Genomic DNA, 72,089 nt, shown 5'->3' on the forward strand with positions numbered 1-72,089 from the left:
GCGGCAGCTGACAACTACGGCGCGGCACGCGAACCTTGTTGTGATTTCATAACAGCTTTTGCTGTAAACAAGACAAACCCCTCCGCCCCCCCCCCCCCCCCACTATTTTTTTTTTCTGAAATGACCAATCCGTAAGAAGCGCAGTACAACTAAGATTGATGTGGGGTTTAACGTCGCAAAACCAGCATATGATTTTGAGAGACGCCGTAGTGGAGGGCTCCGGAAATTTCGACCACCTGGAGTTCTTTAACGTGCACCCGAATCTGAGCATATGGTCCTACAGCACTTCCGCCTCCATATGAAATGCACACCGCCGCAGCCGGGATTCGATCCCGCGACCTGCGGGTCAGCAGCCGAGTACCTGAGCCTATAGACCACCGCGACGGGGCAGTGCAGTAGAACGAGAGCCCACAGTAAAATATCAGTCAGTGGCAACGGCGCAAAGGCAGAGGCAATCATAGGTCGGCAAGATCCCTGATGAATCGACTCACTGAGATTGACTGAAAATGAGGTCGACCTGCGAGTATGAGGTTGGGTGAATAATGCTTTGGTGAGCCTGAGTCCGAGTGAACTCTGGAAGCCGAATCCACTTCATGAGTGAGTCTAAATGTTCTCCCACATTTTTTTCACGACATTTGGGGGTAATGTAGCATCAGAAGCAGTAGTAGACGACGCTAGCAGCTGTAGTTGACACAGATGTTTTAATGGTATATTAGCAGCGCCTCAACAATTAACCACAGCAGATGACTAAAGTAGTCCAGTGATAAGCTTGAGCACGTTTATTATCCAATAGATAACGTATATTAAATGAGGCTACGCCTGTATTTATGAATAAAACCGTACAATAGTTGAAAAAGGTACAGATACAATATTAGCGCGCTCATTCTCTCGCTTATATCATCACGTTCAGTATATGGCTTTCCCGCAGTGAATCATGAAGACAGAGGTTTGCTTTGTAAGAAATGTAAATCTATAGCTTCACTGGCTTTCATCTTCGAGGTAGTGGAAGAGCTGCGAGGTAGTTTTGGTCAGCGTGCTTATGTGCATCTACTCGTTAATGAATATGTTTATGAAAAGTGTCGACACACACACACACACCCTTGCATGATTTGTTGACGAATCAAGAAAGTTGCTTACCTACATAGAAAATGGAACATGCAACGCCGTGTCATGCCACCTTCGTTACTGTGTCTCGTCTCATGGTGGCGATTATTACACAATGAAGAAATCAAGAACTTCAAGAGAATATGTTCGCAATTAAAATCCATCCTATTGTTTTAACAACAACGGTTTGTTCTGTTATACCAAGGAAAGAACGCAAGAAAGAGATCTGTGAGCTAAAATCAAAAATAAACAACGGATAAAGATGTAACGTCTTCCATTTCCCTTCTTACTCCCGCAAAGCTGGTGCCAGCTTCTCCGCAATGCCCTCCCACCGGCTAATCACAGCCGGCAAGTTATGCGGGAAAGCTCGCGTCCAAAATACTGCATATTTACGAGATCGTCGTAAGTAGACTGGGTGTTTTATCAACGATGTTGCCCTAGAAAGCATCATTGACACAACGAGTGTCTTCATTAATTTTTTTTTCTTCGGGTAAACAAAAGGTTTTAATTTAGATTTACATAAATCATTAAGACGAAAAATCGTTGAAAAGGGAATGTCAGTTGAACCAGTGCTTTTTTTTAGACTAAAAGAACCTCCTCCAAGGTAGGAGCCGATAAATTGTCAACGATATTATCATGCACTATTGGCAGGCCTTGAACACTAAACTACACAATATCGTCCATAACTCACCTTCCTTCAAATAACTTTCAAATTATTTGTGTTACGTAGCTAAAATGTTAGAGCTTAAAGCAACGCCTGAAATTATCGTTAAATACAGTCTAAGAGCATCGTATACATATTTTTCACATTGGAAAGCTTTCACGGACACAAAAAAAATCTTTGCTGTAGATTGAGTAAGGTGATTCGATAAGGTGCCAGACAAGGTGAATTATCAATCGATTGACTAATGAATTTATATCGAACGTACTAATTCGGGGTCATCGAAGGAGAAAAGTGGTCAAATAATCATGCGCAGTACAACGCTGTGCTCACAACTAGATTTTAATTTTAAAAAAAGTATTTCCATACATCACGGCCACAAAGGAGCAGCAATCACAGAGCCACAGCCTTGACTTCAGCGATACCTTCGCCGCTTTCTGGTATATAAGTTCCGGCATTTCGAGATTGATCACGGGGAAAGAGAGTACGATTGTTTAGACGTTCTATAACAATGTTTATCGTTTCTTGCTCACGCTGCAGTCCACTGCCCCGTATAAAACTCTCCAGCAGCGGACGCGGTGTAATCTTCTCAATCCGGCGTAGTATACGTAGACGGCGCACGTTACCACGCCCACGCTCCCTAAAACGAGCCGTACCACCGCCAAGTATGCACCTCCGAGACACCGGCTTGCGTCATCGGCGGGCGGGATGCAGGCGCGATAAAGGTTTCGCGAGCAACTCGGGCGCGGTATTAAAGGCGTGTGCGTACGTGTGCATACACAGAGGTGGGCACGATGAAGCTAAACACCTTACATAGCAGAGCAGCCACCGTCCGAACAGTGGAAGAGGAGAGGAGGGGGCAAGAGAGACAGCGGCGCGGCTCCGACTACGCGACGTATGACCCCATTTTCTGCGGCTGCAAGCGAGCATGCGCTCGGTGTGTGTTGTTTACTGCAGAAGGCAAGGTGACTTCTGCAGCCGAGGACGGCTTTCACCCGGCGCACCGTTCCGAGGGACACCTTCGACTGCCGCACTCTCCCTTCCTTCGCCCTGCCAATATCAGCAGCCCCGGGGCCAACTCTCACTTTTTAGCAACCGATCGGCAACTGCAGCAGCGGCAAAGAAACTCGAGCGAGGAGGAGGAGAAAAACTTTATTCAACAGAGGAGTTTGGAGCACTCGAGCGAGCAGACGCGCTGCTACTTCGTCTGCTCGGGATACCGTCTGCTCGGGATACCGTCTGCTCGCGGTCGCCGTCTGCGGGAGTGACCTCCGTTCGGGCTGTCGACTGCTGCGCATCACGATCGGCTACTCCCACACATCAATGGAATAAGCATTCCGCAGGTCTATACGACACGCTCGTAGAGGGTGAAAGACTAACAGGCGACATTGCGCATCGCATGCTAAAAACTGGGCGCAGTACAGTGTGCCACATGCACGAAACTAGTAACAATGAACGCTTTATCGACGTCACACTTAAATAACAACCACAAAAAAGAAACGATAAGAAATCGAGAGGGCATCTGCAGCCAATTTGAGCAGCCCCAGGGCCCACTCTCACTCTTTAGCAACTCATCGAATTCGGCAAAAACACTAGCGCAAGCAGACGATACTTGGTCTGCTCGTACACCGTCTGCTCAGGGTTACCGTCAGCTCATTGCTGCCGCCTGCCTGCAAGAGTGACCTCAGCTAAGCCAACCGTCTGCTGCTATTTTTTGCTAAATTCGACTTCAGCTGCGGCTACACCTATGTACTTCAGCGCGGGAACACAATGCACCCATCCAGAACGGAAAACGGCGCCCATGTCATCTGCGGTCCAGTCTGCCCACGCACGTCATCGTGTGTACAGCAGACGATCGCCTCGCTGCCCACGCGGGCTCACGTCTTTCGCGAGAAAGCGCGCATAGCAGAAGTACGCGAAAAACACGTCAGTGTTCCAGTTTAGACCTGTCGATCGAGAAGCGGCGCCAACGCCTCCAGATAGACCCACGTTTGTCTGTTGCGGACGCTAAACAAACAAAACAAACAAAATCGAGGCCGTCTTCTGATTCCCATACCCCTTTCGGCATTTCACGGCAAGGACCAGATCGTGGGAACATGGGTCTAATCAGCCATGTGTATGCTGTGTACACTCTAAAAAAAGAGCGAATAAAAAGGGTGTCTTTTTGTCCCATAACAATAATCGTCATCTATATTGCGTTCCATCCTTGCGCTATCGCCCCGCGCCTGGTACATTCCAGTCACGATCGACATGCCCATTATCTGGGTTACATTGCATTCTCGATAGGAAAGTGGCCAGTGCCAAGTTTTCAAGAAAGGAAGCGCACGCAAGCCTGATGACGATTATTGTTGTGGGACAAAAAGACACCCTTTTTACTCGATATTTTTTTAGAATGTACTGTGTATTCTTTCAGGTGTAATGAAACAAATCCAAACTTTAACGTCCTGCACTGCGCTGTTGTTTCCTCTAAACAAGAAGAAAAATAGGCGAACTTGGTTACATGACGAATCATTGACTATAAATCAGGGTAACTTGCGTTAACATCGTATGCAAACATAACTTTTTCTTGCACAAGATATGGATAATTAGAAGCGTAAATCACAGGAGAAATCTTCAGGTCTAGCAGTCATTGCAGCCGTCACTTTACCAGTGGTCTACTTCAGGGGTCAACAACCTTGTAAGGCGGAGGGCTCAGCGGCATGGAAAAAACGGCGCCACACGATCAATCGGGGGGGGGGGGGGGGGGGGCTAGAGGTAGGCAAACAGAAAAAAAATATCTGCGAATCGGAACTGAGAATAGCGTAAGAAACTAGAACAGATATAAGGTTTGCTTTCAACACAAGTGTCACGAGGTTGCAACATGCGAACGTAAATTAGAAGCAAAAACTCCACTTTAGGTGAGAAACTGCAAAGACAGCCTTCAATTAGGGAGCTACATTGGGAGAACGCTGGCAAGAGAGGGGGTGGGGGTTCGACATCGTATTGAGGGTCGCATAATACTGCCCTGCCACTCAGCCCCCAGGTTGCCTAGCCCTGTTTCCGGTTTATCGTTACGATTGTACGCGTGCGACTGTTCCGTTTTTCACTCATTAGTGAAACTACACAGAAAAAAGCGCTCATGACATGTTGGAGTTAGCACGGTTATTCACACTGATATCCGTAACGACAACACGATGTGAGCCAGCCGCATGTTTAAATTATATAACGATACAAAAAATTAAAACACGACAGTCGCAAACATGTCCAACACTGGGTCGACACGATGTATAAAGCAAAGCGAAAAAAGCTTGAAAACCCACAAAGAAACATAATTGAGAGTTTTCAATCGCTAATGGCTATTAATCATGCGAGGTCGAAGAATCAACGACTAATGAGTACAACGAAGCATCGAAATCCATCATTAAAGACTGTTCTTTCGCTAACAATAATTGATTTGTGTGAAATGATTCAATGCTCTACTCTAGTGTTCCTTAAAGTTCAATCTTGAGCGGGCGATCGAAATGAATCTTTTAATTATGGGATAGTTGGACCAATTTTTAAATTGAACTCAATGTTTCAGAACCACGGAGATAATTCACTGAGGTGCGGAATGGCCATGAAAAACTTCCTCATAATTGTCATACCTGTCAATACCTCATCAAGCATAATGCGGCGGCATTTCTTGTAAACTCAGCCCTTGTTACCATTATCTCCGCGATAGTATCAAACAAAAAAAAAAGAAAGAAAGAGCAGGAGGAATTATCCCAGCACGTAGCACAACACCAAAATCGTGTCAGACATCCTTTGGCACGCCGCGATAAGTAATCGTGGCGCATTGCAGCACTTATCTCTCCGGCGTAGGCAAAGACAAAAGCAGTCCGCCCTCCAAAAAGTGACGAAACAGTGTGGAAAGGGAAAATCCCCATATGAAATAAGGAACACCCCTTTGCTTCACGCATAACCTGGCCTTACACGTTATATCGCCTGCTTTATGCACGCTCTTATCAGCGTCGGGTAATGCGAAAACGTTACACGAGGGGATTTGCGAATCGCGAGATAAAGGGGAGTGAGACAACGGGCTAGCAGACGACATCGGAGGGAGCCGGAAGCAGACGAAAAAAAAAGGGGGGGAAGTAATAATGACGCAGGCATGGATTGACACACTGAACTTTCTCCCCGAATCTAGGTCATCGACTCATCCGAAGCAGACTCCCTGGAAGAACGGAAAAAACAGCTCTGCGGCGTTTGTGTCAATATAGACCTCTTCGCGTTCTCTCTTTCTCTCCCTACTAAAAGATGCGAATGGAAACGAGAGATAAATGAAAGCGATCGCCGCGTCACTGCTTTTATTTAACTTTCTTTCTTCTTTCTATCACACCCTCTGTTATTTAAAGTTTAATCTCATGAATTGTACGATGCATTCCAAAAAAGAAATGCACGATCACAGATGTCCCAAAGTCAAATTATTTTGAGTACGAGACCTTTTATCTTAGTTGCGAGAAAATCTGTACTATTGCATTTTTGAACACGAAACTATACTGTGCATTATCACGAAGCTGTAACAGGAACGCCGCGACCACGGTCCATAAAATTGTCAGGAAGTTACAAAAAATATATTACGTCCCAACAAAGCCTGCGAAGTTTATCGGCAGCGTTTTTGAGTAACCAATGATTTTCGGCCAGGTCACCAAGTATGTTTCAGAAGTATCCAGCGCAAGACCGATACGATTACATTTCGAACTTTAGTGTACTTTTATTTCATACGTGAAACGTAATAAAATAACCTTCACGACGTTTGTTACCAACGTTTTTCTTCGGCTGCGGCGGCTGCATTTCCGATGGAGGCGGAGATGTTGTAGGCCCGTGTGCTCAGATTTGGGTGCACGTTAAAGAACCCCAGGTGGTCTAAATTTCCGGAGCCCTCCACTACGGCGTCTCTCTTAATCATATGGTGGTTTTGGAACGTTAAACCCCACATATCAATCAATCAACGTTTTTCTTGGCGCGTAATGTAAATCTTGACCTCGAATTTTTCATATACGTTTATTAGATGCATATGTCTAATATACAAAACAGACGTGTACTACACGTCTTCACTCTCGCATTAGATATGTGTGTGTAACAAACTATGCGTATTTCGAAGCTCGTCGTTTCGGTCTCTGCAAAAAGCAACTTATGTTTTCGCCCATTTTTCTAGCTTCACGTTTGAATTACAATTATTATCACTTATACTTTTCTTGGCATCATTGTCTGTTACTTCTCACTAATTTTGTGTCGAACAAAAAAAGCGATCCCTTGAATTTACACTCTTTTCCTTGAAACTATACAAGGGTTATTATAGATACCAACCCAACATATAGATGTCTAGTAGAGCTCTAGGATACATCTACAAACAGACGCCCGTTAAAAGCCTGTTGGCAACACAGGCGTAACGCGGTCACGTAACACGTCTGTGTCAGCTTGACGACGGAAGCGAAGACATCAGCAATGCGAAGAAGAGGAACACAGGTTCGAAGAGCCATATGAATATACGAAGCTTGACAGCAAAGTTCGGGCGTACGTCGCCTCAGGAAATAAAACAGAAGACAGATTGGACGGCATCCCAGTATATAGCTGTCTACAAGACGGTTCATAAATCAACACGTGTAGCGTCCAATAAAACTCTATTAGCATCACAGTCGCCACACGACAATGCACACGTGTTGTACCGCCAAAAGGGGGCGACCGCAGCGAATGTGAGAATGAAGCGGGTCCAGCGCGTGGATCAAATCTTAAGACGAGCAACGCACTTCCGGTTCATCACGGGCTGCACCGCCCTTCCTTAAGAGCGGTGCGAAACAGGTCACCATCCTTACAGGTCGAGGACAAGCTCTTTCGATTTGAAATAGGTAAATACAGGTAGCGAAAATCTTCTTCCCGATCCTCCTTGTTTCCTTGGTAAGCCGGAACAAAAAAGCAAAAAAGAAACGAAAACAAGCAGAAGATGACGGCGCCCCGGCGGCGTCGTCTGGAAATTGCGCGATCATCGCGAGCAGACGACGCGATGTGCGAGGAGGTTGCGCAGTACAGCGGCGGCGGCAACAACGGTCCGCACCACCAACCACCACGCTTCAGACCCGCGGCGCGAAGCGCCGGCGACCAGTGACCTCTACGAAGCAAAAAAGCTTTCACTTGCCGAGCCCCTTCTCGGCGTTTTCTTTCTTTCCCCCCTCGCGCAGCGCGGAGGAGAGCGCGGCAGCGGCGTTGTGTGCTGCCGCCAGCGGCAACACACCAACTAGCGAGGGCCTTGGCCCGCTTGCGAGCGGAGGGAGGTGGGGGTGCCGAGCGCCGGTTCCCCTGACCTGCTTCCCTTCTCCCCGCCACCCCCGAAACTGGGTCATGGAGCACGCACACACATGCGCACGCTCCCCGACTGAGCTCTCGCTCTCTTTGGGTGCCTGCCGCTCGCGAAACGGCCCCGGCTGCTGCCAGAAAAAGAACGGCCGCTCGCCTCACCGCTTCTTCGATGGCGTCCGGCGTTCTCAACCCGCGATCGTGGTTTACGTGAAACGTCTTCCATTCAATCGCGACCGCCCTCGACTTCCCGCGAAAACCCGCGGTCATCTCTAAGCACGGATGGGATTTGTCGTGCTAACTTGCGCCGTCTACTGAAAAACTGTGCGTACGTCTGATAAGCGTGGAGCTTGTGTCGTCTGCTGCAACGCCGGCGTGTGTCATCTGCTGTACGTCGTCTGCTAGCGGCGTGCGCTTCCAACCTGTGATCGTGTGCAATCTTCTCAACGTGTTCCATAAGGTCAACAATTTCGTTTCAAAGGAGAACGAAAAAAAAAAGCGTACTTGGTGCGGCAATCGACGCTTACTCCGTGTGTGCCAGGACTTAAAGGAAGTTTGCGGCTGCAGTTAAATCATCCGTCCGCACCCAGAATGCCTGCTTCGAGAATCTACCGCAGAAGATGATCCCGCTTGTGGTTGTTCTAGCGTCAAGAGATACGAATGTTTGTGTCCCGTGACGTTGAGTGAAGAGATGTACTTAAGGTACCGTTTCGAAAGTGAACACTTTGATGTTAACGGCTGAAGGCAGACGTAGAAACTTAGGGACTTCGAGAAGTGTGTACGTTGTCTGTGGTGCTCGGCCAACATGTGAAGTGCTAGGGACCAGAGAACAGAACCTACATCACCTAGTCTTCGGGGCAATATATATCCAGCACTGTGGTGTTTCGCTGAGGATTTGAACACCAGTACTGCTTCCTTTTTTTTTTTCTTTTGTGTCACCATTCTTCAGTCATCGATTCTTCTCAATTAAGGTGAGTTGAATAAGCCACGAACTGCATTTAACGCTCATTCTTATGCAACGGGATTTTTTTTTTTCAAATGTATTTTGCTGGTTGCGGCCAAAAATTACTCTCTCGCGCACTGGGGAATATTGCTTACGCCTGGCGCACGAAGATTTCGAAACTTTGCAGGCTGACGAAAATTTTGCAACAGTATATCAAAACGTAAAATCAATAGCCGGTTCTTTCACTTGCAAACTAGCAAGCAAGACATACATGTTTATTTTTGTAAATACAGAGATTGAATAACGATGAAATGACCTTCATTGTATTGCGCCGGTTGATACATGAATACGCAAGATCACACAAGGCACTAATAGAGGGAAACAATAAATCAGTAGTAGTATACGTTTTGAACAGCTTGCAACGGTCACGTTTTCATGCTGGCATTTTAACTTTCGAACAGTAACAAAAGTAAGATTAACAGCCCGGATCAGCAAACAACTCTAATGTTTAACGTTGATTGTTTTTCCGGCCCTCAACTTTCATTAAAGCTTACTTTCTTGCTTTTGCTTGTCGAAGCAAGGCGTCATTATGATCACAGCCTGTCCTTTGCAAACTTGTTGTGTAGCACTTCATTTCGCCGACACTGACGACCCTGACAACGTCCCATTACGCTTGACATCATTTCCCAATCTAGCGTGCAAAATAAAAACAGAAATCGCAGCTGCGGCAAAGAGGATGGCGCTTGTTTCGCTCTCCTGACCACGTGGTCGCACCGGCGCGTTACCGTGACGTCAGAGCCGCTTCCCAGTTGAACGACCTTCGAAATCCCGAATTCGCCGCCGCTTGTCCCGTTCGTAATGAACGATATCGTTCTAATAATTAACGCTTGTTCTTTTTATCTCGATCCTTCCGACACTGGCATAGCTTTAATCATTTCTTTTTCAGCCCGATCATGTGGCAGAAACTGTACTACTTGTTCTAGGCTTAACGGCTTCTCTCCTTGCTGATGAAGGTGCAATGATTGTGTCGTTGGGAAAACTTTAATGGCGTCATAGCGCTCCCTTCAAGTGTTGAGGGTTGCTGTCACTGTGATTAGTGTTGTGCTGTGCAAGTGACCATGCGATATTGCTATCAGAATTGTCTCAAGTAATGCATGTTTTCCTTGTGCTATTAACAATTAGCAGGTTCATTTTCCCACAGTTCCACATACCCGGTTGAAGCTCGTTACACTTGAAGAGGACCATGTATGTTTCTGAATTTTACGGCTATATGTATTTTGTACCGGCAAAGTACTGACATTGTGGTAGTCCACTGATGTTTAATAGAGAATCCGAAAGTGGTGTGTGTGTGTGTGTGTGTGTGTGTGTGTGTGTGTGTGTGTGTGTGTGTGTGTGTGTGTGTGTGTGCGTGTGCGTGTGTGTGTGTGTGTGTGTGTGTGTGTGTGTGTGTGTGTGTACAGTGTATGGCTAACATAGCTAGACGAGCTTCAGTGAAGTACTTAACTTTTATAGTATTTGCATGTGTGACTTCACTAATTTAGTGCCGCGCGCCAGAGATATTCGCCAAGCTGACACGACGATTGATTTACTTCCACGAATTTCTTTAGTAAAACACATGGCGCGTTTCCATATTGTAAGAGTTTATCGCAAACTACGACGATGCGAGTGATTTCATGACCTCCTCAAACAACAACAGCATAAATATTATCACTTTTTTTTATAGTCACCCTCGGGCCGCAATGCAGAGGAAAGCTCTGGTTCAAACGCAAATTTAAACTTCGCAATACCACAACTGTATTTCGCGTCACATCAAAACACACGCGGGAGCCTAACACCCGAGCTTCGTGCTCAGGATTGCAAAGACACACCCAACGCTTCCTGGAACATTGATGTTGTTGTTACAGAGTACCACTGCTATCGGCAATTAAATTTAAGCGTGACAAAACTTCATCGTGTGTTATTGCGTCCCAGTGACCTTTTCGTACGAAATTAACGACATAAATCATGCGACACTTCTCTAACATCAACATGTCAAGCACTTTCTTTCGCTGTCTCATCCGTCCGTTTCACGAGGCCGCCTCCTAATGCTTCTCTGATTGCTGCCCACTGCTGTAACGATATGATGTTTAATGTCGAAAGACATTACGCGCTATTCGATTGTTTTGTCATTCGCTGTGATGGGCATGACGTACTCCTTTCCGTTTATTCTACCATCTGGTTGTCTTTATTTTGTATGAAAATTCGTTTCGTGTCATCAACTACCATCTACCAATAACTTGAACACCTGCTCGGCCCTTTGCTTTGCGAAACGTTTTACTCGAAACTTCAATGGCGGCTGCTGACGATGGTTATTAATGTCCCTACACAACATGATACGTAACCACAGTGTAGGAGAGCCCAGTAATTTAGTGTTTTAACTTTTAGCAATAACTACAAAAAGAAACAAACAAATGCTGATAACAAAAACTTAAAAAAAATGCGTAGTTGTAATTACGGTGCGTTTATTGGAAAGTAAGACAAGACAAATAAATGCAGTTAAAAAGCAAGAAAACAATATCGGCGGTAGAATGGCACCACGTGATCAGTCTATTAACAAGAAGACTATGAAGGAAAATGGGCAGGCTCAATTTTTCGTATCACTTTGCCATGCTGCTACATTCACTGACATCAGAAGCCTCAGTTGTGCTACTGCTACGTCTTGGCTAGCGAATTGTTTGAATTACTGAGGCTCTCTTATATAGAGGTCAAAATTTTTATACAAACACAAAATAAAAGATGTCGCAGTGGTTAAGTGTTACCTAGAGAGGATGATTTACGCAAGTGATCATTGCATTTTGTTGCGTAGTCTTTGCAGCATGCTCACAATACACACCGAAACATGCAACATTCCAGTTTTCGCTAGACTTAAGCCATGTAAGTCAACTTCTTTCTCAATGGCGTTATGTCAATAAAAGTTTATACTGATTCGATCGATCGAGTGAGATCCGTAAAACTTCCCTAAAAGAGGTAAATGTTAGCAACAACATTCCAAGGTGGCGGTCAGCGAAACCACTGCAGTTAAAAGTTGCCTGCGTTCTTTCATTGAGTGGCAGACGACGACCTTCGCCTGAAACGAGTATTCGTAAGTGCGACGTCATGCTCTCGTTATTTTCGCGAGCGAGCGAGACTCGACTTGGCGTCTGCTGTACATAGCGCCCAGTATAGCAGACGACATGGCACTCGAGGCGTTCTCCGAGGCACGTTTGCCTTGACATCGAAATTCTCCTCTTCAAACACACAAAAGCGATCGAGACTTCACGGGCAACGAAAAGAGAACGCAAACGCCTGTTGTGTCGTCAATTTTTATTTATCTGTTTATTTATTTATCAATTTATGTATTTCCCTTTTCTAATCGTCTTATCTCACTCGGGCTTGGTCCAGAGACCGACGCGTGCTGTAATCGCCGATACGGTGGCCTCGATGCACGTATTACGGGTGCGGAGAAAAGACTGATTGTTGAGCGCCGATTGCGTTTCCCTTTTGTACTGAGGTACCCGACAAAACATTGAATTTCTCGCGAACCGCGGCAACCGTTATGAAGTCTAAAGGAGAGGCGCTGGCAACGGGAGGCTGTCATTGCGTAAGTTATCGAAGGTTGCTGCCACGGATTGCGTTGGCGTTAACCGAGGCCTCCTTCGGCCACTATAGTGTGTTGGCAGGTCGTATCCCTGCCTGGCGTCAAGTTTCATCGGCTTCACCGCGTGTGTATTGAGTTTCGCTAAGCTATGGCAGCCGTTGGCATCTCCTTACAAGCACTTGTTGGATGGCTATAGCTGTCATCTTGGCTCGTTTAGTGAGCCTGCCGTGACTGAATTGCTCCGTTTCCATTAGTGCAAAAAGAAGGGAAGAAAGAAAGGAATAAAGAAGGAAGAAAAGCTCTGCCGAGTTTCTTTTGGATGCCAGATATTTCATTCGGAATGTCGCAGCTTATCGACATCACTCTGCGAGATGAAGGTCTCGCTATGCTACACCGAGCGCCACTTATTTTCGGTGCCAGGTGACGATACCTCTTCACTCTATAGCGGCAAAACAAAACTCAAGGAGACCTCTTATATTACTTCTTAGCTGATTTTCAACTCTAGAAAAACAAAAGAAGGTAAATTATGGACACAAAATCTCGAGAAAAGCAAATAAGTCAACGCGAATGCCTCTTCTGTTCTATTCTATTTATTTATTTATTTATTTATTTATTTATTTATTTATTTATTTATTTATTTATTCACAAACCCCCACAGGCTCCATCAGGATTATTGTGTCTCTTTCTTCTTCTATTCTCCATTATCTTTCGTCCCCTTCTGTACAATTATAACTCATCTGTTCTCTTCTATTCTCCTCCATCCTAATCTCCTCTCCTTTCCATAACGTTTTGTCCTCTTCGCTTCTATCTCGATATCTTCTTTCTTCCATTCTGTTCTCTTCTATCATTTTCTTCTCTTCAGTCACTGTCACTTATATCCTACGTTCTTCTATTTTCATCCCTTCTATTCGATTTTGTTATAATCTGCCCTTCTAGCATCTTCTTCTAGCATCCTCTTGCGTACTGTTCTGGTTCAATATTTCTGTATACTACATGTTCTTCTACTCTCTTCTGTCCTCTTCTACCACCATTTTCGATTATCAATTCTTCTATCAACATCTATGCTATCCTCTACTCATGCCTTCTCATCAATACGATTCTGTTCTAGCATCTATATTCTTTCTTCAATCATATCCGCCTATCTTCTGTTGTTCACTCTTCCTTATATCGCCTTGTTGTCTTTCATGTTCCACTAATCTCTTCCATCTCATTTTATTATTATACTCTCTTCTTTCCTGATCTCTTCCATCATATCCTAATGTCTTCTATTAAATAATACAATCTTCTCCTCTACGTTATGTATACTTCTATCACATTCTGTTTTTTTTTTCTCTTCTGCCTTATTCAACTCTCTAAAGTTGTCTCTATCTTATTCTATACTATTCTATCATATCCTCCTATATTCCACGCTCTTATCTTCTCCGCTTTTTTGTTGAGTTATATTCTTAACTCTACGTTTCTCTTCAATAATATATATTGTTCTTTTTCAGAAATACGATTTGCTTCTATCATCGGCACTATTTTTTTCTATCATCTATACTATTCTCTCGCCATCTGCCCTATAATTTTCTAACATCTGTACCATTCTCTCCTATGACCTGTACCATTTTTTTCTTACGTTCTTCTCTTCTATTCTTCTTCTACTCATCTGTCATATTCCCTTCTATACTATTCTCTATTTTGTCTATCTTCTCTTGTACTCTATGCTACCGTTTCCGTGTATGCTCTGTCTACGTTTTCTTTTTTGTGTGTGAATACCTACCAAGTAACTCAACTTTCTGTAGTGGAAAAAAAATTGCTTTACCACTCCGTACTGCGTCACCCAAAAGTGAGAAGCAATAGAAACGCAACGCATACAGAAAGATGGCGTAGCAGCTTACGTAACATCATTTCCCGTTTGTTTACTCCGTCAGATCTCATTGAAACAAGTTACTGAGAACTAAAAGTGGGAAAGCGGGAGCGGGTTAGATTCCTGGACGCTTCGGCGTGTGGAAGGAAATAGAAAGCACAGACGTGCCCGTGTTTATGTGCACTTAGAGAACGCCGACTGTACAGGGGATTAACCTGACGGCCCTCCTCTTTGCGAAACATGCATAGTGCTGGTTTCGCCAAACTGGTCCAGTTAACTACTGATCCAGTATTTGCTTCACACAACCCAATCTACCGCTTCGATAAGGCGTAACGCATAACGAGGCGTATACTGTAGAAAACCTGGAAAAGAGCCAAGCCTTCTCTGCCTATCGTCTGCTTCTTTTATGCCTGCCGTCTGCTCTTCGTCTGCTGCACGGTTTTCATCTTCAACAGAAGCTCGCCTGGCTCAGTGTCTCCAGCCGGGCAGTACACAACCTCGCCCTTCTTGCAATTAGGGCGCGAAAGCTTACGTGGCATACGTTATACGACGATTACAGCAAGTACACGTACGGCAAAGCGGCCGTTGCGTGATGAAGAAAGAAAATACGAACAAACGCCAGGGAAGAATGAAAGAGACGTTTGACGCGTCCTCACCTTGGCCTAAAATGCCGATGCCTGTACGACGCTGCCTTTTCCCAGCGCCCCCCGTTCTCGCGCCGTTCCTTCATTACCTTTCGCTGCACATACGGCGCCTGCGGCCGCCTACCGCTAAAAAATTCACATTAAAAACGACGAAAAGATCTCGCAGAAGAGAAGAGTTAGACGTGGCTGCGAAAGCACGCTCTACTACAGCTCTTAACTTACTTGTGCCTGCCCCGTGTTTACACGCTTGTTCCCGTATGTAATCTGAAATGTACAAGACAGCGCACGACAAGCGCCGACTCTTACCCGCGAAAGACGAGACAACACTCAGATAACGCCAGCCGTCTGCCAACTCTGAAAAGTATGGTAGACGGAGAGCTCACCTTCACACCCGCACAGAAAGAGGTTATAGTTTTGGCAATTATCTCCTTGCCGGTGATCTACTGTATACGTGAACAGCACGTGCCATACTCAAAATTACCGAGAAAATGTTCGGCAATGAAATAGTATTCAAGTTATTCTAATCGACAAGACTTATCTCCGCAAACGCTTGTTTTTCGAAAGCAGGTTAAAGCCACTTCAGAAAAGTCGTACAACGGCACCGCCGTAAGAATCAGCCCAGCAGGGCATTTTATAACACAGCCTCCGAGATGGGCTCACTTTATTTTGCTTAGAACGACAACGAACGCGGGCGAATGCCATGTATACAGTTTTTTTAGCATGTGTCTGGAAGCTAGTCAACGCAGACGCGCGTCGTCTGCTACTCACCCAACAAACAGAAGGCGACTACAGCGAGCAGCGCGCGAAGATCGGAGGGGCAGGTCTGAAGGCGACGTTTCGATGGCAATGTTCCGCACTTGCACGCTAGGTATCGCCTTTGGATGCATGACAGCGCGTCATTACATCGCATCTTTTCGATTAGCGTTACTTATGAGGTGGTTTGAAAACGCGCCCTCCCGTTAGGAGCACGCGAGCGGAACGGCGGGGAGTGGCCTTGAGCGTCCTTGGCGTACGCCGCGTAGCGCGCCCAAACGAAAGTGCGAGTGTAAAACGACCTTGGTTTCGTTTTTTTCTTTCTTTTCCTTTCCGCCGCGTACCGTTTCACTCTACTCGCGGCACGCCGCTAGACTCTACCCCCCGCCATCTCGCCTTCCAGATGTTGCTCCGCGTTCCGGCCGCGATCTAACAAGCGGGATTCGGTTTCTCTTTCCGGCTTACAGATGTCGCTTGCCGAAGACGCGCCGTTTCCACCAGCGCTTTCTTACTGCCGCTTCCTTGTCCGTTGATAACATCAGTTCCCTGTTCTTTTTTTTTTCTTTATGTGACATATAAATGGCAGAGGGTAGACCAGGAGCGCGCACAATGATGGGATTGAAGTGCAGCAACCGCAGTTGGACATAACGCACATCTTACAGAAGAGCACACCTGACTTAGCTACGAGCCTTAACAAGCGGTATACACCGTCTGCAAGATATTGCTATCGCGGATCGCATTATTGAAGCAGACGACACTAACTGGCGATTCGTCTGCTTTCCGCTGAAGGAGAAGTCAACACGTAGAGGAACGCAGTTTATCATGCGCGCGCACGAGTTCTGTTTCGGAGGGATATTTTTATTTGTCCTTTTTTTTCGACTCATCAATGTTGGCACCATCGACAAGCTAAACCAGACGATAACAGTGGTGCCGCGTTAACCCCGGCCAAAAAGATTGACGATTGATACGTGGGGTTTAAGGTCCCAAAACCACCGTATGATTATGAGAGACGCCGTAGTGGAGGGCTCCGGAAATTTCGACCGCCTGGTGTTCTTTAACGTGCACCCAAATCTGAGCACACAGGCCTACAGCATTTTCGCTTCAATCGAAAATGCAGCCGTCGCAGCCGGGATTCAATCCCGAGACCTGCGGGTCAGCAGCCGAGTATCTCAGCCACTAGACCACCGCGGCGGGACCGGGATACAAAGGTTGTCTTTAAAAGATCGGGCGAGAAAGTGGATCTCTAAAAAAAAACTTGAGTGCGCGTTTTGTAATGCTTATTTTTTGACGATTACACCTAGGCAGCGGAACGAACCAGGTTGCTTTTCGATGCACAGCGGTCGGTAAGTTTGAAAAATACGAGTTGTGTCGTTTTACACGTGACTATTTCGATACCTGAACATTATTAAGTATCGTTAATGCCATCTTCATGCACAATCCAACCCATACTAATGATAAGTCTCCTTTAGCCAGCCTTCAATTGTTGGCAGTTTACGATTAATTACCCACATAGTAGTTATTTTCCTCAATTGATCTATAGTTACTCCTTCCTTGTACCAAATGCACAAATTCTGTAGATAGGCAGCTATAGCTTGACGAGTCATCATAGCTTCGTTTCTTCTGGACCAGCGTTTGGGCAATCAGAATAAGAGAGGGAAGGTGAGGGGGTATCAAAAGTACCGTCCTATCACAGATAAGGACTTCAAGTTGCCCGCGCAACTCACGGTGTAGCGAAATTCTGCGGATGAGTTCACGCCCCGAAGGATGGGAGAACCGAAAAGATGGTGATGTGAATATCGCATCTGCTGGTGCAACGAGACCTTCTTGATTCTATTTTAGCGCCTTTAAGGGGCTGAAAAGGGCTTAAGGCTTCCTCCAATATTGCACAATCAGAGCGTGGCTCGTCACTGAATTCCGCCATGACGTCACAGACTCGCATACGGCTATCATCGTTTCACCTGTGCGCTGTGTTATATCGGTGTTATTTAATTAGTGTGTATTCAGTATCACCGCAAAGCAATAATTAACATATTTAATAAAACCTGGTGCAGCTGTTTGTATCTTTATAGCTTCGTAACGTCTATGCGTCTGCCGGAGACATGATATGCGTTTATGGGTCAGTTAGTCATGATGCTGACAGCGCAAAAAAGACCCAATTGCGCAACCATGAAGCGCTTGTGTTAGGGTCATTTCTATGTGCGCCTAAGGTAATTTTTTGTACAGTACTTCATCAATATCTCTCAAGAAGTTGTTCCCCATCCGTTTGATAATGTGTGCTTCCCGCCCCGTTCTCCATCACCGCAAATATTTCATTTCTACAATCGTGCGTGACTGCCATTGATCAGAGTGAAGGGATCCGAAGGCAGGGGCCTGCGCTTGCGATGCCGCTCGCGCTTGGAAGTGCGGCATTTTTCTGAGCCTGTAGCGATTCACTGCGTGCGCGCTACGCCACACAATGTGAACACGATGGCTGGAAATGGCGACGGGATTCAAATAATGAATAATTTTTTTTTGCGCGTGTATGTGACTCAACGCGCTTTTTTTTTGCGTATTTGTGACTAATGCATGTACCGTATAGTCAACGGCCGGCACGCCTAGTAGCAGGCCAGGCGGCAAAACTGGCTTGAATCGACAACTGTTTGTTTGTTTGTTTGCTTGCTTGTTTGTTTGTTTGTTTGTTATGGCACACTAAAGCCTTCACGAAGGCGCTACTGAGCATCAGCAGACGATAACGAGGAATTTCTCATTGAAACTCATACTGCCGGATTGCCTGTGGCATCGCGAAGCTGTCGACGTACTCAAGACCATAATAATTAGCGCAATTTATCAATCACGCAGCAGTTTACAACGCATTACAGTCATGTAACATTCGCTCAAGCCCCGCAGCAAGTTGCCCTCGGAGCAACTCGAAGAACAAACAATCCAACGCGGCACGCCGTCGACTACTCCTCGGTGCAACACCCCAGAGGCCTCCTACGCTCGAAGGTCAACGCACTCGGCGTCGAGGTCATTGACAGGGCCGCCGCCGCACAACGGTGCCGTTGGCCTACGTTCCCCGCTCGTACCATAACGCCAGCGAGAAAGGGAGACAGTCGAAGGAGAGCAGGCGAGACTCCGCAGGGGGAGTAACGGGGCGCGCTGACTCGCGCACCTGTTGAGCGTTTCAGAGTGGAGAGCGCGCGTAGAGGAAGCGCAGGCCAAGCGCGCAGGAGAAAGTAAACTTACCCTCTCCACATTAGCGCTCTCGACTTCCTTCTCTCCGGCTATCTCTCGCGGGTTTTTGGGAGCTGTTCTTAGCACCGCGGCTGAAAGAGCGTCTCTTTTATTCGTCTTCCGTTCCCTCCTACCTTCACTGTAACGCACTGTTTTTTTTTTTTGCTTTTGTAACTTGCGGCGTCGGCTGTCTTTTTGTGGCGGTGTATTATTGTCTGAGCGCCGCCGTATTTCCCTCCCCCTCTTCATTCCGCTGCGCACAGTTACTGGTTTTGTAACGCCACTGGGTCACCGGGTTTTGCGGCCTCCATCACTCCACGTCTGCGTGCCGCTCCCTCCGTTCACCCCTATTTCACATTCTCTCTCACTCGCTTTTTTAACCTGTCACTTGTGCGCCCGCATGACAAGCTTCGTTTTTCTCGCGTCTGGACTTCTGTACCAGCGAAAGCAGACGAACCGCCAGTACTGTCGTGTGCTTCGCTGATGTGACGCACAATAGCAACGTCTGGCAGACGATGTCCCGCATGTTAAAGCTCGAAGTTTAGACAGATGCGCTCTCGTGTAAGATGTGTCGTCTGATTTTGTGGTTTGCAGGAACGTTTCTTAGACGAACATCGTTTGGTATGATTTGAAGCTTGGACAGATATGCTTTAAGCATTAGCAATCATTTACTTCCTCATCATTCCGCGTGGGTAATACGGCACACAGCACAAGGCCTAAGCAGCAATAAAACACAAAACTTGTTGTCTATTGCATTTATTTTATTAGTTCATATCTCTAGAACAAACAGACCTGAAAAGGTATGAGGGACATAGACAGTATTCATTTCATCATCAAACCCAATGCAGTCATCAATCTTTTCTCAAGCCTAATCCGGGCATCGCTTTCACGAGCGCCTTCATAACATGTCGGGCTCGTCTCACCTACTGGACTGCTTTCAAACCTGTCGGCTTTTTTTTTTCGTTTACTCGCCGTCGCTTTTAAAAAAAAACGACCCGTCTTATTCACACAGGATGAGGCAATCGGTCTATAAATTGCCTGCGGCAGCCTCATTTGTGATATTTCTAGTCTGTCATTTCTCATTATGAAGTCCCTAGGATTATAAACACGTCTTTGCAAAAGCAGGAGTAGATGGCGCCATCTGTTACTCTCAGAGCATCGTCTGCTTCTATTCGTCTGCTCGAATGTGTAGCAACTACTTCGTCTATCCGCAAGACGCGACGTCCTATAGAAAGGCAGACGAACTGCATAGAATTCCACGTGCTGCTGACCGTCGCTGCAATACCCATTGTGTAAGAGACTGCCCACTGGCCCGAATTTACATGTTGCAGCTTTCGCCGCCTTCTAATGCACTTATCGTATGCCTTGTAAAATGGCTTGCAGTCCTTCTTCCCACGTTATAGTTGATATTGCCCCACATAGATACAGATACATCTCTCGTTTCTGCGAATTCTCGTTATTGCGAAAACGTGCGTTCACCTCTTGTTTCACACACTGACAACCATTTGTGCATGTTATACGGTCGTCTTTCCAAATCTTTGCACTCAGTACTTTATTTTCTCGTAGAAGCGGCGAATCGCCATCTTTTCATTTGTTATCATTTATTCAGCGGGCAAGTGCCCTTCAACTGTTTCGCCGTTAAGAGCTTTCAGAGGGTATCTATTTCGAAATCGGTGTAGACGGCCAAAACTGTCGGCGGAACTTTTCTTTTCTTTTATAATTTTCAGCATTAATATAACGACTATAACCAAGCCAGCACTTTTCGTGTATTTGCAACAAGCACTAAAATAATGCCGTTGACCGCTTTATCCGATGTTCGTAAAAGATAAGGAAAAAAAATATTGCGCAATGTGTCAACATGTCACGCCAGGTTTCATCACAAGCGGTCTCGGAAGAGCGCAACAAGTGCATTTCTGCCCTTACGTTTATTTACCATGTTTATTATTATCATTTTATTTTCCTGTTAATCGGCAATCGATTCGGTAGATTTTCGAAAATGCACAAACCGAAAGTTGCAACGCGACAAGAGTCACTTTAAATCAAATATTTATTCGCAAAGTCTCCCCAACCTGAAGAACCCATGGGAAACTACGCGTCGTCTGCAACATACCACACAGCAGACGTATGGCAGACGGCAACAGAGCGTCGTCCTCTGGTCGTCTGCTACCGCTCCCCATGAGAGGTCGTTGCACTCGGCGCTAGCGCGTTCGACGGCAGCAAAGTCCCGTTGCGGCCGGCGCTGGGGGTTCGACGACCTTTGGCGAAATCCAACGGAGCATTCCTCCCGCTACCTCTCCGCTTCTCTTTGTTTTTGTTCCCTCCTTTTATCTCTCCTTCCTTAGGCCTCCTTCTCCCCCTTTCCGCGTTTCTCTCACCCGCGTGCTATCTCTCTAGCGGTCGAGAGAGAGAGAGCCAAGCCAAGCCTTGCCCGAAGCCTTGAAACCGAAAGTGGGTGAGCAAGGGGAGCACGGTCAGTGGCCTCGCATCACTGCACGCCGCGCTATGCCGTCGTCACCAGGCTCTTGATTTTGCGCGCTTGCTTGAGCAGAGAGAAACATTTCTTCTGCGAGGTAGGTGTTCGTTCCGAGGTGCGTTGTTGACTTACTTAGGAACAGGCAAACGGTGTCTTTACGTGCAGTTATCTTCGCGTCTCTTTTCGTCGTCTGAAATGGCGAGGTCTCTTTCCAGACGCGTTTTAAGCTAGTGCTCATTTCCTTTTTTTTTTTTTGCCATTTCCTTTTGCGTTTCATTCATTCTTAGGTGGGCGCCTGCGCGGCCTTCATGTAATTACGTCCGACTTTATGAGCACATGGAAGAACAGTTGCCTAGCCCCGATTGTTTCCACGGACGAATGGCTTTTGTACGATAATAACTCACGCGTAAGCCTTCTGCTAGCGTATATTTAGGCTTAGCAGCTTACACCTTTGTCGGTGCTTATGAAGTGTTATTTCAACCCTTTCGTTCCGCATCCCAGCCAGCCATTTGTTCCATATTAGATAGCGTTAGGATCTGTTGGAGGTTGGGTTAGGTGCCCCCGAAGCATTTGCGTCTTTAATCGCGATGAGAAATGTCCCTCAAGATTGAATTTTAGTACATTCCGATATCACAGATATAACGGCCACGCTAGCGTATATTTAAGCTTAGCAGCTTACACCTTTGCCGGTGCTTATAAAGTGTTCTTTCAACCCTTTTGTTCCGCATCCCAGCCAGCCATTTGTTCCATATTAGATAGCGTTAGGATCTGTTAGAGGTTGGTTAGGTGCCCCCGAAGAATTTGCGCCTTTAATCGCAATGAGAAATGTTCTTCAAGACTGAATTTTAGTACATGCCGATATCACAGATATAACGGCCACATGGCGATTTGTCGAGAAGGACGTGGTAGTGGGTGAGCGCTATGTGTAACGGCACGTGACTGCTCGAGTGTAGGGCTCGAGAGGTCAATGACCCTTCTGCCAGCGCATCGAGACGCTGATTACTGTAAGGCGGGCTCTTACACTAATCTGGTGATGAAAGTCACTACGACTGACAGATTTAGCTTAAAAAGCAAAGATGTGCCACACGCGAGGCTTAATCTCAGACTAATACCGGCCGCATGTGGCCCTCCATCTTCCACTTCGTCTTCCGGTCATTAAACATAACTTCCAATTTCACATGTGGTAAAGACCCTACGCAAACAAAATGGGCCCATAATTTCCGTGTAGTAAGGCTCAGAGCGCAAGATCATTTCACGCAGCTTGATCAACTTACCTGCATGCCGATTAGGCTTCGGAAAACCACGACACAGTCGCGCAGTGCAAGAAACCTTTCAGCCTACATGCTGCACTTTTGTGCCATGTCGAGTAGACTACATATGTACGCCCATGCTCTATATACACCGCAGCATCTAACACTAAGGCATATCAAACAATGGGAACTATGGATTCGCTTATTTCGTGGAGTCTCCAGGAATACATCAGTGTGGTCGATTCGACATGGGTTCCCAAACGCTTCACTCATAGTACTTCTGCAAATACACACACACACACACACACACACACACACACACACACACACACACACGCACGCACGCACGCACGCACGCACGCACGCACGCACTCACACACACACACACACACACACACACACACACACACACACAATGATACTGATACTAATACGGTTATCAATATTGATAATAGTATCTATAGTGCTTGATGTCCCAAAAACATCTCCACTGTACGGCGTCCCTCGTGTGATTATGAGGGATGTCATAGTGGAAGGCTCTGGAAATTTCGACAGTGTGCTGCGCATTGACAACGCATAGAACACAGAACACAAGCCTCCAGCAATTCACCTCCACCGAAATGCGACCACCGCGGTTAGAATCGAACCCGCGACCTTTGAGTCGGCAGCCCAGCACCGTAAACACAGGTCCAACTTGGCAGACTCCGTCACAAAGAAAGAGTCGTCATAGTATTAACATGTACTAAATGCTGTGCAAAGACAAAATAGAGTAACTTGAGCACATCGCTAAATGTCCTATAACAAGGTGATACGTCCTCACAAGATCCTAAACCTCCACTCTCTTTCGACCCACTAACCGGAGAAGGGTTACTAAAGTCCTCTGTACGCGAACAACCGGTTACAGCTGTTTTGTACATTTTCTGGTAACGCTATGAATAAACGCATACGGAGTGCACTACATGCATTCATCATCCGTTATTGCAAATAGGCGACGCCCTTGTTTCTCTTTATTCGTTTTTATAGGCGTACATACTATAGTCTGTTACGTCCAGACGGCAACAAACTTTATCTCGTTTCAGCTTGTTCTGCAGCTCTCGCGACATTTTTTCCTTTATTTCGCAAAGTGATTGCGCTACCTCGACTTCATTCCAGTCTCTGCAATGCTGAAATTAAAACGTTTTCTTTATTATGTACATTTCCTCCGTTATTTTACAGAACAACCATTCCCACACAAAGAGGTCGTGTCTGCTTGCGCGCTGCAGCGGACCATGCCCTTGCTTTTCTTTTTCTTTGTAGATGATACGTAATTCCTCTCGCCTCATAAACAGGTTACACGTTTTGTCTGTCGTGTAATTTACAGAAGAAGTATGGACTTCGTGTATATCTTTTAGGCACCCCACGTTAGCGACCTTCTTTAGTTCATCCACCCCCTCGAACATTACGTAAGAGCGTGCGCATTTACATACCGACCCGTTTCGTTTTCTCGCTTCAAATCCCGTACGTGGAGTGGCTTATTCGAAACAACCGGTTTGCTTACAATGTAGCATCCTTACATCTCGGCACATCCTACTGACCTAGATGAGGTCACGCTGCCCGCCAAGTGGCTTAATTCATCAAGTTTTGCACGCTGTCTGGAAAGGGGAGGGTCGAAGTTTTCTACGCGCTTTGCACGGTGCCGACGCGCCCTGTTGTGGACCTGTTTTCGAGAGGTCAGCGGTAACACCAGAAAAGAACCCTCACTTACGTCGCTCGTGAAAAAAAAAAAACAAAAATAAAAAAACGGGTTAATAAGCAAATCACTTGGGCGATGTCACTCACGGACAGTATCCGCGTGCGGCGAATAACAATTGGGGCGTGCGGACCGCGAAAGGCGGCTGTTACTAACAACACCCCCCACTGAGACTGAGAATGGATGCACGCCACCTCTGACGCGTCAGGGTCGTCGCATAATAAGAGCTCTCAACCCTATATTGCACTGCCACCCCCACGACCCCCCTCGGTGCAACCTGAAAACCCCCTCGCCCCTGAAACTACTCAAGTTTGCAATAAAGGGAGCACTGCTCAAGTGCAACAAGTGCGTTGCTTGTTTTTTATTGTTTTTTTTTTGTTGGTGTATGCGAACGTAATTATTCGAACACGTACACGCGGGCGCTGTCTACGAACAGGTTTTACGGCTCTCACACCGATCAGCTGTGGAAGCGAGGATTACGCCTGGAAAAACGGGGTCATTTTAGTAAGATGCTGAAATCCGTGTCGGACCCCCCATAGTAACGCTGCCGCTACATATAGGGCAAGCTCGCTGTAGAGCGTAATGTCGTCAGTTCGATTCCCTGTTATCGCGACCGGAATTCGTGGCTGTGAAAAAAAAATACAACATTCTTTTCTACTTCACTGGGTCAGTGCGTTGCGCGCAAGTGACGCCTAATGACGACTCACGAAAGGTAAAGAACTGTTTTGTGAACTGCAGATCGAACATTGTTTGCCACGAGCTCCTGATTATGAATAGCATGTTTTCCCTCTAAATTTGGTTTTCCCTCTAAATGTTATGCATTTTCTGCGTATATATTATTTTGCCCTTTCAGAATACTCTGTACCTCTGTCTCACACCTGCTATAGTATCTGTTTGAGACTGCAGTATCAATAAATAAAAAAAATGTGGTCAACCCTGCACACGTGCGTCGGAAAACACAAGCAAGACCTGCATGCAAAACTAGACATTAACACCATGTTTTCTAACTCCGCAGTACACATCGATTATAAATCACCGACTGGCCCGATCATCCACTTTGATTGTCATGTGCGGCCAATGATCATTGGCGGCTATGCGCATCGCCGCCTCGTTTTAAGATGCCGACAAATGCAATTCTCTTCATGGTCACCGCCTGTATTTTGACGGATTTCGTATCGCCAGCAACGGAAACTCCCGTGTGCATCATGCTAAAGGCCGTTCGTATTTTGTCACCTCGCCGCAAGCGCCGCGCCACATTGCAAACGACGCTCGTGCCGCTCGGCCTACGCGGTCAACGCTCCCTGGTCGCCTCTTCCACACAGGGTTCTTTGACTCGCGGAAGGGAAGGCCGGCGCGTCGCAACGCGGCAGTGGTCCACATTTGACGGCCGGCCGGCAGCGTATATGCCAGCGCCGCGGTTATCGCTACCCTCCCCGCCACCGCTGCCACCAAACTGTGCCCGCCACCTCCTCTTCACCTCATCAGAGAAGCCACTACCACCGTTGATGCCGTTGCGTTCGAGAGCGGAGAAGGGAAAGGGTGCGCACACGCGCCGCGTAACCTTCTTTTCGTAGCACAAAACGAAGCCGGTACGAGCCGAAGCCGGTCGTTGAACCGCGTCGTCGTCTGCTTTCTCGCGCTGCAAATGCAGACGACGACGTTAGCGGCGGCGGAGGAGGAGGAGAAAAAAAGAGAGCCGGTTGCGTCATTGGATGCAAACCGGTAAATAGAAACAAAAACAGACGTAGTACGAGAAGGCGGGTCGATGCACGCACAAACCCATTTTCTCCCCCGCGCGTCATGCCCCGCTTCTTTTGTCTCCACCATCGTTTTTCTTGCTTCATTTTTTTTTGTTATTCTGTCACCGTTGTTGTCTTAGCTTCGCGCTTGGTAGTTGCTTCTTTCGACGTCACTCTCTTTAACTTTTGTAGTTCTTCAGCATCACGCCGTGCTGACCAGTGGCGCTTGATTGTGCTTCGATGTGCGTCCGTCTGCTTCATGATTCACCTGGGTCTGTCGGTCACTTACCTCTACTGACCGGAGGGGGAGCTCCGAGAGCATGGATGTTCTCATTTGAGCTTTTGTCGCTCACCTCCCTTCCTCCCCTTTTTTGTTGTTGTGTCTTAGTGAAATGAGTTACCCACCCCTGCCCATTGAAATGGAAATTAGCCCGGCCACGTCGCTTTAGTTCGTGAGCACTTAACGGGCCAGCGAATGTAAGGGACGCGCGTTTTTAAATAGCCCCCGTTATGCCCTCCGGTGTTAGCCTTGAGACGAGAGCCGAAGCTAGAACGGTAAATGAGTATATGCGCTCGGCGTTGTTCGTTCATGGCGTTTAGCGAACGATCGCAAAGCAGACTGCGCTATCAAGTGCACCTTACGCTAACTTCGAAACGCGTGAGGCGGCGCTGTTGTCGGTAATCGAGGCAAATTACGAGTCACTTGGAGCCAGGAGAACAGTTTAACTTAGGCTACGTGCTGCGAATGTTTTATCACTTAAGATGCAATTCGAGGGAATATCGCGAACTATAGCCGATGGTTGCAGCTAGCAAGCGCCGCAGGGTATGTTAACTGGCAGTGGAGTAGCCAGAGGGTGGCACAGCGAGGCCGAACCCCCCCCCCCTTCCCTCCTCGCCCGAAACTCTTTTCGCAATAGCATAAAGTGAACAAAATGACACTCGACCACATGTGCCCTGCCTACGCTTCTTTATGCTGGCGACGATATTTGTGTCCTTATGCGAGGCGCTTTGGTCAAGTTATTTCTCTTTTGCTACGAGCGAGAACGAAAAAGTTCAAACCAATTTCTTTCGCTGCTAATAGTCCATTACGGTCAATACAGCGTAGAAGGCCATTTACCTCGAAACAGCGGGAATAAACGTTAAAAATTCTCTTGAAAGCGATATGGTCCCTACGCACTATTCCATTCTTCGGCGAACACGATCATTGGTTTCGTTCTCATATGATTATAGCAAGTCTGGAGCTGGTAAAATGATAGCTCCGGGTAACGTTATAAGAGCACCCGCTTTACATAAATAAACCACCGCGGTGGTCTAGTGGCTAAGGTAATCGGCTACTGAAACGCAGGTCGCAGGATCGAATCCCGGCTGCAGCGGCCGCATTTTCAATTGGAGGCGAAAATGCTGTAGGCCCGTGTGCTCAGATTTGGGTGCGCGTTAAAGAACTTCAGGTGCTCGAAAATTCCGGAGCCCTCCTTCCACTACGGCGTCTCTCATAGTCATATAGTGGTTCTGGGACGTTAAAACCTAATCGGCTACTAAAATGCAGGTCGCAGGATCGAATCCCGGCTGCAGCGGCCGCATTTTCAATTGGAGGCGAAAATGCTGTAGGCCCGTGTGCTCAGATTTAGGTGCACGTTAAAGAACCTCAGGTGGTCGAAATTTCCGGAGCCCTTTCTTTACTACGGCATTTCTCATAATCATATAGTGGTTCTGGGACGTTAAACCCCCCACATCAATGAATCAATCACTTTACATGCAGGCCGCGGTAACACACCTCGTGGGGAGCGAGCCTTTAATGACGAAACGGGGCCGGTTCGCTTTTTTGCGCACCGTCGTCAGGGCGGTAAACCAGGAAGACCACATACGGCGCGCGCGAGAAAGGTCAGTGAACCTGGCCCACCACCACTTCCCCTTTAGGCCTCGCCTACATTTTTCTTTGTTGTTTGTTCGTTGATTTATCGCCTTCCTGCTTCCCGACCTCCTCGCGTCTGCATAATTCGTCCTCGAAAAACAACACCGCCTTCAAACACGCAGCTCGGATGCCTTTTCTCCACGGAGCCCGCCCGACGCACGAGGGGGACGCGCTATGCACCTTGCAGCGTTGCAACGCAATGGAAATTTGCCGTAACATCGTCTGCTTCGCTAGAACTTCGCGTGACAGAACGCGTATATCATCGTCTGCTGCGAGCCGACGCGGAAGCCAGGCCACAGACGACGCCTGCTGCCAGAAGTCATTATCGTCTGCTTATATACTGCACGCCTGTTGCAACTACACAAAGTTTCGGGGATGGGCCGCCAGGGTGTGCTTCGATTAGTGGACAGCGGCGCGAATATCTTATTTACCTAGAGTATCCTATAGCTTCCGCCTTTTGGAGTATAGCCGCGGGAATCGATGGAAGGAAGCGTCCTGCACTGAAGGCTGTAGCGAATGAATCGCCCGAGAAGCGACTTCCAGGATCGCCGTTGGCCTGTTTGCACAGGCAGGTTCACTAATGGAGGCCATGAGTTCCTATTACTGATAATTGCGAGAAGAAAGTTATTTTTCAAGAACTGCTTTCGGCACGAATGATCATAATCTACGATTCCTTACTCCCCCATCCTTCTCATCTATCTTTCACTATACCCTACTATACCCTACTACACTAGACCATACTAGACTATGCATGTATATGCTACATGAGGGGCAGGTATTATATACATGTACTACATGTATATACTACATGAGTCATGCTAAATTCTAAATTCCTTGCTTCTGATCACTAACTTCTGCTAAATGTGCAGGTACGACTTCTGAAAGCTCAGCAGAGTATTAACATACCGTGACATTTTTAAAGCAAACTCTCTGATTACTTAATGACTGAACCTTAGCATTAAATCATCAAAAAGCACTAGTGACTTGTTGATTCAGTGATTCTGCAAATGAACTTGTGAAACTTTCAGGGTTTCGCTTTTACAACGTGAAAAATCAGCAAAGTTTCTTTTGGCTGTTCTCGTTGCCCGTTATTTACGGAATAAAAAGATATATCGGTTGATAATATTGTTTTGTCTCAGTGCACGACGTTGCCCAATGGTATTCTGTTCACCATACAAGAATCACATCGAAAATTCTGGTCGGCTGACAGAACGTAACACAAAATAATTTAGCCATCAAATGAATGTTTGCGGTATAAAATGTGCCCTTGTATCGTATCTGCATTTGCCGGCGCTTACTTATACTTGCTTTTCGATTCAGGAGCCCAGTTGAATATTTACAAGAACCATATTTTCAATTATGCTTAAACATGTGGGGTTGCGGTGTCACAGAAGAAGAGTGGCTCCACGCTGTTACCATCACTGCGGTCATGTTTTCTGTGGAACACATTCAGTCCTGCTGCCCCTGTAGCACACAATGAGTTTTGTTTTACAAAAAACAAAACAAAAAAAGAAACAAAATGAAGAAACACGTTTTCCGGGCGCTCGAGTGTCTATTGAGAAAGAGGGAGCACCACAGTAGCCCGCAAGTCCGTGAAATAAAATTCGATCATGTCGGTAAGGTGGCAGATTACGGTAGCTAGGCAACCTTGTTTATTATCGCAGTCAAGCGAGCATTTCCGCATCAACAAGAGCGAATATCCTCTGTTTCGCGTACGGCATTGTCTGCTGAAGCTGAAGTTTACGAAATTTGTCATCGTCTGGAATGCCCTCGAGACGATGACGCAAGAAAGGGCGGCCTACTTACACTGTTTTGTAGCATGCAAAGCACTCTTACGTGTACCAGCACTAAAACACTGCTATAATTTTTATTTCTTCGGTCTTTTTTCAGGCTTCCGCACCTGCCTTAAAAAAGACCACATGTCATCTGCTTCGCGCTCGGCGCCGTCTGGTGTACTACAGCAGACTATACAAACGAAACTATAGCACACTATCTTTTATTTTATTTTTATTTGTTTTATTTTCACCAAAACAGATACAATGGCGAAAAATGGGGAGACGGCAAAAAAAAAAAAAGCTGCAGTTATTGCAGCTCGACTAAGCACCGTCCACCCTACGTCAGCAATGACAGGGTAAAAACGAAATACAATGAAATGAAAAAAAAACAAATATTATAAAGCAAGAAACAATACAAGCAGAAGGCAAAGTAAATGACAGGCCGAGGTATACAAACAAAAAGGAATATTTCTAAAACAGATGAGCGCTGAATTCGTCCTCATCTGGAATGTTCTCGACGCGATGACGCAAGAGAGGGCGCCCCAGTCACAATGTTTCGCCCCAGCTTGCAAACCTTTCTTACGTGCACGATCACCGAAGCACGCCTGCCTCGGTCTATAAAAAGTAGCCCAGAGGGCGCGGCAGCGTGTGACGGAATGTACGCGGCCTATAGTTAAAAATGTTTCTGTCCTCCCCGTACACAGGGACGTTTAGCCAGCCGAGCGGCCGATTCAACGGCGGTTGCCTTGCCCCGGATTCGGAAAGTGCTGATGAGGTCACGCCCGACTCGGCGCTAACCTTGCGTCGCCGATGGCGGTAGCATCTTTTGGTGGCGCCCCGCCGCTGCTAGCGTCGCGAGCACGCAGCGTTCAGCCGTCCGCTCGCGGCGAAAAACGTTTGTCACTCCCTCCCCCTCCTCCTCCTCCTCCGCTCATGTTTGCCGACTCTTCGCACGTTCCTGTCCGTTCCAAACATGATTCTTTTTTTTTTTTCGCTTCCTCTTCCGTATAACGGCGGCGTCTTCTTGGTTGGTCGTCTGAGCGCTAATGTCGTCTGCTCTGTTTTTATTTCTTTTTTGTCAGCTGAAATGATTTCGTCCGCTACTTACAGTTTCGTACCGAGATGTCCAACTATATGGTATTATAATATAGTACTGCAATAAATTACTGCACTAATCTCATACTCCATGGTTTTTTAATAGTATGAAACACTAGCTATGCCTCCTACCTTAACAATTTACCTGTTTATATAGTTCTCGCTAGGTTCTATACACACTTTTATTATTATTATTATTATTATTATTATTATTATTATTATTATTATTATTATTATTATTATTATTATTATTATTATTATTATTATTATATCACGCAACGTAGCGCCTAGCTCTACGGTGCGAGATATCTTGACAGACTGCCGCCATTACTGTTGGCTTTTTTTCATCGTACTATCTCTCTCTGTATCTCACTACGTATTCATACGGTTTCTTCGCAGACTTTTTTTTTCAGTCATCAGCTTCCCGATAATGTATCTCTTGTCTACGCCTAACCTGTTGGAGCTGCACAGTGCACTATGGGCTACTACTTCTACTTTAAACTTCAACGTTATGAGCATAGAACATACACAGAACACTGTACCTTCTTCGTCAGGCAGCATTCTTGACAACACCGAGCGGCCATGGCTACTGGAAGCTACACCACGCGCGAAACACACGGAAACAAACACACTGGATGTGTTATATACATCTCTAAACTGATAACTTCATTAACAAACCTTGCGAATAAACATCGAACTGAACACTTGCACCGTAATCCAGAGTGAATCAGGCTGGTAAGGCCAAGAGAAGTGCCAACAAGTATGCGATTGCTGTCGTCATTTTTCCTTGCAGCGCTTGATGTATAACGATAGAGGCTTAACGGCAAAAGGCGGCTGCATTAAGAGAAAGTGCGAGAAAACAAAAACACAGAACACAAACAGGGCACCGCTTGCCAACGACGAAGCGGGAGGTGGAGAAGCGGAAGTAGACGGAACAACGTGTGCGAGCTTTGTTCTAAGCCGCGCCAGTGCAACCGCATGGCGATTGGTGCACTGCCAAGAAATAGTCGCATTGTCGAAACGCTTCTCTTAATTTAACTCAGACTGATTTACCACCGAGGGGAGACTTGCGCCATGCGTAGCTGCCTAGGGCACCGCTGCGTGCAGTTAAGCCATTGTACAAAACGATTTCGTAGTACTTTTACAAATAAGTAGGAAAGTACACCCGTGCTAGAGTGTACTAGAGGAGTGTACTGCACACTCTACCCGTGTGCCTAGATTTGTATGCACGTTAAGGGAGTCCACACGTGGTCAAAAACAACCCGTAGATAGCCCACAACAGCGTACCAGAGAGTAATGTGGTTTTGCTGCGTAAAATCCAAGTGTTTACTCATGAATAAATTCCCCTGATGATACTGTCGCTTCACTGCCTTGAGCGCCTCCAAGTAACGCGTAATATTGACTGGCGCAAGTTTTGCACTAACCATTTTTACGCCTGACGACGCCGACAAAAAATGCACGAGTCATTATGCGTTTGTACACGGGCCCCCCCTCTTCGAATTTCACAATATCCCCCGTTTCACAACTGTACTTTCGCACGTCTCGCGTGATTGCAAAAAAAAAAAAAAAACGAGAGCCAGTCCTTCGCCTGGTTGTTTTGGCTTTTGCCTCGGGCTAAATCTGTCCAAATTTGTCAACTTGACAGCTGTCACGGACGAGTGAAGGTCTCCTTTTATTTTATGTCTCGTCTCTTTATTGGCGGCATTTCACATTTCTTTTTCTGTTGGCAACAATTATCGTCTGCCAGGGTGGCCGACAGGCAGACGCGTTGAATGCTTTCCAGGCAGCTAAGCCGCTTTTTTATATATCTTTTTTTTCTAATTCACGCTATGTCGTGTTCCCACATCTTCTGTCACAGCCTCCCCTACAAAGCCTGCTTTAAATTATTGGCCAACGTTGGGTCTACAACGTCTTAACTTATTGTTCGTACGAATTAGCTGGCAGGCATGCGCGGCTGTGTAACATTTCCGACTTGCACCGCACTCGCCCTCTCTCGACTATTCTTCAGTCTTGCATTAAGTCATGGGCTCTACTTTGGGAACCCTCCATCTCGCAATAAAGCTTGAAATTCTTGGCTACCGCTATACATTTAACTGCTGCGTTCTGCAATAGAACAATGAGCATACCAGAGTGACTACGTAACCTTATTCAATCCATTTCTTGCCGCCTAATGAGCCGGATTTCAAGCTTGAGAGCTGCTTCTGTAAGCCTGTTGCCATTACATTGTACCTTTATGCAAGGACACTCGCTAAGACTAATATGCTTTCTCGAAGTAGTCCTGTGCCTAACTAGCCGCCCTCTTCCCCCTCAAATGCATACCCGCGACGAAGCTGAAATGAGAGTTTCAGAGTCCTTCGACGAATGAACAAAACGTTAAAACTACGTATAAACTTCAGGAACGCGCCGATTTCAATTACAACTTAGCTGCACATCGGCCGAAGACGTAAATAGAACGCGCCTCATTTAGTCGTGATTATAGGTCTTTATGCAGAGCGTTGCGCTTGGAAGCTTGCAATGAGAAAACAAACCGTCATGGCAATCACTTCATGACATCTTTACGTCCGCTAAAGTCGATGAATCTAACGCGCAGCGCCCTCAAGCCAATCGCAAAGCATTCAGCACACATTCACGATGCAAAATCGATCCCCGCTCCGGCGAAATCACACCACAAGCGCAGGGCATGCAACGTGTACAATCTCGTCAGTTCTCAAAGGGAACGTTTAAGCTATAAACGAGCTCCACGATAAGGGTCAGCGGCTAAGCTTCAATTTCAGTTCACAAAACAAAAGAGCGATACGTCCTGATAAGGTTCGGCTACATTTATGAAGCAATAAACTTCAGTGCTCGGGCGTTAACGTCACATATCATTTGTATAAGTGTTGCTATGAATGGCATTTCAGAAGGCTGAACAAGAAGTGTTTTGTTAGCACTCTGGGACTCGTATCGCAAATGAGTTATTAGCATATTCAAGTATCCAGGTTTCTTAAAACTGAGGAATAGTACTTATCGTCACTGACATATTTACGGTATTTTTTTTCCTGTACGTATTAACACTGTCAAACTTCATACATGATCCCATAAGGTTATTAGACAACCTCTGAAGCTTAAAGACGCATCTCTCTACATTCAGATCTGTGTTAGAACGACATAGAAATTCTGGTTACATCTCCCGTTCGCCTCCTTACCACCGGCTGGCACTCATTACGTCACCTTACGTCACCGCCAATTAGAGCTTTGACAACTGTGTCTCTCCTCGAGAGGCGAAACACGCTACCTTTGAAGGTGTCAGTACGCCAGACTGCTCAGTTGGTTACAATATCGGATCGGGTGGTCCCAGATTCACTTCTGACCTACATTCAAAGATACAGTTCTGCGCTGACGGTCTTATGCATCTTTACCTACCACTGTCGTGGTCTCAACGCGCAGTATATCATAGCGTCTGGGAGCTACGAACCAACTAGCCGGCCAGAGCACCTTACTCGAATAGAAACACACATTCTGCGCGCATGGAGCACATTCTTTGCAAGTACACCTTGTTTTGATTTTTGTTTCTGCCACAATGGTCGCCAGGCAGGACGTCACACTTCACCGTTACATCTCTTCTGTCGATTGATTGATATGTGGGGTTTAACGTCCCAAAACCACCATATGATTATGAGAGACGCCGTAGTGGAGGGCTCCGGAAATTTCGACCACCTGGGGTTCTTTAACGTGCACCCAAATCTGAGCACACGGGCCTACAACATTTCCGCCTCCATCGGAAATGCAGCCGCCGCAGCCGGGATTTGAACCCGCGACCTGCGGGTCAGCAGCCGAGCATCTTAGCCACTAGACCACCGCGGCGGGGCATCTCTTCTGTCGAGCGCGTCCTTCTGGAGTGCGCGACGAAAAATCTTCCCTAGTTCTTCAGAGCGGGGTAAGAGCCTATTTAGAGTCGACACTTCCCGGAGACATCCTTGCGACTGCCGGCTCACTCTTTTGTAGGCGCCTTCAGAGCATCGTGTTTTCAACGCGACTCCCAACAAACGCACGTCTGTTCGTGCTTCTGTCCCTGGGGCTTCTGCAAGCGCGTTTGCTTGTGTTTGTGCGTCGCCCTTTCTGCACCATCCCGAGGTCCTCTGCATCTCGCGTCCCCAAGGTCCAAGTCCTCTGAAGGGCGACCGCGGACTCGGCGTAGCTCTGCGCGGCGACTATTTACATCTTCAGGGAGACCTAGGCGCCGCGGTTCAGGCGACGTTCCGACGCCGCCTTTCACTTCTTGTTTTATTGTACGCGCTGCATTCTTCACCGAACGCATGCGGTTTGTTTTGGTTGCGCATCGCAAAAAGCTTACGCGCGAAATTGCGTGACTCAGCCCTCCTCCTCTCCCCGCACCTCTCGCATCTGTCGGGCCGCGCGGTCCTGCCCGCTTACGTAAGCAAAGACACCCACCATTAAAATAGCTGCGTAGAGACAGACGGGTCTATTAGCTGGGACACATCCGCAATCTAGCGCATGGAGGGATTGTGACAGCGTTGCCAACACGAAACCTCAGCCGAAATTTGATGAACACAGACTTGTATTGTTATTCTCCGCCTGAACATTACGTAATACCTCCAATCTCGTCACGTTAGTCTGAAGAAGCACGTTTTTGCGAGACTACCGAAAAGATTTTTTTCTACCATAGGCACAGATGGACACATTCGTAGAGGCGCACAATTATGCCACACGTCTCTAACTATATCGGAGTAAAATCAAAGTCGTTTACAAACAGAGTTTGAGGAGGGGGGGGGGCGGCAACATATCAGTGTCGACATCACCGTGAAATTCATGAACCAACCTGTTGTGACGCGACAGTTAATTCTGCCACCCACATGCAGACAGTCTTCACCACTGAAACATGACTTCACATTCCTCTTTATGGGCGTCGTCGTCGAACTCTATTGGATCCATTCAGTCGCCTCGTATTGGTAGGAGCTATATAATGCAGTAACAGACGAAGTCCACGTTAGGCTCTTAATATGCTTTTGTTGTTGTTGTTGTTACTTTTGTTTTTGTTGAACAAAAAGAGAGCGCCGAGGAACTATGGCGTCCCTGTAATCTAAGTGATGAGTTCTAACGCATGCAGGACGTCTTGTTCAACCAACGACGGCTTAAACAATTCCCTCTCAATGATTTTTCGTCATTTCGCGTATTCATCTTCCCGGACAGTACTTTCTGCCATCTTTGCATTATTGAACATTTCCTTGTGCAAGGTAACCTAATCTGCACACTTCCAAAATCCAACGCTAGTATTGAGCTCACTAAAGAACACGCAGTCAAGAACTTTCATATCGTTACAGTAATACGCAGAATAAATAAATGGCAAACAAATGAATTCAACTACCAGGAAATCACTTAGTATGAAACATAACCGCAACGCACAACGAAAAACTGCTCTGATGACACTGCGCTGAGTCTCTTCAGCTGCAAAGTATAATCGCACAACAAAACACAATACCAACAATCATCACGAATCCACATGATCACACACGAACCTTATCTTTAGGCGGGCAGTGATTCAGGAAGGGAAAGAAAAAAAGACTGACCAACCTCCTTTAGGCCTTTCACATGGCAAAGGAAAAAAAACAGAAAAAAAAAAACCGCGGAACAAAAAGGGACGAGAGGAAGTGATGATCTCAAAAGACGTCGAGGGTATTTTCGGAAGGAGCATTTTTTAAGCAGTCCCTCCAAAGCCCTTGCAAAACGGCGAGGATAGGGAATTAAGAAAGGAAACACAAAGACGCGAAATAAAACACAAGAAAAACACATGCCGGCGGCCTTTTAGAGGAGGCGGTTTGGTTTTGGGAGAGTTTGTTGTTTCATAAGAGGGCCCTGAACAAAAACGACCGCCTCAATAGGGTGGGGGAAGAAGTTTAAATAAACACCCGCTCGTCTCGTATTCAAGCGGGCGCTGATGATGCATGGCGAAGACCCGGATGGAAAGCTCTTAGAAGCCAGTGAGAACGCGAGCGATTCGGAAGCACACTGTTCGTTTACAAAACGGTGATTTTTTTTTCTTTCTCACTCGTAATACTAGGGAAGCGTGGGGATAACGTACGTCATAGCTGATGAGTAACGTTTTTCAGCTTTCATAATTTTATGTCCTGCATTAAAGGTGCGGGCCGATTGATCAAGTTCGATAAATGTGCATCTAAACGTGCGCCCATATGCCGTGAAGTAAAAATTTTCTTTTTTTTAGGCACTCGGCTTTCTTATACTGTCTTAATTTACCATTTTGTTGTACAGTTCGTCCTACGTGCGCGGTAAAGTTCAATGAGTGGTAAAGACTATTAAATATACCATCTACCTCGCATTGCCTGGCCTGCTGAAAAGTCTTGTTCATTTTTAACGGCCTGGTCTATCGAAATGTTCGGTCTGCCATAAAATCGTGATCTTAAGTTGCTCATTCTGCGAAATACCTCACCGTACTTCAACGGTATGGCCTGGTGAATGGTTAGGCCACCTTCAACTCCTTTAAAGTCGTAATAGAGTTCAGCAGTTGTGGGTACAAGGTTGGGACAGATGGTTATACATTATCCATTCTTTATTGTTCATCTGGGCCGTGTTCGATTTTTTTAAACGTAATATAAAACAAATCGTCCTAGCCCAACATGCTAGGCTCGCCCAGTTTCATTTTCCACAAAACACTCTTCAGCTCCGCATGAATCCACTGAAACGTCTCGCTAGTAAGCAAATGACCAATCATATGCGAGTGTTGCATTTAAGAACGTGCTATACTGAGCTTTCCGGGTACTTCATCGTCAAGGTGCCATGCTAATCACGCTAAACGAAAGGCGAGCAAGACTATTTACCGCGGCGATTTCTCGAAAGCCTACTGTATTTGCATTTCCGCGTTTGAATTTTGTGCAAGTGACGCCACTCTTTTCAAACAATCTAACTAGTAATACCGGAAATGTAACTTCACCGCATACTTAGCCTGTAAACAGAGAAGCACGCTTTCGGGCGGCAATGCGGCGCGGGTGCGTGCTGGAACAGCCGACTCGCGCGTTCTGCTAGGAATCGGTTAAGTTAGTTGGCTGTTTAAGCTTGTCTTCCCGCTACTCATAAGTTCCTTTCACCGTACTTAACCGGTAGTTTTACATCACATCATGCACGGTTCGACTATCTCGCTCAAACGAATCGTGTCTACTGTATTACGAAGCGACTGACCTGTTCTTCGGCAATTATTAATATTAATAAATTAAGAACGTGAGAAGTAATAACAGGGTTACCTGCCGGTCTGCGTAAGCGTCATGCGCTAACCCCTTCGTGTAAGGACCGTCAAAGTAAGGCGCGTAATGTAAAAAAAATATCACGCATAACTATAACATCTTATAGGAATCAATACTGTTGAGCAGAGGTTGTCGCTGAAGCCATCGATTCGCCAAATACCTTTATCTTCTTCAACGTTACTGCATAGAAAAAAGCGAAACCTTGAAGAAACGTTAGCCTGGTGTTCAAGGATTTTTGGTCGGTTCAGCATTCAATCTTCCCCTGAACTGCCTTGTTACGCGAATGAAACTCTCGGCTGAATGTCATCAACTTCACGCGTTGTGAAGCATACGTATTGTAAGCGCATCGCCAAGTGAGCTTTTTTTTCTTTTCTCTACTCTGCATTACGCGCTAATGACTGCATTCCTTAAATCACCAGCTTCTAGAAGGCGATGTTCGAACCTTCGAACAAGCTCTAATATATGATCGAGGTGCCAAAGTAGCTTATTATTTTGTTGTTGTAGAAGGCACAGCGGGCTAAAATGTTTACCAGGTTTTTCTAAGCAATGAACTTCTCTAAGCGTTTTAAAGGCGATAAAACGGTGGCATAGTTGCAACGCAGTTCAGAATTAAGATGTAGATCTTTCTCTCTTCCTTTGTCGTCCCTACGATCATTCTTACTAAGAGTTTTCTGAGCTTTCCAAATTTACATGGTCCGCGTTCTTGAATGATGACAGAAAAAAATGAAGAACTCGGGGAAAAAGGTATTCAAACGAGAATCTCACTGTGTACACTGTTTCTGTAAGGAAAGAGCCCCACCGCATACCCACAAAAGCACGCAGAATGGAACAATGCGAGGAAACAGCAAAAGTATCACATGAGGACGCGCTCAGGAGGACAGGACAGATGCGAACAAGCCACCGGCAGACGACCACCATGAGGCGAGAACAACACGTCGTCTGCTTTTTTTTTTTTTTTCCCGTTCTAAGCGAGCAAACGCGCGCACGAAAGAAAAACAACAACCGGGCTGTGTCGTCTGCTTGTTGCTTTCTTTTGCGCGCTTACACAGCGGCTAGGCGCTAGAGGGAAACGGGGAGCTGCCTTCAAGGGGAACGGGAGAGGAGGTAAGAGAAGAAATGGAGAGACAAACTAAACAAAAAATGGCGATAGTGAAAGCGGCGAAGCCTCCGGCGTGCGGCGCGCGTGGCCTTCCGCACGGCGAGCGAGAGTGAAAGTCCCAATCGGGTCGAGGCTATGCAGACGACAACGCGTGCGCGCGAGAGAAACAGACGACACGGAGCGGACTTGTATACACGTCCGTGAATTCGCGAACAAATATGGCGGACAACACCTTTTTCTCTATGAATCGACAAATATGACCGAAGCCATCTTCCTGCTTTCTCAAAGAAATACACCTCGAGGGATCCCACATTATGGTTAAAAGCTTCCGCACTGAGCTGTTGTTGTTGGTAGGCAGTTGCAGACAATCATCTAAGAAACTAAGTGTGAGGGCCCTTGGACCTTCTTAGTACTAACTGCATGCAGTTGGTATCGTTTCGTTTCCCTCATAGTTTTTCGTAATAACACAATGCAGGGAAGGCTGGCGCTGGCGTCTATGGGAGCTGCAACGCATGGCGCTTGAGGCAACATGGGTCGTACGTGGACTCGCCTAAGCCTCGTTCTTTCGTCTGCGTATTGCTCTCTGGCATTTAAAACTGTAATTAGTTTTAAAAGTTCAGGCGTGCCACATCACCCCCTAAACCCTTTTAAGGTCGCCGATTTGAACCAGCTGACGTGGTTTATGAGGAGCAATTCTTTAACTGAAAACAAACCTCAAAACAGAACAATAAACAAAGCCACAAGTGCGTACCATGTTGCAAGCACGAATACTAGACAAATCATTCATTCCCCGTGGTGGCTGGACGAGCACAGCACCACAGGTCCATCTTTAAGCGTTGTAGGAAATCCCGTGGTTTTCGACTTCTGCCTTTACGTTCGGGATGGCTTGCCACACTCACCGCCAGCCAATTTGTTACTAACGATCGCAAAGACGATCTGCGCGTACCAATTGCAAGGACCAACGCGTGTGCCGACCCAGCTCGTTCTAGAAAGAGTTCATGGAAGACTTTCAAGACGGTAAAAATCGTTAAGAAGAACAAAAAAGAAAGGATACGGCAAGTACTGAAGGAGGGCTAAATATAGACTCAGTGGCGCACACCACTTTCTTCTCCTTGACATCCTGGCGTGCCTCGCGGGCAGCTTCCTTGACGGCCGCCTTGTCGAAAGCGAAACCTTCGGCAAGAATCGGAATCGATTAGCAGGTCGCGCCGCCGGCATGTAGCCAAAGCCGTTGCCGAAGCCGGAGACCTTGTTTACAAACACGTCCTGCGGCGACCGAGGCTGAGTTGTTTCTGACGGACGGGTCGCCTTGTTGCGTTGATTTTCTTTTTTTTTTCTGCACTGGGGCGGTTTGTTTGCTTCAAAAGTCGAGCTTCCGTGGCCACGAGCATTCCTTTGGGCGCTGCGTCAACCAAACGTGTCGCGAATGCCAAAGGAAAGCCCTTAGGCAAGCATTCGTTTCAGATTCACGACCATTTGTACACTCATTTTCAACTACGTTATCGTGTATGGACGTTTACCTGAATGATCTTCGGTGTCGTCTGTCACGAGATCATATTCACGACGCTAAGGAAACGTCAAATGCTTCCGAACAATCAGTGTCGTGTGTAATGATGCCCTATCTTGACTCTGGATCGCTGATTTAGCAGTTAAATATAAATATTGAATATAACGACAGCAGTAACAGCTTAAGGTTCCACCACATAAGGCGTCTGTATGACAGTATACTGTCATACAGACGTGTCTCCGTACTTAAGACAGTATACGCGCTGTATCAAAGACGAAGGTCGTCCTTATCTCCTATCCGCCTTACCCTTCTCTGGTCCTTATCGCACGTTGAAGCCTCACGAACGAAGAGCAACAGATAAACTGACGGGTTGGTTAATCAACACGGGCCTGCCGGACATTTTGAACATTGAGATCAACCTACGCTGAGACTACTGAAAATGGTAGAGTGTGACAATTGCAACAATTCCGATTACTGAGCTGCGGGAACATTGAGACATCTGTGGGTTGCCTTGACGACGAGAGCTTGTTCAATGTCGTCGCCCGCCCCTTTAGAAGTTTACCTCGCGAACGGCCATCGATAGCAAAGACGGCGGGGCGATGTGAGAATGAGAGAATCGATGCAATACCATAAAACGAATCAATTCGGCGACGCCGATATCGCCAGTTCGATCATGAACCGATGTTTAACGAGCTGAGTGGCGACTGTTATTAACACCCCAATGTTTGCCGGAATGTCAATCTCAGACGTACAATCACGGAATAGACGAAATGAACAGAGTGGATTAACTAATTATTATATGAATTATTTACTCATTAATTATTGAACACTTGCAGATAAACGGAATGAGACTACATCACTTGCGAAGAATGTAACCCATGGAACTATTTTTTTTTATAAATAACGATTCGCAACGTTCCGCCCTAGCTTCTCCGTAATCTCAGCCAATAGCGGTCGAGAGACACCATCTTGAGAGGTTCGGAACCGAACCAGACGACGAAAACGAGTCGTTTCTCTAATCGTTATAGCCGTACGCTTCTCTAGCTCTCGATCGTTGTGAATCGTTGTCGTAGAACCAGTAGCCGCAACGCGGAGGCCAGCTATTATCCGTGATCGGCGAAGGTCGCAACCTCTAGTATTAAAGCGCCACCCTCTCGGTATACCTAGGGGGCGCGGCGCTATGAGTCGCTCGCAGCACATACACGGTAATGACTCACGACCGTGAAGCCAAACAAGTGGCCCGGCGGCTCGTAGCAGACGAAAGTGAAATTGCGACCTTCCTTTCTGCAAGATAGCCGCCGTTTTTTCGTCTGCTCGGTCGTGCGCACGCACCGGCGCCATTAAGGGTCTGCTAGAGGGTGAGGAGGAAGCGGCTTCTAACACCGCCTCGCAGTCTTGGCTGTGGGCACTGCGCCGTGCTCCATACCGGGCTGCAGAAATTAGGCGCCGTCTACTTCTAACCACCACCACCGCTTCTGACTCCCCCCCTTTTTTTTTCTGTCTTCTTTTCAAAGACATTTCCTTTCTTCTCTTTTTTTTTCTTTCGCTTCTTATCTACGCTGCCGAAGAAGGAAGAAAGCCTACCCTTGTCGGCCTCGGGTAAAATCTGCCCGTAACGAAGAAAACAACGCCTAGTGGTAGCTCACTGACGTCTGTTAGAGCACGAAAGAAAATTACCTCAAGCCACTCTGGTTAGCTACTGCTGCATGCAGCCGCTGCTTCGTCTACAGTGCTGCTAATAGTAGTAAGACAACGCAAGCTATCTCCGCTTTGCCGCCACTGCTTGTTAGTACTGCCACTGCCTGTTGACCCAGTCACCGCGGTCACCGAACTGGTAGCAGCGATAGTAACGACAGCATCAGCCAGTAGTAACGTAGGTGACAGCAGCAGTGTGTAGACAGTAGTGCTAGTTGTAGCGGTAAATTTTGCAGCGATTGACGAACTTCTTCAACTCCAGCGATGAAATTACTCACGAATAACTTATGCAGATTTTCACGACATCAAAGCACTCGATTTAACGAAATCCGTTCTCCTAAACATGTTTACGCTACGACGGCTGACAGGGCGCCAAGGGTTTACCCCTATTCTCCGCAATGCAACGTCTTTCACATATATAACGAACTTCTCGTTTGAGCAAGCGGATGGCGGACAATCCACGCAGCGACATTTTATGTGCCTGCTGTGATCCACTTCACAGCGAATCTTCTTTTTTTCACCACTGCTATCATTTTCTCAATATAACAAATTCATCGATATAGCTGAATTCGTGATTTTAGCATATAACTTCTGCGTAACGAATCAAGAGGTATCCTCAAGTAGCGTTTAGCGCCCCTTGTCCTACTCTGTTCCGCAGTTCACTTGAATCTTACGGCTGTTCTCGATACTGCGAAATTGCTCTAGATAACGACCTTTTCGAGTGAAAGATAGATAATACATTGTAACATTAGGATAACAAAGTTCTTGTGCGTGCTCGGACATTTTCAGCGCCCGGCCCACGTTCTCATTACCGCTGTTTTCAAAACAACGTCACGAATCTCACTGTATAGCGAACTCATCTATTAAACGAACTTGAAGAGTCATCTGCGCCCACCGAAGTGGGAACTGAGAGCCGAGAGATAATAGGTTGATTCATACGGGACCGCATTAACTGGGGAAGCATGTGAGAGGAATTTGTCCTGCAGAAGGGTGTAGTCAGGTTGGTGATAATGAAGACAATGACGACGACGCTGATGATGAATATGAACAAAGGCGAAAGGTGAATGTGTGTGACGTTCACGTACTCTTTTGTTTCCAATTCACAGCCAATTCTTTTTCACGAATGCTCTAAATGCAACAATTCACTTACCCAAAAACTTTATAGTTGAATGACTTTTGTTACACCCTATCTGTAAATAACGGGTACTTGCGTACCATATAGGATAAGTGTGTCGCATGCCTTTTCTCACTTTTTCCGGTTCACATCACACCTTCTTCTTGCCCCTGTTCTCAACACAGTGGCGTGTCTCTCTCTAACGAACTTCTCGATTGAGCGAACTTAACGAGCGGCCTTCGCGTAACGAAAATAAAAACTGAGGGCCGACAGGAGAACTGGGGTTAACTAGTGGAATTATATGCGCCCTGTTTAACTAGCGAAACACGGGACAGGCCTTCGCCCTGAAGTGCGCTATGTCGGGGTGATGATGATTATGATAACCGATTCCCCAACAGCGCTCATGCAAACTCATTGAATACAAACATTGAAATTAAGACGTAAAATACTCAGGCTCAAATTTCTTTTTCTTCTGAAGAATAACAAACTCTCTTTTCATCCTGGACCATATCTACGGCCGTTATCAACTAGACTAACCGGACATCATCATCCTCAATCTCTTAACTCCATATCATACAAGAACTAACACCTTCAAATTTTCTTTTTTTCCTCGCACTATTAACGAATGGAACTCATTGCCATTATCATTGATTGATTCAGTTGAGTCGACTGACCTGATCGATTTCTCATAACCTACCATTGAAATTGCAATGTAAGCGTTTATTTGGTTTGGTTTTCGCCTTTTGAAATGCTGTGTTTTTGTTTTGCAATTTACCCCTCCTGTCTGGGCCCATGTGGGCCTGCAGTATGTTGTAAATAAATAAATAAATAAATAAATAAAAATATATAAATAAATAAATAAATAAATAACGATTAAAGGAACAAAAAGGGTGCGTGAGTGTGACGTTCGCCTCCTCCGTTTCGTTTCCGGTCTTCGGCGCACCCGGTCGTCCTGAAGCCGATGGGCGTCTGCCATGATGGTCACTGAAGGAGAGCCCATCGCCAAGCAGCCTCGGCCCGGCGAGTGGCTGTGCTCGATGGCGGCCGTGGCCGCGTCGGCGGCCGTGGACCTGCGCAACCGCGAGCCGCTCTTCCCGACGCGCAAGCAGCGCGAGTTCATACCGGACAACAAGAAGGACGACACCTACTGGGACCGCAGGAGGCGGAACAACGAGGCGGCCAAGAGGTCGCGGGAGAAGAGGCGCCTCAACGACATGGTGCTCGAGACCAGAGTCCTCGAGCTCGCCAAGGAGAACGCCGTGCTGCGGGCCGAACTGGCTGCGCTCAGGTGGGTCGGCCTGTCAATAGCGACGTGTGAAGGGAGGTTTTCCATGTCGTCATATTTCATGTGCTACTCTATACGCTGGGTCACCGCAAAAGAGATGGTGAACCGACGAAACGAAATAACGTATACAGCGAACCATTACGTACTACGAAAGGACGGTTTAGTTCCACACGATACTCCATTCTCATCGACTCGGATGTAAGGGCTATACACCAGAGGCGTAGCCAGAAACATACTTTTTTGAGGGCTGGAGTGTGTGTGGTTCAATTACACTTTATGCATGTTCGTGCGTTTCTGTGTGTATTGAAACACGCGAAATCGGGAGAAATCCGGAGGTAAAGGCTTGACGCCTCCCCCCCCCCCCGCCGCCCAAATTCTTCGCTACGCATGCTACAGACGTAACTTGTAGTACACTAGTAGATATTGCGTTGTAACGTAATTTATGCTGATATGTGTCCGCTAACATTAAAGCTTCCGCATTTTTAGGCTCTCCAATCTTGCAGAAGTCCTGTTGTTTCTCAACGTGGTAGTGCATGCCAGAGGCAGGCTCATTGCCAGAGGGGTGGGAGGGTGTTATGGGGCCCGCCCCTTTTTTGCCCGAAATTCGGATTCAGAGTGTTTCTCCCTGAATAAATCATGAAAATACGGGCTTTTCAAGGTTTTCAACAGCCCCTCCCCCCGAAAATATTTTCTGGCTGCGTGCCTGACCACCCGCAAAAGTAAATATAACGTTATACTACCCATAATTAATTATCCCTAGCCAGACCAATTTTTCAACCCCATAAACTCATTCGATGTGTTTCATACGTTATTGTCCGACCCCTCACCCTCACCCATCACTCATTCACTTATTGTTGCGCCAGGATCATTTGAGCAAAGTTTCGTTTTCTTCGACCCCGAGTTGCGTTCTACAACGTTCTCCCCCTCTCCCCCACCCGCTCTCTCTCTTTTTCAGCGCTCAAAATTCTCCCCAAATTTACGTCTCTCCCCTCAGGGACAAATTCGGCATTCGCGGTTCGCTCGTGGTCGAGCAGCAACAGGCGGCGCCCCAACATCCGCCCGACATAGCGGTTCCCGTTCCGGTTCCGGCCGCCGCCGCGGGCCTCACCGACCTGCGAGGCCGACGGAACAAGCTGCTCTCGGCGTTACTCCCGGCACTGGTGCCGCCAGCTTCGGCGGGAGCTGCGCAGCCGCTGGCAACCTCGCCCTCGCCTTACTCGGCCGCGTCGTTGGCGCAGCAAGCGCAACAGCAGCAGCAACAGTTGCAGCCGCACCAGGCTCACCTGTTGGCGCAGAGTCCGAACCACCTGCACAGCCACCACCACCCACAGCTGAGTCAACAGCTCAACGGCCAACCGCATCCGACGGCGCTGCTGTGCACCGCGCCGCCGCCGGCCCTGGAAGACCACGCCACGGCGGCGACGGACCACGAGTCGTCGCCACTGTCTTCGGGTGAGCCTTACATCTCAATGAACATAATCATGGTTGCAAGGCACCTTTTAAAAGAATGTTAGGCCCCCAGTGTCATTATATAGTCGATTACAAGGTTAACCCAAGAAAACATGCCAGCTCCGCCCATAGAAACGCGACGCACCTACCCTTCACATGCGAAAGACACTGCTGCTAGCTTGATTCCGTCGAAATATAAAGTACTTTTCATGTGCTAATGTTAACATAACGCATATTGAGAGTAAAAAGTGGGTCGCTACTACCTAGAAAATCAAGCTTAACCCAGCAACAATGGCAGAGTTCCTAGAAAGGTTTACCAGTACGTTCAAGTTTCCAGGCAAGGACTAGCGACACAAACGCACGTGTGTGTGAAAAAATCAATTATATGAAACAATCTCGAAACAGTAGACATAAAATAATGACGAGTAAGCGCTAACGCGCGGAGCATTCATAAGAGATTGCGATGACTGAACGGAGCTGCTTTTTCTAATAGGTTGTATCTGGGTATAGACATGCGCGAGCGTGACAAGGCTGCAGACTTACTCACTGGTGGGCTTGGCGACGCGTGCCTATACGTCGTTGAGTTTGTGAACTATCAGCGAATCAATGATTATGTGCGACATAACTCATGTCGAACAATGGTATCATTGCTTTCATAAACAGAGGGTAGCGTATATTGGCCATGACGAATTTACGGAAGCGTGGATGACGTAAGCGTTCGAAGCTGCGGTATCTAATATCTGCGACAAAAGTGCTCGGTACAGGAAATTTGCGAAGATGACAGAATTCTCACCAAACCCACGAAAATAGCCATCTGTGTAAGAGTTTTTGCGGCTTAGATCATATTAGAAGAGTCCAAAATTAACGGAGCAGGAAATTCGAAATAACCGCGGAGCCCACCCAGTCATCTGCGTCAACTAAACCTTTTCTTCTATAGTTTTTTCTTGTTATCCGTTTGTGTGCGCTTTACCGAGGGAGTTTCTGTGACGGAAATGACGTCTGTGAAGCATTCGTGGACCGTGACAAAATGGCTATCGTGTTAAAAAGCGGGTGGCCGCAAGCTTTAACATTGTTTTAAAAATGACTCAAAAGACACGGTATGGCGAAGACATGGTGGCCCCTTAGATACTACGAAGCGGCGAACACCGCCCTCCCCGCTTTCTCGTGTCCACGGCTATGTACCTAATCCCACCTCAACACTCAACTCGCAATTCAGCTTTTCCTCCCATCTTACAACTTTTCTCGGTTGGCCCTTCCTTCGCCTTCGCAGGTTCGTGGTCTTCAGCGGAAGACAGTCCACCGGCGCACCACTTCTGCCTGCCGCACAAGCTGAGGCACAAGTGGCACATCAGTGGGCCGGAGGGCGGCGTGCCGCCGCCAAACGGCGCCGCGGTGGTCATCACCACCGCCTCCATCGTGTCCGGAAACGGCAACGCCGGCAGCAACGGCAGCGTAGGCGGCTCCTCGTCTCCCGAGCTGCGTTCCTCGTCGTCGTCCTTCCACGGCCGGGAGGACACCGCCTCGTCGGACGGCGACAGCGGTGCGTCCAGCACGGACGCCCCCTCGCCCCGCAGGAGCGACTCCTCGTCGCGAAAGAGCCGCAACGGCGCGTCCTCGGGACACCATCACCACCACCACCACAGGTGCGGGCTCGAACGAGTTACCGCGTCTTCGCGATTCAGACCTCCGAACGACAACGAGGTTACCCGTACCGTAGAAAACGGATTGTCTAGGCGCGGTCCATTGTTGAACGAAAATCCGTATCACGTGACCATGGCATTGCTGACGATTTAGGTGCAAGTGCCAGCAGAACATCCGTAATCCGCTTTACCTGGGTACAAGAAAAAAACAGCGCTAACGTAACAACCCCTGCAGAATTCTCTTAAGCTGGACCGAGGAAACTCTTGGCCTGGAGAAAAAAATACATAACCGTGCTATAATTCGCTTTTCTGTTTAGAGTCACCCTCAATGACATTCAAAAACAGTCGGTGATGGCGTGTGACAGGATAAGGAAGCGTGCAAGAACAGCGTGATGAAGACAACTAGATCGAGATAGAGGTAACTCACTGAGGCCTTCCAGTAAGGCGAACGTCATGATCGAATTAATACGGCGACGTGTTTCAGGAGAATTTAATGCCGCGTCCTCTCATTTCGCACTCAAAGACCAAGACCTTGAACAGGAACAGTAGGATGACACTAGTGCGTATCTAGTGTCACGAGGGAGGCCCCCAAAGGTTTTTTTCGTTGGCATTTGCTTCCTAATCCAGAAGTGCGGTGGAGTGGCAATCGAATGCTCGAGCTCCGTTGCTGTATACACATGGCAATAAACACCCACACTTCTCGTGCAGGTCGGCTCACTCGCGGTTAGACCTGCAGACGGAGAACTTCCAACTGCGCTCCGAGATGCAGCGGCTCGCCGCCGAGGTTGCCAACCTGCGAGACATGATGATGAGCGGAGGACCTTCACCACACAACGGAGCCCCACCCCCGCCTCACCTGCACCCGCTGCAGGCGGGAGCTAACGGAAACGGCTCGGCGGCCGAGCTGCACGGTGCCGACCATCCGCCGCACCTGCAACCACCGCCGCATCTCCAGCACCTGCAGTCGATGGCGCAGGGAGCGCCGCCGCTCGTGCACCATCACCACAGGCACAACGGCTCCAACGGACGCGTCGCAGCGGAAGAGAACGGCTCGACCAACGGATCGTCGACGCCTACCATGAACGGCTCGAGCCGCGAGGACAACCCCAGCCACTGACGGAACAAACCATTCCGTCCACGCGAACACCAAGAAAAGCCAAGGTGCTCACTCTTATCTCAACCGCCCTGTTCATTTTCCATCACGCGCCGCCGTCTCGAGAAAGACCTGCGCAGGAGCGGAGCCTGCGCGGGCGTCACTTCCGGAGCGCCTCTAGTAAGTCACGCAGCACGACCGAAACACGCCTGCCCGTCATCATTCGCGGTTTCGTAATCCCAACTTGCGAGTCTACACCGACGTGCAGCTACGCCACGTCGGAAAACATGTACTGAATTGGCCCGTGAGTAGCAAAGCTTGTCACTGATGCCATCTATTCGTGTGGTCAGGAACTTATCACTGTGCATGAGAGTGTAGAGGTGTGTAAGGTGTTCTACCACTGACTGTCCGGTCCTGCTAGACCGACTGTGCTGTGGTTCTTGACAGGAATGGACAAACTGTTCACGCGCACCGATTCCCTGCCATACGTCATTCGTTAAAACCAGTGCGGCGTCTGGAGCGCCCTCTGCCGACGTGCTCGACACTGTCAACGTGGTCGCCCTTCTGGGTGGCTGGCTGTCAGGCCGGACAACCGGTCTCCATCTTCACGACCCGTTACCAATGGACAACTGGCCAGCAATTCAGCGCGCCGCTTCCACACCGACGAGTCTGCGAAGTAACATAGTCTAGACAAGATCAACGTCTCTGCGTCATCTACCTGCCAATGTTAGGTCACGAAGGGCAGCTGTGTTAATCCATCGGCCTAAATAGGCAAGTTACTTTCTGGTCTCTTCTGACGTCACCGGAAAAAGGCTGACTCTACTGTCAGGAGTGCTCCATCGGCTTTTAGTTTATCAGCTAACGATTTCCGTTACGGACTTGTGGTACTACCGTAAGGCCGGCCGGCGATCTTCCTGGCGTCTCTTATATCTGTGGTGTCGACTTCGTGATGTCATGTTGCCGGTGTCTACGTCATCTGTGCGCACCTATTTGAGGGAGTGCACACACTTGCATTACTTTAAGTAGTGTTGGTGGAGCAAGCAGGGTCTTGTAGCCATAATTAATGCTTCTTTCAATGACTTTCTTTTTTCATCATTCCTGTCCGTTAACATAACATGTTCCAACATTCTTTGCCGTCATGAAATTATGACGTTAGATTGTCCAGCTAGCCGCTGTGTCATGCAACCACTTATGCTGTAATGTAGGAAATCTTACCCAATTCAAGGCGCACCTCATGGCCAAACAATATTACCAAGCGTTCAGCTTTAAAGGTCGAAAGAGCATGTAAAAATGATGCATATTTGCGGAGAAGACAACCTGTCAATAGATAAAAACGTATTTAAGCTCAGACGACATAAGGCCGAATTCATGACTTCATGACTCCATGTATTGTTTTTCATATCCCGCCTCAGTCCTCCTTCGACACGGTGACAAGCTCCTCAGGATAGCAAAATTATCAGCATTGCTATTTGGACCCAACCATAACCCTGATATCATTTGTTATGTCGCATAGCGTAACATCGTTATCATTTTCCTTTTTCGCTGTTAAACTTCCAACGTAAGAAGGCATTGCTGTGTTCAGTTTTCCCAGTGTAAGAACCGAAGGATTAGTTGTCCCAAGACCAGGATACTGAAAGGCGATTTTGTGCCATGTTTGTCGTTAAAGCATCAGCGTTTTTTTTTTTTGACGTCGGTTACGTTTCTTAAGGTCGCCTAGAGTTGTGACCACAACATCACGGCACTCCTTCCTCAAGGCCTACGAGGAACACCCTATAGTGGAGCGCAAGCGGGGTATAATGGCAAGCGGGTATTTTACTTCGCTCTTTAACTGGCTTAATTACTTCGAAGGGAACAGAAACGTTCGCTAAAAGTTCTCTAGCAGGGAGATACACCAAGCGGGTGCATTCAAGACCAGAAAAACTGCATCAAAGCAAAGCGCCACTCCAGCTGATCATCCATAACGTCTCGTGCATCTCGAACGCCTTCATAACGATTTAGAAATATGGCAACTTCCGGGAGAAACGCAGTAGGCTGTCGTCGTGACCACAGTAAGCAATGATGTAGGTGGGAGAGGCGATGCATTCGTAAATGATCAGGAAGACGAAACTTCTCAAAAAAAAAAAACACGAAGCTTTGTCAAATCTCTGTACTATATGAACGTTTTTTTTTCTTTTTGCTCAAAAGAAATCTATCCGACAGTTCTGGCGGCTAGACCACACACACGCGCCGATAACCTGTAAGACCTCCCGTTTCAGAACATCTGGTGTCTAAACGACCATCAAAATTCGGAACAGAAGCGACGTCGCGCACACAAATGAGAAATGGGCCAATGTATAGGCAAACTTCTGAAGACCTAACTTATTGTGACATCACTTCAATGTCGTTAAGAAAGTGAACGATAAACCTAGTTTTACAATAACGCTAAAAGGAATCAAGCTGTACTGTGGTCACGCTGCGGCCATCTTACGCTCGAGCCTGGCGGTATTCACGAAACACCGCTCGCCTAATACGCTACTGGAATGCTACTTTTCTCCAACACAGACATCATAGGCATTCTTGCAATGGTGTCGATACCAAGCTCTGTTCTTGCGGAGTTCGAAGCCTGCGAAATGATACATCGTTCCCGCATCGTATGACGTCCCACTGAGTGCCCAGCGGGGAAGGCGTTCGAGAAGGTTAGCTAGCCAAAGAAGGCACAACAGCCGCGCTAACCTCACGATCCACGCACTCAAAAACAGAAGGCAAGAAGCACTATCTTGCGGAGGACAGGCGAAAATTCATTGCTTAACTATGTCTAGCTCTACGTGGGAGTCAACAACTTGTAAAGATTCCTTCTACACGGGGTACCAAGTTACTGGCCTTAAACCGATCAACCGACCTGCGATGCGATATAAGAGACAAGTCACAGCTCGTGTGCGGACAGGTATGCTAAGCCTCGCGAGGTAGTGCTAAGCCTAGCGCTCCATGTTCGCGAAAACAGACACAAAGTCAACTGTCGTGACAGAAGAGAACACACCAACGGTGCGGTTGTTCATTGCTTCACCGTATCCACGGTGGCCAGAAGCTGACACATTTCATAGAAGTGACACTGTTTCTTCGAAAGACAGGTTCCTGACGGCACGTTGGCAAGACAGCCTTATGTAATATCACGAGTGTTGAAAAAGTGAGCTTACACAAGATGAAGCTGTGGTGACAGAGAAGTGAACAGGGTGGTTGGTGGTCTCGTTTTGTGCCGATAAAAAAAAGGAGGAGCATGAGAGGTGCGCAAGATAGCACTATTTTTTTTCTTCATTACTTCCTTTGAGAGCGTTGTGCGGAGGCAAAAGACATTGACGTAGGTTGTTTATATCACAGTTATTGTCTGCCGGCTGAATCGACCACTTCTGGTCTCTTTTTTTTTTTTGTGGGGGGGGGGGGGGGGGAAGATGCTGTCGTATGCTGGGGTTTCGTCGTATGCTTGTGATGATAATTGTGTACCAGTCGGTGAGTGCTTGTGTGAGCGTGTGTGAACGGTTAGTGAGGACTGTGCCACTAGTGTACTGTAAAGAAAAAAAAAACGTCACGGACAATGCACACGGACAGTGCTGGTGCTGCTGAATTGCTTCGTTTGTCTGTTTATAGCAACATTTTTTTTTCACACTTTCTCAAATGTATTCATTATCTCACACTGCTGTGTCGTATCCACGTTAATATATAAGCATGCTACGTCTGTTTCATTCGCTTGCTGCCCAAGGCCCAAGCTCTTTGCTCCTTCTTCATAAGATCATAAAGACACGACTGTAGCGAACAACGGCTCGGCTGGTTTCATTCTGCTGAATCGCAACCTGCGGCTATGGAGCGCAGCGATTAAAAGGGTGTACTCGACGAAAGAAAAGGGAGTGTTGTTGATTTAATTTGCAACAGTGACAGCTGGTCAACCATTTTCGAGTTTTTGTGCTCCATAGACGGAGTATGTTTATTCTCCTCGCACAAGCAGAGTGAACGTGCAGCATCAAGGGAGTAAATTACCTCCCTGAAGGGAGTCAAAAGAGAGACGCGATTACTCCCGTCAAAAAAAGGTCAAGAACGCTTCCTTTCGTCGCTGTGTATTTTTAACGGCACTACAGAATGGGCCCGCAATCATTCTCTGAGTCGTTTTGCTGTGTATGCTTGTACAGTCCAGTCCACTGTTAAAGGAAACACTACGTTTTGGTTTCTGCCATAGAATATAGCCAACCAACGGCGCAAGGAAAAATTTGATATTTCTTCAGTAGAATTGATACACGTATTCTATTGTATCGTGTTTTTATTTTTGCCGATTGGAGTGCATAAATGATGTTGTATTGCTTTTTAATAATGACTGACCGTTCCTTTTAACAGCGTACGGGACTGTATTTCCGAAGTTATGTTAAAAGCTCTTCGTACATGTATTCTTTGCCTGATGTGCATAGAAAAATATTCTTGCTGCATTACAATAAATAGAAACAAAATATAACGAATGCAATTACACGTATATCTTTCTGTATTGGAGCCATGAAAACACTGTCCTGGGCATTCGTGAGCGTTGCTGAAGCCCGCGAGTGTCAATAAATTACGACGAAATACAGAGACAAAAACAAGCTGAACCCACAAGTTGATCTCAACAATCAAAACAGACTCCCATGGAAAATCTGAAAAATCTATTTTTTCACAGACATCACTATTTTCTTATTTGGTTCACAACCTCGATGTTTGCAGTAAAATTAAGCTAAGGCAGTCCTCAAACACATGTGCCTAAAATGAACAACACTGGCAACAAATACTTAGGTTCCACAAGTTCTTCATAGTTCTCTCCAGTGCCGAGACCTAGTTTTCTTGCTCTTTCGAGCTATCTCTTTAAAATAATTTTGTCTTGAGTATTGGAGCATTCATTTTTAGAAACATGTCATGGGATTCATCGTATGGAGCTACAGAGTATACACTGTAGCATTTTTCAACTTTACTTTAAAACGACAAAAAAGTTATATGCCCCGAAGCTCGCAGAAGAACAAAACTTGGACTGCCATTTCATCAGCTTTCTGGAAAAGTCTGGTGATAATTGCAAAAGCGTAACGCTTATCATCTTTTTACAACTGAAGTTTAAGACGGTGTCTGTGACGATTATTTCATCCCCTAAAGGCTGTCGAGCCCCACCAGGCTATCCCGCGGTGCATCATGAGGCTTACCCGACCGGCAGCTTAACCATCGAACTGTTTGCAGAAGCTCCAGCGGTTGCAACAGACGTAAATAGCAGACGACAAGATCGCCTGTTTTTGTACAGTCGCTTTAGGGAAAGTTTTCCCCCCGTAAACAATATTTATTTTGCTCGTCTGCTTTGCAATCAAGCAGGCTATCGCCGCAGGTGACAGACAGTCCGCTAACAGGCCAAGGCGCTATGGCGAGGGTATTGTGACGTAACAAGAACGTCCAGAGCACGTGGTCTCCACGTTCCGCCAATCACACGTCTGTGTCATTCAGATATATCGTTGCAGACGACACTACGGCAATACCGCTTCTTGGCAGTTTTTTTTTTTCCTCCTGTGCTTTTTGTGTTCAACGAAACGTTGCTGCCGTGCCTTTCTGTAATCAATCACGCGTTATGTTTGTTCTGCACTGTCACATAATTGATTCAATGAGTGTATCTGTTTATTTTTATAGCTTCGTTTTTATGCGTTCTTCGATCAAAACCAAGCGACGACTGACGCATTCCGCAAGAATAAAAAAAATCAATCCCGCCGCTTTTACGGGGGCGATTAATCCTAACGTCGATAACCTGGCGTTTCCTTTCGTGAAACATCAGAAAACTCGCCATTGGCTTTTTTATTCTACGAGATTTTCAAGTTTCGATTAGCGTACTACTACACTAAAATAGAAGGTATGTAAATTCACGTTTTCATTATAGAGCCAATTTATGCATAAGAATAGGTATAACTGAAATTCTTAAGTGCCCCTGAGCTATTTCAGCCAAACGAAAAATCTGAACCAAACGTTTCCTGTAACATTTTGAGTAACAAATGAAAACAAAATGTGACAAGCATGTCGGTCACGCTTGACAGCTAACAAATTTTTATAAACACACAAAAAATACCACCCACCTTTATTTTCCTTGCGGAATGCCCGTCACTCTCGCTACAAATCACCAGTGTGTGTTCTCAATCTTGTCACTTCAAAAAACTTATATCGTACAAGTTTCTGTTTGCCATGTCGTGGGAATTGTTGTAACGCGGAAGTTGTGGACAATTTTTTTTCCTCGAATTCGTTTCATTTCACCATCCATCATTCCCTCCATGTATCTGTCTTTCGACAGTGTCTCTGTTTATAAAGAAAAAAAACGAGAAAAGAAAATTTTCTTCGTGTCGTTTGTGCCCTTCCCTCGCATACGAAATAACCTTTCGTCCAAACCTGTATCGTACACAGTCTGTCAGCGTGGTATATTTTCTGTTTCTTCTCTCTTCGCGTTCACGACGGATCGACAATAAAAAAGAAATAGTTAAAACTATATGCATATCTGTACATGCGAGTACTCGCATACTCGCGTCGTGTCCTTTCTTCGTCTCGCGGCAGAAGTGGCCGATCCAACTGGCCCCCTCTTCAACACGAACCACGAAGCTTTTCGGTAGCATGAGTACTCGGTTACACTATCTGCTACGTTCCAGACGAACCTGCCAAGCGAGGTTGTGAGTTGTCCGAAAGCCATGATAAATATCAGATAATAGTAATGAAAAGATCGGAATAGACTTGGCTAAAAGTTGTATATGATAGAGTGAACATTGGGGTACGTCATAAATTCGATTTGGCGCCTTGTTGCCAAAAGTATAATAGACCCTTTTAGTAAAAGGGTGCCCCAAACGACCATTACGGGAACTACTCCTCGCCGCCATGTAAAGGGCACCGGAGCAGACGACACCAACAGCGTTTCACGTAGACGCAGACGCCGCTCAACGTTTCCGGTACACGTAAGAAGGCGGGACTTTCTCGCGCGCTCAGAAACGTGGAGTCACAACGAGTAGTAAATTAAAAGGAATACGAATATCTTGCTGTTGTGAGCTGCGTTCTGTCTCGAATAGCTCCACGAGGAACATAACGGGGGTGGAGGGGGGGGGGGGATTTTTATGTCTCACGTTCAAAATACGGGCGCTATTGTGGAACTACTTTCACTGGCGGTAGGATGCACGTACGAAGCGCCCGCACCTACCACCTGCCCTATACATGGCAGGCGTGTATCCCAGAACCCTTTGCAAAATTGATTTGATTGATTGATTGATTTGTGGGGTTTAACGTCCCATAACCACCATATGATTATGAGAGACGCTGTAGTGGAGGGCTCCGAAAATTTCGACCACCTGGGGTTCTTTAACGTGCACCCAAATCTGAGCACAGGGGCCTACAACATTTCCGCTTCCATCGGAAATGCAGCCGCCGCAGCCGGGATTCAATCCCGCGACCTGCGGGTCAGCAGCCGAGTACCTTGGCCACTAGACAACCGCGGCGGGACAATCCTTTGCAAAATTGAAACTGACGAAAAGCTCACCGTCGGGCGGTGTATTTATGAAAAGGGTCTATTGGTAGAAATTAGTATTAATATGATACAATGGTAGGCTGGGCTGGTGGGTGAAGTGCAACTGATATATTCGCACAGCGCTAGATAAACAAGCACAACACCTGTGCTGTGTCCTTTCATAAGTCCTCCTTAATTTCGCACTGCGCGAAGATGTCGAAAGTAGAGACAGCAGTCAGTATAAACGTTTCAGCAAACCCGTGCGAAATGGACGGTTCTGGTCCAAGTAAGGATTTATACCTTGTGCCTTAGATGCCTTATCATAAGAGCAGAAGGGCTGTCGGCGGCTGGAGCGTTAACACGAACGATGAAGAAAACCACATCGATAGAGATAACGACGTCATCGTACAAAGCAATGACGTAACTGATCGACGAAACTTGTGACGTAGTTATAACGTCCCGTACAATCACGCCACCACACTAAGTCATCGCGTATACGCTTCAAATTGGATGTTCATAGCGGAGCCAGCGCAAGAACACGTCAAGTACGCAAAGCTTCCCGGGTGTTTGAAGAACGGGAGAGCGAAAGGGCAAGGATCAATAAATTTAACGAGGACTGTTTACTGACACCAGTCTAAAAAACCCAAGCCTTGAATTAGGGTCTCTGTACTTTTTGTCTGTAATTGTCAACGTGGCAGTCATCACAGATTGCACGCATCCACACCTATATATAAAGTCTTTAACTCATGTCTTTGGCCTTAAACTACACTGTAGTATTTATATTGTTACGAGAAGAAAATGCGTTGCACAATATATTTACAAGTAAAATTTCTTGTTGGGATAATTGATAATTTGTTATATAATAAGTAAATTTAGCGCAAATTCAATATCATTTGAAATCCCTTGTTTCCTTAGTGGAACAGTGCGTGAATGTGTGAGTGTTTCAAAGGATTTCAAAGTCACGATAAGTTTATTTACAATATTTACAAGGTATAAACAGACTCATATCCACGGCATACAAAGCAGATGCAAGTCCGCGAAGGTGATGCTGACGATGAGGCTTCTAACAAGGCTCATACCCACTCAAGGTGATCAATCAAGGAACGTCGTCCTCTTTTTTCCCTGCCTCCTTCTTCATCTCCGGCAGCTCTTCGTAGCAGTATAAGAGTAAGGAAATTAAAGCAAACTTAACGACAGCTTGGCGCCGGCAGGACCGACGGGTAACGAATTCACCGCTGCAGCAATTGAGCTACACCGGCGATCATCCTCCCGTCGACTTTATTGGGTATTTCTGTGTATGTAAACGTACAGAAGCATTAGCCAGTGCCACTCGAAGCTATAACGGTGAGTGTGCAACTGTTTTTTTTTTCTTTTCACATGTAGATTGTAATTGAAGTAACAAAAAAAATTGGCTCCTGATAATTCCTCCAGTTCTCCAAGACGCTGGTTTAAACTTAAAATTCCCCATTTTCATTCATCCCTGTTATCAAGGTAATCACGTCGAATTCTCAATCAGGTAAGAACATGTAGCCACTCTGCTTTATTATATATATATATATATATATATATATATATATATATATATATATATATATATATATATATATATATATATATATATATATATATATATATATATATATATATATATATATAACTCCTGAGCATACGATATTAACGAATGAATATCACTTTTCACTGCTCCTTTCTCTTTCCTTTTTGCGAACGTTGGATGGCCGAATCGTTGAAGCGTGACTTTGGACAACACTGCTTTAGTGCCGACAGTGTCAATCTGTGTGCCCCCTTTCGCCTGGGCACACAGATTGACACTGTCGGCACTAAAGCAGTGTTGTCCAAAGTCACGTAACCCGAGCGGCGACGGGGCACGAAGGCCTTGAGGTCTAGGCCCGCGTGACATTAGGACTTCTAGTGTAACGTGAGATAGGGTGAACCCCACGCCCTGCGCGGCCGGAGGGAATCCCGCATGCTGGAACCCAATAAAGTTTATTCTCTCTCTCTCTCAATCTGTGTGCACCGCCGTAACCACGCGTCACATGAATCACGCTGCAACGCCCGCATTTGGGCCTGGAAACGTACGGTACACTGACGAAGACAAAAAAAAAAAAGAACAGAAGTGAAGCCCTAGCATTCTTTTTTTTTTTTGTTTCCTTAAGTAAGTCGTAGGCTATTCCGCTCCAATGCTGAAACCATTACTCAACTGAACTATGCCCTATTTATCCGGATAGCCCGGTTGCAGACCCGCACCAAACTGGAATAAAATTTACTCTGTCGTTCAGGCAGTGGCTGTGCGCGTGAGCGACATGAGTTCCTAGAAGTACTTCACTGAATTTACGCTACACTGTCGAAGCCACTGTAGCATGCAATAAATAACTCGCGAATCAATAATATCTGGGGTATAACGTTCAAAAAACAAATACACAATTATGAGAGAGGGCTCCGAAAATTTTTTGACCATCTTGTGTTCTTCAACACGCAATCGCATAGTAACTAGCAAACTATAACATAATAATTGTTGGGGTTTGACGTTGCGAAACCACCATATGATTATGAGATACGACGCCGTAGTGGAGAGTTCCGTAAATTGCGACCAGTTGGGGTTCTTTGACGCGCACCCAACTCGCGAAATTGCACGATCACGAATGCAGAACTCCCCGCGGTGGTCTACTGGTCACGACGCTCGACTGCTGACCCGAATGTGGCGGGATTCATCGCCAGTCGCGGCGGCGCTCGATGCTAGTAAGTGATTCTTAAAAAAGAGAAAAGAAGATAAATGTGAGCCCCGTAATTGTCGGCATCATAGTGCGACACCTCAAGAGTGGCTCACGATGAATGGGAGTAGAGAGGAATTAAAAGGGATAGGCAGGAATAAAAGGCATAGGGACAGAGAAAGGGGCGGGGACAGAAAGACCCACATACAGAAGTGAGGAGAAGATGGGAAAGACGTACACGGTCGCAGGAGTCTGAGGACGGGGCTCCACTCAGCGAGAGTTTCATGGTGTCAGGAGATGACGGAGGGCAAGCAGGTCGGCCAGAACTGCACTGCCGTCAGAGATCACGGGGGCACAACCAGTTGACACGAAATCCAGCGTGCAAGTCCCACGCTCGATGCTAGAGGCGCGTAAGCTTGAGTTTAGCTTAGCGTTGAAAACTTCCAAGCCCCCGCCTCGGTGGTCTCGTGGATAAGGTACTCGGCTGCTGATCCGCAGGGTCGAATCCCGGCTGCGGCGGCTGCATTTCCAATGGAGGCGGAAATGTTTTAGGCCCGTGTGCTCAGATATGGGTGCACGTTACAGAACCCCAGGTGGTTGAAATTTCCGGAGCCCCCTAACTACGGCGTCTCTCATAATCATATCGTGGCTTTGGGACGTTAAACCCCACAAACTAACCAAAAACTTGAAAGCGGTCGAAGTTGCCAGAGCCCTAATCCACGCTGTTTTTCATATTCATGTCTTAGTTTTGTAGCTTAAACCGAAACAATAAAAAAATAAAGTAATATAAAACTAATACAAAGAACACCCACACATTCAGGTATACAAGTGGAAGGAATACCATTTAACCAAAACTAATGCTCATTTTTTTTTTTTCGGCTAAGTTCATACGGTATATATACGGCACGTAAGACCACACAATTTATATTATTTATGCCGAATTACTTAGCGCTTGCGCGCCCCTTTTAACGAGCTATATTTCACGTGTACGCAAACAGAAATACTAGTTTAATATTCCTGACAGCACATTTTCCCACGACGATTATTATAGCACGACCTCAGAACGTCGACAAAGCGACTAGAAGACGAGCGCTAAGTTCCAACTGAGTTTATTGAGCAGGGCACGAAAACATGTAAAGGAGACAGTAAACCATGCAACAAACATGAGCAACGCAAAGTTGAGTAAGGCAAGAAAGACAGAAAGAAAAAACAAGAAAGTAATTTAAGGAAACGATACAGGAAAACTTAAAGAACTAACACTAGTTGAGCGCACCGATATTTTCAAGGAACCTTAATTCATTCTCGGATCGTCTAGTGACTAAGGTACTCGGCTGCTGACCCGCAGGTCGCGGGATCAAATCGCGGCTGCGGCGGCTGCATTTCCGATGGAGGCGGAAAATGCTGTAGGCCCGTGTGCTCAGATTCGGGTGCACGCTAAAGAACCCCAGGTGGTCGAAATTTCCGGAGCCCTCCATTACGGCGTCTCTCATAATCATAAGGCGGTTTTGGGACGTTAAACCTCATAACAATCAATTAACGCCTGCGTGGGCTGAGAGACCGCCTAAATTATGACGTCGTTATTACGTCACTGGGATGTCACACGCCGTCATGTCAAATTAGGCATCGGAGGCATTCCGTGTGCTCAAAACCTACTAGTTCACGCAAGTTTGGGTCACAGAGGAGCTGGTACGCACGTATCAGCTTCTCTCGTTAACCACCTGTGCGCAGAATGTTATAGGACGGTCTCTGATCGTGTTCCGGTTCATTATAATGAAACTTCTCTGCCTGCTAGGCACGGCAGATTTCGGCAGCAATATCTCTGCTCTAAAAGGAAAATCGCTTTCGTCTTCTGGTCTTCCATAACAAATGCACAGCAGACACCACGAAGGGTTTCTTTTTTGTCTTTTTTTTAATCAACATTACAAATGACACTCAAGAGATCTGTGCACGCTATGTGATCTTAGCGAAACATTTGTCTTTACTAACTTTAGTAGGCATTCTCATATTTGTTTTTGTTTTTTTTTTTGAAAACAACTGTACATGTGCTGAGCAAGCTCAATTAGATAAAACTGTTCCGTTACGTCAATATATGTCCATATGATATGATGAAGCTCTCAGCTATTTCCCTATCTAGGGGAGGAAACAGGGTAATTTAAGGGGAAAAAAAGTCAGCCATTTCAACGCCAGAAAAATCGTGGCATGGCGAAGCTGTAAGCATGCGAGTGTTTAGGTTATGGTAGACTCAATATACCTTAGCGTCATTTCGAGCATCCTATGAAGAATCACAATTTAGCATTTGTCACCATCATCATCATCATCATATGTTCAAGAATCCCCGTTACCGCAACGCATGGTTGTTTGTGCGCTCTATTCAGCTGTCACCTTTAATGCTGCAGCCTTTCCATATTATTGTTTACTTCCTCCGATATTAACCTCCTTATCACGACCACCATAATCATCTTAAGCATCCCCATTATCATCAATATGAGCAACGTTATGATTTCTCTTGATTCGTTCACGTGATTTGTGTGACGACGACTACTATACTGTCACTATTACTACCTCCGTCACCGCTACTACTACTACTACTACCAAAAGTTCTATTACTACTGCTACCGCCAGCTCTACACCACTGCTATTACCTCTACTATGGTGACGACTACTAAGCAGGCTAGACTTAGGTATAGAGCTTCTTAGCACCCTCACCGGTTTAACTGGCGGAACATGGGATAGGCCTTTGTCCTGCAGTGGACGTAGTCAGGCTGACGATGATGAGGATGATGATAGAGCTTCGTTTTAAAAGCAAATTCTTCCAAGCCACAGCGTGCTTTCGGCTCCTAACTTTATAGCACTCCCAATACTTTTTGTGCACGCTGTATCAACGCGATCTTTTAGCGGCAGATTTCGCTAATGGCAAGCACCGCAATGAGGACCGCATCTCGAAGGCAGCTTGCCAACCAAGGACGTGCTTTTCGTCCTCAACTGTATCGGTCCGTGGCCTTCCCGCGGCGGTCGCAAGCGCAGGCGTCAACGACCTAGCGAGATTTCACTGTCGACGGCCGCTGCCCTGGTTCAAGTTCGTTCACTTTAGGAAGCGACCGCCGCCGCTGTACGGCCTCGCACCCAGCGGCCCGCTTTCACCGGTCTCGCTGCGCGCGCCGCACGCTAGGGTCACCGGGCTTCTTTCTCCACTGCCGCATACACTAAACGCGAGGGAGCACTCTTTCGCGCGCGATAGTACGCGGCGTGATTGTAAACGAAACGCGTCGTCTGCTCTCATAACGGCGCGACAGACGACGTGGCAAAGTGCGCAATTATAGAAAAAAAAATTGTAACTGCTGCACTTATTAGCGCCTTGACGTGTTTACTAGCTTTAGCCTGCGTTTCCTTTTTTGGAGGTCGTAAGTATTGTCTTTACTACTTCGTCACGAGATTAGTGTGTGTTACTGCTTACGAACATGCATCACAATTTATCAAAGGCAACTACATGTACTTTGATGGGCTGCGGTATGTTAGGCTATAATTAGGAGTGTTATAAAATGTTTAGCCAGAACTATTATTTCATCATGTATGCTAGCATGGTAATTGGTGCTACGTCATGGTACACTTATGCATAGAGTGAGGTTAAACTACATAGGCGTAGCGAAATCGCCTACTACATAGAAATTAAGAAGTACCACTACATCTTGTTTTTTCACAGTGTGTGTCGGCTTTTACAGGCCACGGCCTTCTGCAGACGAAACTTGCCAGCTGTGATGCATTATGTCCACTAAAAAATCGTCTAATCAGAAACGTGAAACCGGAAGTAACCGTTACGAAAGGCATTACTCATCTGGTGCCCGACGATCTGTGACGTCAGTCACTATCGTGTTTTTCGCGCGACGCTATACATGTTTCGCTTAACTCCAAGCCCATTAGCGTCGTTTATACCACACAACTCAACTCGGCTTTCATGGGTCCCCGTCTAAACTACTACAGGTATTCGGGTTGACAACCTTGTTATCTGTAAAGCAAAACGCGTAAACAATATCTGAATATTCTACGTTCAATGTGGCGGGCTTTGATTGATTGATTTGTGGGGTTTAACGTTCCAAAACCAATATGTGATTATGAGAGACGCCGTAGTGGAGGGCTCCGGAAATTTTGACCACCTAGGGTTCTTTAACGTGCACCCAAATCTGAGCACACGGGCCTACAACATTTCCGCCTCCATCGGAAATGCAGCCGCCACAGCCGGGATTCGAACCCGCGCCCTGCGGGTCAGCAGCCGAGTACCTTAGCCACTAGACTACCGTGGCGGGGGAATGTGGCGGGCTGCGTGCATGTTTCGAAACTCTAATCATGAAAAATGATATACTATTACATCACCTCTTTTTCTGCAATCTACGACATCCTTACGTGTAGCCCCTTCCAAACAGTAGGGCCTGTAACTAGAGGGAGGGGCTGGGAATTACGCTCCCCGGAATTTTGATACAAGTGGGTTATTCCACCGAAAAAGTAATCATATGTATTTTTTTTAAATGTCAAAGCATTCAACAATTGCCAACTACTTTTTTTTATTAATTTTATCTCTTTCTGTCTCTCTCTATCTGTATACTCCTTCTTCTATTGCTCCTTTCCCTAATATTCAACATCACATTTCTCTCCCTCAACCTTTTTCCCCTTCCAAGTTTCTTGCTATGTTATACTGTATTATACAAGACATGATATGCCCTGCAAGCGTGACTGGACAACAAATTGCAAAGACGCTTGCCTTCAGATCGTGGGTACGCGAGTTCAAATTTCACCTCGCCAAAAAAACTCAGTTCGCCAAGAATTTCACTCTATCTCTCGCGTCATCTCTTTCCCTCTCTGAAGCGGTTCTCTCGCCCATCATAGTTATTGCATCCCACGCCGGACAAATCGGCACACGTGGTCTGGCAGGGGGAGCAGAAGAGGTCGAAGGCAGCGCGTGCCCCCTCGTGGTGACGTTAATTTTTCTACCCACGGCGCACGCCAAGCAGCGAGCGTAACACCTCTGCTGTAACGTGCCTTCCTAAAAGGCCAAAAAAGGAAACCGACACGGCGCGGAGAAAAAAATAAACCCGCATTGTGCGCATATGACTCCGCACAGAGCGTCGACCTCCCAAACCATGCACGGCGCTCTCCGACGAGCCCCAAACACGACACACAAGGAAAAAATGGCAACAAGAGCCGGAGTTACGCGGCATCGTTGCAGACGAAAACGCCGTACACGCACATATGCACGCCTCATCTGCGCCGTAAGTAAGGCAAGGGGGGAAGGGCTATTGCAGTATCAGCGGCGTCGCAGGGGTGTGACACAACCAGGTCGGCCGTATTCTCCCCTCCTTTGTACACTTTATACTTGGGACGCTTTAAATGGAAATGAGCCAGTGCGCTCTTCGAGAAAGCCGCCCGCCATGTGGGCTAGCGCATATAGGGGCGAGCGAGGAGGACCATCGTACAATGCAGCGTTGCGTGCGCCCCCCGGCGGCACGAACGAGGAACAGATCATCCATGCAGGCGATTACGCGGTGTTGGTGTTGTTGGCGCCGTGTGTGTATACAGCCAACTTTTTTTTTAGTAGTTTTTTTTGTCCAATGATCGTTGTATGACCTGTGCTCGAAACTACACATAGGCACAAAAAAAAAAATTGAGAACCCGTTTCCAACAGCGGAGTCGCTTAACCTGAACGTTAGGCCATGCATAGTAAACAAGATGCATAATAACAATATTACTTGTAATAATAATTGTTGGGGTCTAACGATTTCATCATGAGAAACGCCGCGGTGAAGGATTCCGGAAATTCGGACCACGTGGATTTCTTTAACGCGCGCATAAATAAGGTACACCTATGTCAAACATTTTCGCCTCCATCAAAAATACGTCCGCCGCAGCCGGGATTCGGTCCCGCAACCTTCTGGTCCGCAATCTAGCACTATCACTCTACTGGACCAACGTGGCAGGTTACAAAAATTATCATCATCATCATAACTTGCCTCTACCTTCCAGTGCGTTGTTCAGCCGGCACTATCTATATTCGTCAACTCCATATTGAAAACTTCAAAATTAAGAAAATTTGTTAATTATTGAGACATTTTATTTAAGACAATGATAATACAGCGTTACTTAAGGTGATACTAAATAAAACGTCTAAAGTTATGTACTTGATTCAAAGATTATTAGTAAAGATAAGTTAAGGCCTTGATAATCAAGCTCTTGCTAATAAAGCCCTTGCTAATTGGATCCTCACCACCAAGTAACCTTCAGTTCAGACCATGCTAATAAGGCCGAGACCATCAAGAGCATACTAATTCATAGTTTACGTAGCTGCGACGACACTTCGACAAACAATATAGTTTTGCGCCCCCACATTGCCAATCCTTGTAATGCCTAGCGCAACCTAGCAACGACATAGTTGAGCTAGTAGAAGCCGTCAGACGATAGGTCGGCAACCTCCTCCACTAGCTATGCAACACTATAGCGCAAGCTCCAGAAATTTTATTTGTTGTCGACATGGTGTGAAATTCTAGCGCACAAATAGCGCGGCTACAACTCCTTATCCTTCGAAGGGATTAAGTATAAAGCACGTAAACTTTAGAGCTGACAACCCACTTGCTTAAATGCGCCGGTATGCCAGAGATAAAGTTGGCGGCAGCACGACCACCTCCGTATAGTTCGTTTGGTATAGAAGCTTGCAACGCATTACACACAGGTCACATGTTCGATCCCTGCCAGCAGCACGCTGTTTTTTTTTTTTGTCCACTTTACCTCAATCCCGTTTATATTATAATTACAGCAAACAATGTCCCCTATCCTTTTCCCTAACTTAGTTGAGTAACTGTTGGTTCTCATTAAACTTCCTACAGCAACAGTGTAAAAATGGAGGCCAGCGGCTGCACGTTCCGCGGAAGCAGCTTCTCGTCGCTTTTGCGCCCTTCGGCGGTTCTGCGCGCGTTGCGGCCCTCCTTACATTTCCGCTGTTCTTCCTCCCATAGAGTTTCCCACAATACTAACTAGAGGGAACTCTGGCGCTGGTGTCTATGGGAGTTGCAACACACGGCGCTTCAACGAGCATGGCAATGATGGGTAGAACACACACATTTGTCTAATTTTCGTACTTCTGGCCCGCTTCTGGCTCCGTGTGTGTACGTTTGGCTTGGAGCTGTTTTTTTTTCTTTCGCGAAAACATAAATTAGCAAATGTTCACCGTTCGCGCTTCACAACCTTTATTCTTTTAAGCTTACCATTTCGAATCAAGTCCCTAAGTTCAAAAAGGTTCGTTCTTTCTTTCAAAACAAAACCGTAACCAGTAATAAACGAAGCCGCAAGTACGATTCGCCGCCCGCAAGTACGAAGACTGGGCAAATGTGTGTACTACCCATCATTCCCATGGTCGCTGAACGATCGCAGCGCCAGAGTGCCCTCTAGTTAATTTTGGGAAACTCTGCTTCCTCCGCGCGAACGACACGCGTCTGTCCCATGGTGAGTCCAGAAGACAACGCTACTGCTCATTGTGCTGGGGCGACCTCTACGTCACGAGACAAAGGGGAGTAGCGCGTGGTTAGATGTGGCACTGTTGATTATATCGCACCGCTTGCAGAAGTATATAGGCATCGGCTTTGCCGAAGGGGCTGTTCTACGCGTCGTTTTGTACGCAGGCGCGAAAACGCAGCTGAACTTTACTACTAGAGTTCCGCTATAAAAGGTGAAGAGTTCAGTCGAGCAGTTCCATTGCCACTATTGCTTGGTAACGCCACCGCCGAGAATTGTGACAAGTTGTGCAAGAGGCATCCGGCAGAATATTGTTAAATGTTTCCTTTCGGCTTCATAACTATGCTATAAACATAGCCGAACATACCTTGGTTCCCAAAACTCCTTCCATTCTAAAAACATCTTTACACTTAACCAAAATTCAAGTAACTCCTGCTTACGTATACGAAACCGTATAGAGAACGGAGACCAAAGAAGAAAAAAAAAACGCCAGCGACATAATCAACAACGTAACGGGTTCCAATTCTTCGTATCACTCCTTGGTTAACGTTGCCGCTTGCGTCAAAGTTACCGAACTCCCGTCTTTTGGCAGAGAAACCAAAATAGCTACCAATGCATCGTTTGTAAGAAACCGAGAGAGAGGGGGGCGCACGCGCAGCAATCATGTCGCGATGTCACGGTATGGCTGGATTGCGTTAACACCGATGTAAAACAGCGGCGTTAACTTAGCCATGCGATTCCGACATCTTCGACAAGAGTTATAGGTGATTCCGGGAGGTGATTCCGGACGGCCCGTCTGGCATCAAGTCAACCTTGACACACGGGTTCCGCCATTTCAAGGAACGTACATTGGGAAATTCCGTCCCTTGCGGCAGGAGATTACGCATTTGACGAAGATCGAGGAGCCTCGAGAAATACTCCACAAACAAGAGCCCCACACACAACTCACCTATAAAACAGTGCTAAAGAGTTACGCCTTCGTGACAGGCCCTGTTTTGAAACGCGCCTCCATCCTGACCAGCCAAGTTGGCACCCATGTGTGCAAGCTGACGTTGAGCGCAAGGAAAGAGCGATTATTTACGACTTCTAAGGCGGCAAGCAGTCGTCGGCTTTAACGTAACGTGGGCACCTCTACCTTGACGCCCGCCACCTTTAATCTTCGTCTTTTAACTCCGGTCGTAGCCACCCCCCACTTCCTTCAGTGCGAGAGCTTAGCAACGCGCTACAGTCGTTTGCTTTGCGACCCCTCAAAGTAGACTATTTTACTTTCGTGTGATTGGTTAGTTCCTCGGCTACTTCGCTGGCCGTAGCAGACGAACATTGCGTATACGCTTGCTAGCGCCACTACCCAGTCGTCGTCTGCTACTCACTGGCCAGGCGGAAGACGGATGACCATCCAGACGCCTAGAGAACAGCTCGTTGCATTGCACAGGTATGCGCCGTCCGCTATTTCGGCTCCTCTAAGCCTTTTGCAGGGTTTCGTTTCCTGAAACCTCATTTTCTTTCTCTCTCTTTTTGTTCTTATCTCATCGGACCACTTTCTCCGGTGCCCGGTTTTTCTCAACGCATGCCCGGCTGTTACGTGGCGGAACTCGAAGCTATAGTTTACGTCATTGCTGGGAACACTGCCCACCTTTTCTTGTCTTTTTTTTTCTGCGTGACTGCAACTCTTGCTTCATACTAAAAGCGATCATTCAAACATCAACTTTTTCGCTACTGAGTTACAACTGCTGCTCTGCCAGCCGCCTTCCTGGTATTTATCTTATTGCTTTCGTTCCTCTCTAGTTGGAACATTGAAACAAAGAAAAACAAACATTCTCCGAAGAAGTCCACTCATCGCCCGAAAGTTACAAAGGAGGCGTCCCTACGGGGCACTTTTTAAAACAAAAGTTAAAGAAACAAGCAGAAATAATGAAAGGGAAGTCAACACGCATAGAACAAAATGGATGACAAGATTTATCGGCGCAAGAAAGTCGGCCCTTTTCATCGTCTGCTACTCCCCTTTCCGTCATCTGCTTGCCGGTTTTCTTTTCGTCTCCCTTCTTCCTCGAGTTTCGTTTGTTTACTCTCGATTTTTTTTCCTGGGCGCTTTCTTTTACGATATGCATCACTGGCTTCACTTCCAAACTTCGTTACAGTTTCCGTTTTCGTTAAGACAAGCTGCCACGTCAGTGGCGCCGCAAGTCGCAGTTTTATTTGGGAACCCGCCACTGGTTACGAGTCACAGCAGCACTTATAGAGACGCCCTTCCCCTTCCTACCCTTTCGTCTTGGAAGCCAGCGGCTAGTGCAAAAATGGCCGTTGCTCTTGGGGGCCGGGATTGAGTTGGCGGCGCGCGCTACACTGTAAATCTTTCAACGAGCGCGAGACCGCTCGCACAAGCCGTTTCGTCAGGCGACTTCCCCGATTTGCGCGTTTTAACGACTCCGCCGACCTTGACGAAGGCTTCGCAAACAACTAACTGTGTATGCGGAAGGACAGAAACGGTTAGGCCTAAGAACAAAGCGAGAAACTAGCGCGCTCAAATGTCACGCACTGCACTGAAAGCTATAGACGAAAGACCACGTGTCTGTGAGTATACCGCGAAAATCGCCGCGTCGCCATCACGTCTCGAAAAAAGGTATTGTGAAATAAAACAATCTGTTTAGACCAGCAAATTACGCTATGAAAACTTCAGCGTCATTCATTCCAGTCCCACAAGCTTATTAATGGATGAAAAGAGGCAATGTGAGAACTTTTCACTTCTTAATATCCAGTAAAAGTCTCCAATGGTGACGTCAGAAACTTCGAAGTGTGCTCTTCGTACTTTGGACTCATTGCTTCATTGATATTTCCTGAGACCTAAAATGTTCGGTATCTGGCTCCACCAGAACACAATGTACTTCATTTTTTTACCGATCCGAAACTGCATCGGCCTTCGCCGATGCCGTCAAACCTGTTACGTCACGGCGACTGGTGCGAGAGCTTGAAAGTGGCGTCGCCAATTGCATTTTCGTTTTGAACGATTTCTCATTTAGCAAGCATGCTGGTTTTTGTTTTGTTTTGTGAAAGAGTAATTTACTAATACGAAAAAAATGCTTCTCTTTTTAAGGGTGCCTTTTAAAAAAGACTTTCCTTGAATATACTATGGCATATACAGCCAGCATTGAAAACATTTATAGGAATGTTTAACAAGTTAACATTTTTGTTTAAGGACTTAGTCTTCGAATACAAATTGGTTAAACACGAGACGCTGAGTGTGCACAAAGCGTGCACGCGTTAATCTTCATCCATTAAGCGTATTTTGCGCATGTGCTAAATACACGATGTATGGCTATTAATTTCTCTTAGCACCGTGCATGTATAAAGCGGTTCAGAGTCATACCATACAAAAATTCTTGAATTCCGTTCGGTTCTGGACAGTTTGAAGCTGAAATGAAGTTAACAAATGTTGATCATGAAAGTTAAACGTTCTATCCTGATATTATAAATCACGCCTAATGTAAACTGCACAATACATAAGACAAAGTTCGTGTGGTGTCCAACGTTCAGAAACGTACTGCAAAATTTTTCGAGTACAAGATTTGTCGAATTACCTCAACATTGCAATCAATTTACACACGCTGCATGTAAGCTAACGTATCAGAAATTTGTAAACGTCTCAAACTGCAATGTTTATATCGCATGGGTGTGCCAGTGAAGCAGTAAGTCAGTGAGAGAATAAAGTGTGTGAGTGAAGCGATGAGTGATTGAAATGATTCAAGGAGTGAGTGAGTGAGTGAGTGAAAGTGGAAGGAGTTAGTGTGGGAATAATGAGATAGTGAAGTAGTTAGAAAACAAACGAGCGAGTGTGTAAATGAGTGAGTGAAGATTGAGTGTGTGAAGGTGTGAGCGAGGGAGTGAGTGTGTGACGGAGTGAGGAAGAAAGAGAGAATGAAGGAGTGTGAGAGTGAATGGCTGTCTGAAGCAGTGAGCGAGTAAAGCAAATGATGGAGTGAGGGTGTGAATGAGTGATGGTGAAGGTGTAAGCAACGCCGACTAAATTTCAAGGCCGAAAGGCTGCCGCAGTGACGTCAGAGGTTGGGGGCCCAGTTGCCCAACTGAGCATGCTCAGTAAGACTTTTTTTTTCCACATCTTTTATTCGGCCCAATCAAGCCGCAGCAGCTGCGAGAGCGGGAGCGTTGGTTCTCCTAAAACGTGAACGAAACACAGGCTTTCCGCCGCGTTCGCGGCGTAACTGGGCCCCCACCCTCTGACGTCACTGCGGCAGCCTTTCGGCCTTGAAATTTAGTCGGCGTTGGTGTAAGAAAGGAAAGTTGTGAATGTGAAAAGTCAGCAACGGAGTGAGTGTGGGATGAATAGCGTGAAAAGTGAGTACGCAAAGGAGCCAGCCAAGGCGTGATCTAGTGTGCGAAAGAGCGAGCGGGGGAGTAAATAGTGAGTGAAGCAACGAGGGAGTGAGCGGGTGTGTGAGCGGTCAGCAATGTGGAGCGAGTGATGAAGTGTGCGTGCGTGCGTGTGTGTGTGTGTGCGCGCGCGCGTGTGTGTGTGTGTGAGAGAGAGAGAGAGAGAGTGAACGCGCTAGGGAGTGAAGGTGTGATTGTCCAATGTAGCCAGTGAAGGAGTGAATGTGCGAAGCTGTGAGGCTGTCTAAGTCAGCGAGTTAATGAGTGAATGAGCACTGACTGAGTGAAGGATCAGTACATGAACGAGTGAGTGTGCAGAGGAGTAAGTGAGGAGTATACAAGAGCGAGCACAGGATGTGTGGAAGTGAGTGGCAGAGTGAAGCAGTGAGTCAGAGCAGCGACTGATGTACTCGTGTGTGGGGGGGATGAGTGAGAATGAACGGGTTATAGAATGAAGGTGTGAGTGTGACAAGGAATAGGTGAAGGAGTAAGTGTGTCAAGGAGTGAGAGAGTGGAGGAGTCAGTACGCAACGGAGTCGGTGAAGGAGTGAGTCAGGAAGCAGGAGAGTTATCGTATGTGGTAGTGAGTGAGCAAGTCGTGTTTGTGTACAATTGAGTCTATATCAGAGGATGTAACTGTATGTACAGCGTTGTGAATGTCAAAAACTTCGATCATGTATAGTGTATTGCGAAACTAAACGCTTTCTGTACACGATCTAACTGCTCCTCAGAAAAGTAAAGCCAATGAGGCATTAACGTTCCGACGCGCACAACAATGCACA

The 72,089-nt window shown here is 46.7% G+C and overlaps 1 protein-coding gene across 2 annotated transcripts; it reads left to right on the forward strand.

Annotated features, from left to right (window-relative positions):
* Positions 1-8,136: 8,136 nt before the first annotated feature.
* vri (nuclear factor interleukin-3-regulated vrille) lies at positions 8,137-55,699 on the forward strand. Of its 2 annotated transcripts, none has more exons than XM_075875335.1 (5): positions 8,137-9,048; positions 44,695-45,024; positions 45,977-46,473; positions 47,741-48,113; positions 48,819-55,699. In XM_075875335.1, exons 2-5 carry the CDS (start codon positions 44,711-44,713, stop codon positions 49,225-49,227), a joined length of 1,593 nt encoding a protein of 530 aa, XP_075731450.1. In that variant the 5' UTR covers positions 8,137-9,048; positions 44,695-44,710; the 3' UTR covers positions 49,228-55,699. The 2 variants fall into 2 exon arrangements, with proteins under 2 accessions (XP_075731450.1, XP_037287563.2); XM_037431666.2 differs by having other exon boundaries at positions 46,016-46,473.
* The last annotated feature ends 16,390 nt before the right edge of the window (positions 55,700-72,089 follow it).

This window comes from Rhipicephalus microplus, chromosome 10, assembly GCF_043290135.1.
Source record: "Rhipicephalus microplus isolate Deutch F79 chromosome 10, USDA_Rmic, whole genome shotgun sequence".
In the NCBI taxonomy this organism is placed as follows: domain Eukaryota; kingdom Metazoa; phylum Arthropoda; class Arachnida; order Ixodida; family Ixodidae; genus Rhipicephalus; species Rhipicephalus microplus.

Coding starts and splice junctions, on each gene's coding strand:
- vri (XM_075875335.1), top strand. CDS start 44,711: ATGATGGTCACTGAAGGAGAGCCCATCGCCAAGCAGCCTCGGCCCGGC. Junction 46,474..47,740: donor GTCGTCGCCACTGTCTTCGG/GTGAGCCTTACA, acceptor TCGCCTTCGCAG/GTTCGTGGTCTTCAGCGGAA. Junction 48,114..48,818: donor CATCACCACCACCACCACAG/GTGCGGGCTCGA, acceptor CTTCTCGTGCAG/GTCGGCTCACTCGCGGTTAG.